Genomic DNA, 72,089 nt, shown 5'->3' on the forward strand with positions numbered 1-72,089 from the left:
CGTAATACGATCTGCTTGCTTTAGGCGTATTAACCCTTAATTCGATGAAATTTTTTGTAGCAAAAAAAAACTATTTTTTTTTAGTAAAGTCATACTTACGTAATTTTCTCTAAACTAGTTCAGTAGATTTTTTTTAATTAGTTGTTCGTCACACTGGACACCATCGAATTAAGGGTTCAGTCAGAAGAAGGATTCTGATCCTTGTTTGTTTCGACACTGTATGACATATTTGTATTGTTAGGAAGAAAATCCGACACTGTGCCGGTGTACTGGCGCAACACTAGCCTTATTAAAATATCAACGTTTATGTCCCCTCACTATTCAATCTGACACTTGATTTGGTAACGAAAGCGCGCCATTCGCTCTAAACGATTCTAACTAATACCGTCTAAAAGGATGTAGATGTTATATATATCTTCATACATAGACGAAAGACTATCTACTTGTAGTAATACAAGTATATAGTAATATACCTTATGTTTTGGGGGTCAAGTACGACACGGCATGAAGTGCCCTCTGTTAAAACAGTTAAATACAACACAGACTAGTTAATTGGCGTAAAGTGTACCAATGCGAGAGTCCACTTGTATCGATTTGATGCGGTGGCTTGTATCTATTTGCATGTAAAGTTTATATAATAAACCTGAAGAGTTTGAACGTCTTCATTTTTCTGAGAATTTCCACTGACGAAATATATAAATAATGTCAGTTCTAAAAAAATTAGGGTTAAAATTACTCAAAAAAATTTTGATTTTTATAACTCTCTAATTTATAATGTAACTATATTAAGTTCTTTACTAGACCCTCAACAGCTACCAAATAAAAGTAAATATAACGTCAAATACGAAGAGCTTAATATTGCGAGTAGATAAGTAGAGAGCGAACATCATGTTGTTAAATAAGCTGTTAATAACTTTGTTTTGTGTGACCTTGTTTGTGTAAGCAACAAGTTGATATAAAAAGAGAACAGGACACCCTCTAGCTAGGTTGACCGACTGCCTAATGAAAACTGCAACAAACAGTTGAATGGACAGGTTAAAGATCGTTTAGGGGGCGGATAATTAGGTACAGTTTAGGTCTAGCGTTAGACTTTTTAAACGCTAAAGGGGCGTGTATAAAATATTAAAAAGATCATAAAAGTCATTATGTAGCTTATTGGTTGGGGGTATCTGTTTCACCCTAATTCAGTGTTGATTTAAAGTCTAAAAGAGGCTAAAATATTTTTTTATAAATGTACATCTTAATAAATGTAAATTTTGATTATTTGGCTTGAATATGCTCGTATAAAGTTAGGTGTAGTAATTAAATTAAAGTTTAGAATAGATTATATTTAAAACTCGACGGTTTTTTGCGAAAAATCTGTTTTTTTTGGGAAACCATTGACCTCGTGATTAAACTTGTTTGTTTAATTTTCTAAATGATGACAAAAACTTTTTAAGATATATGTGAGAGATATTTTATTATTACAAATTCTGGTTTCAAACTTAATATTGAACGTGGGTGGTTTTATCTCAATTTTCAACGAATTTTTCACGGTATGATAGTTTTAATGCAATTATGCGAAACGAATTTTGATAAGAAAAAATACATGTAGGAGGCGAGTTTCGCTAACTATGGTGAGTTATTTTTGGCGAGAACCTAATGAAATTCAGCTGCAGTACTGTTTGGTAACAGTATCAACAGTAGCTTCTAAATAATTCCAATGACTTTAGTCCGACCCGGTCGAATCTCGTAAAGTTCTTTGATTATCTTCTGGGAGGCTCAGTGGTACGCTCGTGACGTGTTTACCAATACATTCAATCGCAAATTCATACACATCACATATTCAATATGCATACAAACAACAAACAAAAACAAAAACTTTGTTACCTCATGTTACCAAAATATTTTATTTCGCATTTACATGTCAATGCATCTTTCTTCACCGATAATTTTGTTTCGTTATTTTTTAATCGAAAAAGAATTAAAAGTTTGCAAATGCATGCAATAAAAAAGTAATAAATAAGAAGAAACAGACAGTTTTTTGAACAACATTAATTACTAATACCTTTTACTTGCTGGATAAATTTACTGGAGTTGAGCCTTGTTGGTATTGTTTTATGTTCTGAATTAGAATAAAATTGTCTGCCAAATTTAACTTAAATATTCACAAAGGGGCATCTAGCGCTTTCGTAAGAGTGGCTTTGAAAAGAGTCATGGAAGCATTAAGGGCAAGCCCTTTGATACTCTTTAAGAATAATTTTAAGGTTGGGGCTAAAGTAAGTGTACTTAATCGCTCATCGATTTTCATGCAATTATTTAAAATTTTGTGTTTCCCTCTAACAAATAATACGAAATCTTCTTCATCATCATCAGCTCACTACACGTCCCCACCGAGGGGCTCGGAGCCTACCCTAAGTTAGGGGTGACTAGGCCATAGTCAACCACGCTGGCCCAGTGCGGGTTGGTTGACTTCACACATATCTTTGAATTTCTTCTCAGATATGTGCAGGTTGCATCACGATGTTTTCCTTCACCGTAAGAACGTCGGATAAATGTACATATGTAAATCGGAAATCGAAAAACACATTGGTACAAGGCGGGATTATATGAAATCTTACCACTGGTTAATTATTCAATTTAGTTTACTACGTATAATATGCTAATTAAATCAATTACATTGTCTGAGTAATCAAAGTATTCAATCAGATATTTTCCCCAACAACTTAGTAGAGAAAAATAACCCTAAATAATGAATCATTATGTATTATTCCATTTGTTTTATTGCCACATATATTTTATTATCATTGAAAATTTTACTGAAAAACAATTTTTTATAGTTAAATAATTGCTAAGAATCTATTTTATAATAATCTCACGCTTTAAATATTTTGGTAATTAACGTTCAAACAAGTTCGAACAATAGATGAGTTCGCTCCGGGAAAACTGTAACGTCGTTAAATGCGTTAATTCGATACAATGATTGTGAACGAGATACGTCATGACATTTACAATTGAAATTATAATTGTATACACAACCACGTAATCGGTTTCTACTATTAAACAAATTCTGAGGATAATGTTAATAATCTATTATTGAGAGTCATCTAAGAGTAAGTGACGTCAAAGGCAGTCAGCGGCAGATTTCGAGAAGGCGAGAGCTACAATTAGGTGCGTACTTCCCCCGCGAGAGCGTGGTGAGATGTCCGCGCGGTGAGTCACGCCCGACTCGCCTGAGCCTGCCCGCTGCGCCTGCGCATACCCTGCGCTTAGCCCGCACCGGCGCTGCCATCGCGCCAACATTCCACGCGAACGTTGCCTCCCCGCATTCGCAATCCCTCTGATGCAATATTCAACTTTACCTCGTCCTTGCAATGCCGTAATTCGTTATAACGAGTATAATCTCTGGCGTATTTATCTTTTTCTCGCTTAATACTATAGCATCTCGTTTTCAAGGCCTTTTGGGTGGCCTTGATTAAATATCTGGAATGATGATAAATTACGACTTGTAACATCCCGGAGACTGAATATTTTGTAATATAATTATGTATCGAGTACAGAATAAGACAAGGTATATTTAGTGGAGCATGTTAATGTTATACAAATAAAGTGGTGAGCGTCTGACATGTGGAGTGGCAAATTGGCGTCGTCTCCGCATTTGTTCCACGCGGCCGCCGCGGCGGGCGCCTGCACTGGTCCTCAGTCGAGCCACATTCAACCTTGTGTCTTGTGTCTTGTGCCTTGTGCCTGACCATTTTACACTGTCTACGGCGATGCGGTGAATTTCTCCATAATAAGCCGTACGAAACGATACTTTTTTAGTTCAACAAGCATGGTTCACCTTTATAAATAGTCACAATCCAGTTCTATTTAAACATCGCTGTAAGAAAAATGAACAACGTGTCTCTTTGCTTACATATCTCGGAATAACGAATAAATAACTGAAGAAAATCTTTTAATTATATTTGCTATACGACACTTTAAAAAATTAGGTATCTTTAAAGCTATAGTTTGAGACGTTTGAGATGTTCATTCCTAAGCGCACAGTCACGATCGGTTCCCGATTTCGTCATCTACAAAAAAAAAAACTTTATGTACGTAGCATAGCAAGTGGCCGTAGACGGCTCGATAACCGATAACCCCAACATGACCGTAAGAACCGCGCTCGATAGCTTCGTTTAGAACTGCCGTTACTTGCAAAATTGCGAATATAATCCTCATCACTTTGTTTAGAGGCGCCAGCTTCGCGCTGCAGATGTTTTTATGTAACATTGCTAGATACAACTCGTTGTAGTCGTTTAAATTTTTTGCAACTAATCCTCGATAGTCAATAGTCATTTGAATATCAAGATGACCGTACAAAGATTGTTTTTAAGTTATTTTCTGAGACAGGATGCAGGGTCAGAGGCGTGTCGGAGGGGACGCGGGAGGCTGCTGCGAGCGCCGCGGCTGTCGGGCTCGACTGGCCCGTCGCTCCGGGTCAGCGATCCAGCCGGCTATTTATAGAGATGCCCCTTAAACAGAGTAATTATTCATTGATTAGCACTGCGAGGAATAGGGGATTACGTTTCTGATAGCCATCGCGCAAACGAGAACCTTCGCTGGCGCCGTTTCCTCGCCCCCCGCGCCACTTGCTATTCCTACCTCTGGCATACCATACAAATGTTGCTTACACATTATGAATTTTCCTTAAAAATGTTAGTACGTAAGTCAGGTAAAGCCTAAAAGCATTTTATTGGACATCTGCCTATACATATCTTTGTTTGTTTTGTAATGCATTTATAGGATTTTTCCTTATCGTTTACTTGTAACGATATTTTATAAATTACATTGCGTCGAAAAAATTAAATTCATATTAGTAACTGCAACATATAATTATAAGTATTTATGAATCGAATCAAATGTCATATTTCTGTGAATACACAATAAAACCGATCGTATGTAATGTTTTTTTTTCTGGCAATAAAAAAAGTACACTGTCATTTGTCGAATTCAAAAAAACGCCATTATAACGGAATACAAGTTGTGCGAGTATTTCGGGCGAGGCGCTAGACTCAGACTTGTCTGGACGCATTAAGAATAACGCTAATGTAACATAGTGCTCTTTTGAACTTTATGTTGCAGTTACTATGCAATTTTAAGGTCACTAGTGTCTTGTACAAGATTATTTCTCGTCTCATGACGACAGGTTCATCTCCTACCACATGCTATTATTAGATTTAGTTTCTTTTATATATAATAATAATGTGGTAAACCAGCAAGCGGCTATCTGAATTCGCCGAAATAGCAAAGCGACGGCAGCCAATATACATCTGCAATGGCAGATGCGTTGTCCACCTTTAATCAAATGGAGATAACACTAACCACAACGTACCAAAGTCCTCTTAAATAGATCTTAATTTCTTTATTTATTATCTTATTTAAGAGATATTCTTCCTATACCTAAGTAACATAATTCAAACAAAAATAATTCTGTTTTATTGGTAAATACATAACCTAAAATAACTAAAAACACTTATCTATAAATGATGGTTAAGAATCGAGTTGGATACAGAGTACGATGCTTAGACAAACATTCGTGTCCAGTATCACGGAGGCTTCTAAAATAAATATTTCGCTTCTAATACAGAAACTGGTTGGTTACTGTCGCTGTCGGTTTATGGCGAGAGCGGACGTAAGTCTTTGTCAGGCCAACGGCACCAGAGGCATATCCAGTCACATACGACCACTTCCAACTTGTTACGAGGAACTGTCGAACAAAATAATCCATCCTTAATACTGAACCTAATTATTTAAACAGTTAGTATACACTAAATTAATTATTATGTTTGCGGATTTTATTATTTCCGTTTAAATATTTAATGAAATCACTCAATAATGACGCATCATATTTCATTAACTATTCCAATGAAGTAGGTCGTAGTCTATTTAAATGCAGGAATTTAGTGGTTTAAAATTAATGTTAGGTCACTGATATTTTTAAAGCAACGATACATTATTCTTATTTAGTATAGCGCAGTGATATGTCTTGCTTCCATGTATTTCTTCTAACTAAAAAAAACTACACGATGTCTATATATTTTTTGATTTTCCTGTTTGACAGATAATATAACAAAATTGACCAATGGGCGATCGACTAGTCGCCCATTGTTCAAAATTCGATACGATTTTATATAATTCGAGAATGACTTTTTAAAATTCTAGATTAAAATATATCTAAATTACTGTGTCAATTTTTTTTCGCTTCACGTATCTTACTAATCTTGCTTAATTATAAATGCGAATGTTTGGATAGATGGATGGATGGATGTAAATGTTAAAAGGTATCTCCAGATCGGTTGCATATACTTCGCTGAAATTCGGCATAGATTTAGAACATTGTCTGGAAGAACGCATAGGCTACTAATTAAGCTTTCTTTTAATTCCGCGCGGAAAGAGTCGCGGGGGACATCTAGTTGTTGATAATAATGATAGAAGTTTTAACAGAACTTAACATTTACATGCTATTGCGATATATTTAAATCTATACCTAGATATATTTAAATTTGATCTTACCCTGTATTCGCGACAATGTCATCAATAACGGCCTTCTTGTACTAAGATGTCATTGGAGTTCACTGTCCTCGTAATATTCGGTTCTACTTAGTTTATTCCAAACGGCATTAATGTACAATGCCCTCGTTACATATATAAAAATTAACAGTATATACAAAAAATGACTTTAGTATAACTTTTACATACTTTTCTATTATAAGAGGACTTTTAATTAACAAAAATTAAAAAAAAAAATTGTGTGTCTGTTCGCATTTTTGGTACAAATCTTTAGTCTTTATGATAATGTAATTTTTATATTCAGTAAATCAAAGATGGTCGCCGCTGCCAAATGGTGGATGACATATTTTTGAACACTACCGCGATCAAAGTACTGTGTGAATAATCCAAGATGGCCGATGACACATATTGTGCAATCCTCCTCAATGGGTATCAAACAAAAAGATTTGACTCATAGAATAAGGTGGTAAAATCCAATTCAAAACATGAACGAAAAATTAATTTCTAAAATTAAGAATTGGCTGAAAAATATATTTTATGATATCTATTTTAATATTAATTGTTGTATTATAAATATTTATTATGTTAACATGGAAAATGTGTGTCAAATGTGTGGCACGTTAAGTGGAAATGGTAAGCCATTATGAACGTCATTATGCGTGATTATGTCGAACGCCTACAGATTATGCAAAGCATGAGAATTCTTAATTTTGCATCGTAAGTTATATACCAACAATCAGGATGCGAAAAAAAAGCACTTCCGTTGTAAGAATTGATTTAACCGCCCACAATTGATTATTATTTTTGTTCATTTCTACTTGTATTATGTCTTCTTCATAAAAAAGAAATTGCAGACGGAGACATTTATTTAAGACATGTTCATATTAAAAATAATCTTACTGATAAGGGCCCGATACAAAAGGCAGTTATCCTAGAAAGCGCACGCATCGTGAGAAGGTACCTGTCTCTGCAGCTCTGACGACTGGTTGTTTGAGTCATGGGACTCCGCAGCCGGTGGTGCTCTATTTTTAATAAAATAAATTTTGTATATTTTTTTATTTAATTTTATAATAATTTAATTAAAAATAAGGTTAATAAATGAATAAGTAATCTTTCTATAATATTCCATATGCGAATGTTTGGATGAATGTTTGTTTGTAGGTATCCCGAGAACGGGTGTATCGATGCAACTTGGCATACATGTAGAACATAGTCTGAAAGAACACATAGGCTATTAAGTTTGCTTTTATTTCCACGCGGACGGAGTTGCAGGCGACAGCTAGTCTAGTTATAGTTTAAGTAACAGCCATACATTGTACATTTGATGAGATTTTCCCGTAAGATTTTTAGTTTAAGGTTCAATGCGAGAAAGTTAACTACTCTGTGTCCTTATCTAAGGGCAAAAATTAAACAGGATAAGTAGTATCATTTTACGTTCCGGTCAGTAACACTTACCGTGTCTTTTTGTAATATATTCTCTGAATGTATCATAAGAAAGATGAAATACAAAGATATGAAGGCGTTCAAGTTGTGTGAAGTAAAAGAAATCCAAGTATTGAACACTTATCACGTTTTATCGAAGCATCACCAGGCCATTCCCAGGCTTGACCGGTTTTATAATCGGAAAATTCGCGGAAGGCTCCAAAAATTCCTTACTCATACTGAATATCATATTTTTTATGTACGCTTTAAGGAAAGTTGGCTAATTGATTTAATGTGCGTTGCTCGCTACAACTTAGTTTTTGTTATTTTGGTTTTCCGTTTTAATTTGATTTAATTAATTATTAAATTATAAGTATATTTGCGATGATGATGAAACTAGCGCATGATCACAATCCTGCATGATGTTGAAGTGGTATCTTGAATAGATTTAAAAGTTTTAAGTCAATATTTTACATGCAAAACAGACATAGCTGTCATAATAAATAAAAAAAAATACTATAAGTTAGGACAATATTAAAGAACTGAAAGTTTATTTGTAAAGATTATTAACTAGATTTGAAAGAGAAGTATATAAAGAATCAATCTGGAAATTTAGGGCGCTTTTATAAAATGATAATAATAGATAGGAAATAGAGTTCGACGGTTTATATGTATGCGGCGCGGGGCGAAAGCGATCTGGGGTGGACAAAATCAATAGTCGCTACCTACGAATAGCTACCGGGCGGCCTGGCCGCGGCATCTGCACGCGCCGCGCCGCCGGCAATCTTTATTTGGCGTAACATCCGCTCTCGCCCCCGCACATCGTCTTCACACCAGGTGCCGCTTTACATTCATTATTTTGAGATAATTAGACCTATGCTATTTATACGATGATAAGTAAGGCTTAAGTACTGTCCTATTTAAGTTAACATCTTTGGATCACAAAATAAATATGCAGAACAACGAGAAATATAACAAAGAACAAAATATTTGTTGTCTATTCTTGGGACCATAGACAATATTAGTTGTGCCCGATCCTAAGTGACACTAGTAATGGTACTCAAACGGTCACCAATCAATCATAATTCCGCTACAGTTAAGTTTAAAAAAATGTATGTCAAATTGCGGATGCAAAGAAAATACCCTAATAATAAATTAACATAGTAATGTTAGCCGCCGTTATGTCGGGATTGAGACCGTTTTAATTAATGTAAACAAGCGGTTGTATGTTTGATGTCGACTCCTAATGGGTTCTGTAGCTCTAAACAAGATTACTGTAGCACGAAACGCCTTTGAATTATTACATCTTTGTAATATATATTTGCTAAACGACAACAAAATTTGAACACAGAATTGTAACAACATAGAACATTGACACGGTGTTTTACACACGCCTTACACTTAGCAAATATATTTTACAATTCTCTCCTTCGATATACATATCAAATTATAGCACAGAAATGAGTGTGTCCGGGACAATTTGTATTATGTACGGTACTCTAAAAATGGCGTCTCTTGGTGTCACTGGCCGTATATAGCAGTCACTTGTCATAATCCAAATAAAAAGTAATTAATTCCTGTCTATTTAATGTCCGGTAATATTTGCAAAGATTTCATCACTTTTTTATTGGATTTATTAAGGTTATCAATAATATTGTCGTGTTTTATTAAAACCGTATCTGCGGTGGCGTATTTCTTACCTTTTATTATATGGATTTCTTTAATAATTCTGGAACTATAAGTGGAGTATAAATGACAAACTCTGATGCTGTAATTAAACATGGAGAATATCAAAAATAACAAAATTCGGTTTCTTCGCTCATGATATTGCCATAGCCCAGAGACAGTGTATCGAGTTGCATAAATCTACATTTAGGCGCGACTTGCATATATGAATAAATGTAAAAAAAAACCTTATATACACTATGATTTGCCACAGATGTACGCATTTATGTTACGGTATTTTACTACGTATTTATACAAATGTTTTTTTTTTTTAATATGTGACTAGACTTTGCCCGCCACTCCGTCCGCACGGAATAGCAAAAAAAACATAATAAGTTGCCTATGTCTTCTTCCAGACCTATGCCAAATTTCACCCAGATCCGTTGATCCGTTCCGGAGATACCTTCAAACAAACATCCATACATCCATCTAAACATTCGCATTTATAATATTAGTATGATTTTATAATAATTTGTGTTCACATGTGCTAACTAACTAGAGAGTTTAAACGCAAATTAAAAGTAATTTAATTCTTTATATTCTTACATGCCAGCATTGATTGATAGTTAATAAAATGTTAACTTAATTATTTATTTACTTTTAATGATGAAAGTAATTTCCGTGTATTCATTTAATGCCAGACTATTGCGTAAGTATTGACCAAAAAAATCTTCAAGGTTATCACTTAAAAATAAATACTGAAAAGATTAATCTTTAAATGAAAAATAAGTTGTCGAATAATTGATTTCAATTAAACAGAAAGAGCTATCCACGATTCTTCAAGGTCGATAGGTATGGAACTAAACAAAGTCCGTCACGTTAAAATTAAACGCCTATCGCCCAAAAGATTTATGTACAGCTTTCAAAATAAAAGGCCATAGCTTTAAAATCATATAACTTTTAAATGACGATCTTATATATCTCATAAATAACTTTTACTTAGTTTACATACATAGGTAATTTTAATATAAATATTAGAACAAAATACTTAACTTTTTATTTTAAGTCATAAATTCGTAGCAATACTTTTATTAGGTAGGAATTTCTCTTTACGTGGGGAAAATTGGGAAGTATAAAGAATTATGGGACAGATATTTTGATGTAAATAAATATGCATACAAAGTAATTTAAATCACCTGGAAATACCGCGATGACGAATTTTACAAGATGGTGTCGAGCGAAAACGGTAAATTTACGAAAAACGCACATTTGTGGAATAGCAATTATCAAGATGGTTGAGTCAAAGTATCTAAAATGATGAGCATCTCTCTTTGAATTTATATCACGTTAAACAGAATGAAATATACAGACTGGATTAATTTTAATTTATTTTATTATAGGATTGACGAGTAGGTCGAAAGTAAAACATTCTATAGAAGGAAAGGCTGGGGTGAATAGCAGATAACAATATGCATATTTTGTTGTATTAAACTTGGTTTCAGTAGAAAAAAAATCTGTTCGGACATAGATTCAATTTTAGATAAAATTCCCTTTCCCTGTTCAAAGATGACAGTGTTGCCTTATCAAATAAATTTCGCCTACTAGCTTTATATAATCTGACACAATATTCTTATTCCTTAAAAAAATATAACTTACGTATATACCAGTAAAAAAAACTCTATTTTTAAAACAACGCATCAACTATAAATAGACAGGCGTCATAGGATATATAGAATTTATTGTCGTCATACTTTCTTCGAAGGTACAGATTAAAAAAAAAATGTTTTCTATGAGTATTGACATCTAAATGTATGGTTTATGACATAACTAGTCGTCGCCCGTAACTCCGTGTGCACGGAATTAAAAAAAAAAAAACTTAATAAAAAGACTATGTGTTCTTCCACACTATTTTCTACATGTGCGCCTAATTTCATCACAATCCGTTGAGCCGTTCCGGAGATACCTTCAAACAAACATTCATCCATTCATCCAAACTTTCGTATTTATAATATTAGTAAGAAGTAAGGTATTGGTACTTTAAAGGTACTATTTATTAATTTTTTTAAATAAAATATTAGCAGATTTTTTTGTAAATTTACTTATATTTCTCTTACCATTCCAACTCTAGGCGTGTACTAGGATATGGTTTACGACAATAGTTGAATGGCTGAATTCGAACCTCCGACCTCGTGATCGGTAATCCGTACACTTAACCATTAGGCTATTGACACTTATAATAGTATATGACATAAATTATCATCCGAAGTACTTAACTTGTTAATAGTAGTTGCTTGTAAATCTAAGTAAGGAGTATCCAATGCGCAGTATAAAACCGAATCTAACGGATTCAAATTAGTTTACATTTATCTTATGTTTATTGCATGTCTTCTACTGTCCGTCTGCCATTTCTGCTTATAGTATGCTCCCTTTTGATTCAATTACAATATATTATTGTATTATGTGAATGACTACTCAGAGTCTATTTATACATTCTAATTAGCCCTATTCGTGTGTAAGGTTTATCAATTTTTATATTTGTTAGGCGTGTTACATTTTTTTATGATGTAATTATTTTTACAACGGAAGAATCTTATCAATTGTTTTATTTGGCATAAATTTTATATTCCGTGTACCGAACGTATGTACGTTTTTATATTGCTTATATTACGTAGTTATTTGAAATATATGATTACTATGAGTTAACTAAACACAAATATAAATGACATATAGCATATTACGTATTAAAGTTATTTTTGTAAAATAAAGAATGTAGGTCATAAAATTCATTCTACGTAACTATACAAGTGTAAAGTGCATCCCAGTAATAGATAAATTTAACAATATAAACACAGTGCGACATATATCACGTCTGCAATATCATAGCACAACTATTGCATAGATAAGTGCCACCAGTCACTACAGTACACCGGCTCAAGAGTGAGGGCTTTATTTCAAAACTATCGCTTTGTTTCTCCTCTTACGAATGCAATGGTGTTCCTGCGGAGCTATAGCGTAGGCCGCGAGAGTCCCACTGGTCAGACGAGTCTACACCGACACCGACGCTGTTGCTATATCGGGATGTTATTGCGGCCGGTCGCATTATCAGAGGAGCCGGGGATCATTTCCGCAACATAACGTCTTCACCGGGCACTCGACGAGCCTGTCGTGTCTAGAGGGAGCGCTCAGATGAGATATAGAATAGATAATCAACATAATTATGAATGATCAAAGTAATCTGCGCGTTGTCAACGGCAGGTAACGGGCATCTATGGTAATTCCGCAAGTATACATAACGCCGCGGCTGGCGCGAACACGGAAGCGGTCGTGACGCGCCGCCCGAGTGGAGCTTTTGCTAATTGGCTGTAACTGATAGATAAGCAATAAAATCAATGGTGGAGGACACCGGCTGCATCTTCAATTTATGCCGATGTGGATTCGCGATGCGTCGCGGGCCGGCGCCGTCCCCCGCCACCGGGCTTCATATTTATACGGTTAAGCGGGCAGTGCGCAGAGTTCAAACGTGCGACGGGCGCTCGGGACATTAGACGATCGAGGAGAGAACAATCGCGTGGGTAGAGGCGGTACCGGGCGAGTGCAGTGTGCAGTGCGTGCGGGTCGTGTCGCGGAAAGCTCGGCCGAGAAGCCTCCGAGAGCGCGGCATCGCGCGCTCGCCTCGCGCTCGTCGCGTCAGTGCCGGCCCGGCCGCGCCGAACGCACAACGTTTACACAACTCGACAGCCCGACAGCCCGACAGCTCGACTCCTGCCACGGACAGTGTAGCGCGCATCGCAACCAGAATTGCCGTTTGCCGCCACCATCAGCGCGGAGTTGTTTCATTGCTGAAAAGAGGTAAGTTGTTTTTTTTGCAACGTATAATTTGGTTATACAGTAATTTAATTAAAACAGATTTTTAACTGATTCTTTAAGACATCAGTTTATAAATTTATAAAGTTTCAAAAGGATCCCGCTCACAAACAGAGGTTCTTTGAGAATCGTTTGTATTAAACGAACCGTTGAGCTTTTCCGGCGCTACGCGTCTGAAGAGTGGCTGCACTTAAGTTTTAATTTGAACGTTTTTACACCTTTTTTTCAAAGGTTTATTATTTTATTAAACCAGGTGCACAATTTGTTGCCTTTGTAAAAGTTTATGTTTGCATTTATTTTTGATTTAGAGATAAAAGAAATTTATTTCAATTTTTCTCAATGACTTCACTTAGGAATGATAATAATTAGACTTCTTAATATTTATTTGTGAGAGTTATGACACGAAATATAAGCTATGATAATAATACTTAGGTTTTAATGGCGCTGTGATGTTGATTTTAAATATAACAAAACTTTTTTGTAATTTAACACTTTAAATAATAATTAAAAATTTCAGCTTTTTGATTTAAGGCTTTTAAGTGAAATAACATTAAGCTTATATGTATAGGTACAGAAGAAAAGTTATAATATGTTCAAAACTTTATTTAAAAAAAAAACTTTAGCAAATTAAAGTTAGTAAAAAATTAATTCTGAAATCTTTGATTGCACGTTTAAAAAAACACTAACATTTATTAAGATTACTTTAAAATTAAAAACTTCTCTGTAAGATTTTCTATGAGATTTCTTCTTATCACATCTATCTACTTAACTGTAGGAGACTCGATGCTGAAATTTTTTTACATTATTTGAACAAATACATTGTTACCTTTGTATATTTCTTTGCAATTGTTTCGGCAAACTCACATTAAAATATTATAGAATTATTTATTTTTTACTTTCTTTTTTTTCTTGAAAGTTTCATAGAATTTTCACATAGAAAGCTTTTAAAGTATTATTCGTCAAAGTTGTTTCGCGTTTACTGCCTTCATTCCATCCCTCTTAGCATCATTCATTATTCATCTTTGTTTTCTGGCGCATCGCGAGCGCTACCGTACTCTAGCTACAAGTCACACAAAGCGTGTAAAAAGTTAATGGAAAAGTTTTTCATACACATCTTCAAACATCATGCACCCTTCAGAACAGAATTGTGCACCGAACTATGTACTTTAAAATTATACAGGGTGTCCGGAAATTATCTAAAACCAAAAAAAAAAACTATAATTTCCCGGGTTGAAGATTTATAAAAATAGGATTTAAGGAGTTTTTCTCAAAAAGTCGAAAGTACTGAACTGCATTAAGTCAGTAAAAAGTAATATAGGTAAAGTGGATTATACAGGTCGTTACATAAATATGCATAGATAAGTTATAAAGCTGGATATGTTATTTATTTGAGAAGGTTTTTCTTTGTAACTTCACAAAAAAAGGAAAGTATGTGATCTTAGACAGTCTTTAAATACCTAGTGTATTGTCCCTTATAATTCACCTTTACCTTCGGACGCAGTACTAACATTTAGATTGAGTCAAGTGAGCGTATTTTCAATGTCAGGTTCCTTTCCATTTCAGTCTTTTCGTAGTAATTTGATAACTTATGGATTTCCCGTAAATATTTAAAGAATCATAATTTTAAAAGAATGTTTTGAATTTTAACGATGGACTAGTCTTTGTATTGGTAAGTGACACAGCCGCGTGCCACGATACCGACCGTGTCGGATGCAATATTTCACACTTACCACCGCTAATCATTCACGATTGCGCCAACAAAGTTGATTGAATTCAAATCATGCGCCCGCCGCGCCGCGCCGCTTCGCTCGCGATCAGCCACTGATATATCTCTCCTCAACAATTAATTTGCATTCAGTCTTTATTAAACTCATAAAGTTGTAGGAACTTCAACAGCCTCTCCAAAAAATTTAAAGTAAATTAATTACCTTACTTTTTTGAAAAATTTCTAAGTATATTTAAAATTCTTTCTCTCCCTACACAAGTTTTTATTTATGAAAAGATTAATAGTATTAAAGTAGACCGGAATTCGATGTTTTTTTTCGTTGTCTTATCTCTTCCAGTGTTCCTATCTCAATAATACGTTAGTTAATGCTGTGTAAATATATATTAGGAAAGCATTAATTTATGCAAAATAATGACACACTTAGATTGCATCAAGCAAATATCGAGAAATTTCAATAATTAAATACGTAATGCTTACAATCTCGGCAGCAAGAAGTAATCTAATCATTTACCCGCGAATTGCAGTTGCATTTTTATTTAGACAGATTCATTTGCAGTATTATTGCTTAAAGTTTCTAGCACTGCATACAATTATCGGTAAAACACAGAACAGTTTTTAAATTATAGTTTGTTTGTTAATTTTTGTTCTTTTAAATATCAACTTAAGTTTAAACTATAGTTATAAATTTGAAATTTAAAACAATTATACCATACAAAATCACTATATTTATAAGTTATACGAAAACAAAGGAGAGAATTAAAAACATATATCTAATGTGTCATTTGCATGAACAAAGTTAATTGCGAACAACCCTGAAGGTAATCGCATCGAATGTCATCCTGCCCAACTTGTTTCGCTTCTCGGCAACAGTTTTTTGTACATTAGGTGCTAGTAAATATTATGCAATGAAATAAAATGTAATAGAGTTTCTGTACGTACCAATATAGCTGTATTACTAACTGTGGCCTGCGACTCCGTCCGCGTGGAATTAAAAAAAAACTTAATGCTAGCCTATGTATTCTTTCAGACTACAATCTACATCTTTGCCAAATTTCAGCCAGATCCATGAATCCGTTCCGGAGATACCTTCAAACAAACATCCATCCATGCATCAAAACATTCGTATTTATAATATTAGTAAGATTTTTCAAGGATGTGATACAGTATAAAAAATCCAATTGCAATTAAAAATAATATTGTTCTTGAGTGAACCAGCTATGGAAATAGGTTAAAAGCTTTCTTATGCAAAAGCTTTTTATAAAAATTGCCTTTGAATATAAAGTTAGAGCTAAAAAGCTAAAACTGTGGAGTATAGATGGGATGTAACGGAAAATAACGAGCAACGCTAACGAGATTAGGGTTAGCATTAGCAATAAGGAGGAAACTTAGATTAGACGCTCTCTGTTCTACGGAAGATGTCACTGGCAAATCGTGGACGCCGTAAGTTTCTAATTTGCCTAGGCCAAACTCTCAGCATATTACAAATCAAATGAATTCAAAAAGTGACATTTCGACGCTTTGTAAAAGTGTCTTAATTTTCGGTGCAGACAATAAAGCATTGCGGACTGGTGGGTACTGATTACAGTGCAACTATCAATTGCCGAAACATAACACGTCAACCTGTCTGTACAATTTGCCTTGGCAAATTACAAACGGACGAGGTATACGATTTGCTGGTGACAGATACAAAGCGTGGAGTGCGAAACGGCGATTCCGATACGCTCGATTACGCAAAGGCGGGCGCGAGTGCGGGCGAGCGGGCGAGGACGCACGGGCGCGGGCGCGAGTCAGGCGGGTTCAAGTGCAGGGTGAAGGTTCCGCGAACCGCCGCCGGCTTGTCACGCTAAAAAATATCCTTTTCTTATACGTTTTATAACGAACGAAGCCCTTATATTATGTTACCTTTTTGCGTCATTATTATTTTTGTAGCTCCATCTTAATATAGAGCTTCGGTTTCTTTAGACTGTAGTTACGGTTCATAAAGAGATTATTATAGACCTCCTTGGCTACAAGGGCTGTATAATTTCTAGTACATTTTTTACACTTTTTGTTACTATAGTTATTTCATCTTGATATTATATAGTCTATTTTAATTGATATACTTTTCCAGCTCGTTGGCGAAATATATCTTCTCTAAGAATAATTAACGTTTTCAAATCCAAGAAAGTTTAACTATCTGCTTAAAAATAGTTACATAGAGTAAAGGAAAAGTTTCGTATATCTTTATAGGTAGTTAGTAATATTAGATAGTATTTGAATCCGTTGGCAATCAATCCGATATAAATAAGCAATTTATATGTAAGCCACATAGACATAGAGTAGCGATGTGTTCCGAGAAAGGAATTACGAAGAGCACATTAGAGTATGAAACACTGAATATTTGTGATGAGTCAACAAGCCGTGGTATCGGAGGTAAGAGCCGAGATGTTAACGGGCAACCCACTTCTCTGTTGGCAGAGTGACTGCTTTTACTTCGCCGGTTGACAGCCGAGATCGATCGCTGTTTAATTCAATACACTTTGATCATGTATAAAATTGTTTACGGAATTTATTGGTACTTAAACAAGGTTTTTTTTTCAACTATTCGTACTTAGATTAAGTTTTTTTTTATTAAAATTTTTGTATTATCCTCTTTCAGTTTAATGTGGCAATTAGTCGTGAAATTAGTTGTGTTAACGTCTTATAAAGCGTATTTGGTTATGGTTAATAAACACGTCATCGAACTTGTTCCTTACAGATAAAATATATATTTATTTTTCTTACACATTTTTGTTTTAAAATAACTCTTACCAAACAACTTGAACTAATTATTAAATAACATTAGTTACGATAAGATTAGTTGCAATTTATCTACTCACACGAGTTCAAGCGGCGCTTCTTTTATGGAGCCTATTAAGTGCTCGTTCCCTTATACGGCGCGGGAAAAAAGCCTTCTTCGTTATTCTAATTCGAAACTAAACTAAATGGTAGCGCCTTATTGCCTAATACGCTCTCTACATCCCATTTAAACGTCCGTCTAAAGTTCCTGCAGGATCTCTTCCAGTTCTTGCTGTATAAGGAAAAGGAAGAGGAAAGACAATTATTTATATAAGTAGTATATTTATAGACCGTATTACTAGGATGTAGAATTAAACTGTTTTGTTAATATTACTTTGTCGCTTGTCACGAAGATGATCGTCAACAAGGTTGTCGAGCTTCCGAGTTCTTTGTTTTGTTGTAACGCTTTGCACTTAGCCTGCGGAATCACGCTTAGTGGCGCGACGGTTAAATAGCTGGATGAGGTTTTTTCCAAGCCCCTTTGACGTTGTCCACGATTTTTAACCGCAAAAACTCAAGGCCACGACGACTCAGTTCACGGACTCCGACGTACTATATAACTTAGTCACATTACAGATTCCACCGCAGAATGATTTGACAAATAGCGTTAGTTAGTAATCGGAATACAGTACGGTAATTAATGTTGTCCGTGCTGAGACATAGACAAGGAAAATGTGTGAGGTGAGATTGACTGCGAGGCGAGGTGTGCTTACTGACCGCGCATTAATAACGCGGCGTCAATATGCGCGCGCAGAGCTCTGCCGTGATAGAATGCGCTCGCGCTGCCGGCTGGCGGCCGAGGTGACGCCCCGCCGCCGCGGACCATGCGCCGACGCTTCCTGAGAAAATGGCAACTTATGGGGAACTGAATCTGGGCCTCGCAGGTGCCATTGACCTGTGCAACTTGCCACACTCGACGCACATGTGCCGCCATTCACATTTCATATTTACCTATATGCATACTTTCGACGAATCCGAGTCGCAAAGTATGCTGCATTGCGATCAACTCAATTTCTTTTGCTAAATTATAGTAAATAATCAAAGTTCATTTACTGCACTGTTCAATTGTTTTTACCTATATTTTTTTAAACACAACACAACATGCAAACAATATTTGTTCAAACAAGTAATGCATCATTCAAATAAGATAATAGCATCGGAATATCCGGTCGCAAGGAGTCCGAGCAGGCAGGGGGCGGGCTGCCAGCTCTCGTTTCGGCGCTCGACATCGCTGGCACACATCGCTGGCCCCAGAACCGTTACGAGACCACCAAAATGCTACAAAAAAAGCTCGCAACTGTTTTCGTTTCACTTGTTATAATTTCTTGTTTTATTTACATCGCCATCAACAAAGTTTATCAGCAAGATATCTGTTATGCAATTGCTTAACTTGTATAGGGATTTCAGAGTTATGAATTCACCTTATGCAATATTATAGCAGCATAAATAGTTGAATGTGACATCATTCATTCATCAGCCGGGGTCCGAGTATCGAGCGGCGGGCGCGTTACTAGAAACCGGCATGTGCATGCATATGACAGAGTACTTTGTCTTACAGCGGAATAGTTATTAGTACCGGCGAAGCTCTGGGCGCGAGTGTATAAGAAACCTCGCCTCGGCTCGCCACCTGAATGTCAATATTAGAATATAAGCGAGTGCCGATGCCGGTCACAATGACCGATAAAGAGAACCACTCGAATATGACCCTACTCGGAGTCAATTTAAAATTCACATTCAAAAGAAACGAACTCTCTCGGTACCCGTCGCCACCCGATGGTATTTAGGTTAAGATGTTATTTAGCTGGTGTTTTTTGCCGACACAAGTTTTTATTACAATAGTTATCTTCTTTCGTGTCAATCAGTATAGTTATAAGGCGTGAAAGTACTGACGTCACTGTACCAAATTTTGTCTAGTTAATGTATTAACAGCCCGAGCTATTGAAAAAGACTTACAATATCTAACACATATAATACGTACGTGGGAAAGACATAGCCCACTTTACGTTTATTGCGGCGTCTTAAAAAAGCCTTTCTATTGTGTGTGTATTTTAATTTTGACCATTCATTACACTGTTATTCCGACTCGATACGAATCGACTCGCCACTTCTTATTATTCGAATATATTTACATTCATGTGAGTGGTGACCCAGTTTGTGGACGAATATTGAAATTAGTATTTGAGGCCTTCGATTGCGACCAAAATTATCCATTAAGTTTATTGACGTGAAGGTCTGCAGGAATTTATTATATAATGTGACAACATCGTTAAAAGACAAAAAATACTTAACAAATCAGAGCACTCATTTTCAGTTGAGTATTTTTCATAATTTTTTTTAATAGGATATATTTTCATTATTCTCAGATTATTTATATAGGATATTCAGCAAATTGGGGAGGAACATAGAAAAAAAAATATTTACAACAATTTTGCTCTTAGTGAGATTTTTATTATAAAAGGTAATTTAACCACTAGCGTGTCTATATTTTCTCAAAAGATGCAGCAAAGTTGTAAAAGGCTCTGAACCTACAGGGGTGTAGAATAAAATTGCAGTTATCAGTTACAAAAGAGCGGGATTGCCTGTAGCTTTTCTTTTTCAACTAAAAAGGTCTTGAATGCCGAGCGCTCAGACGCATAGCACCCACACTCTAAACAACAAGACAAATAGACATGTCCACTTTACCATTTACCGAGTAAAAAACCTCGTGTTGTGTTTGAATAGGTCTTTTACCAATTAATATTTGAACCGATAGAGGGCGCGAGCGCGGCGGAGGCGCGGCACAAACTTTGTCTAGTGGCCGACGCGCTAGGTCCTCGGACTCGGGCCGTGAGAAAATGAGGAGGCTATTTAACGAGCAACAATACATTGTTTGCTTTAAAATTCGAAGAGTTTTAAGTTATGATTCTAAGCTTTTAAAAGGTTCGACGATTCGAAAGCGGCGCAGGACAAAAATTTGATTTGTTTCCACATCGACCTGGCGTTAAATAAAGAAATCGAAGGACTAAAGAAGGTCAGTTTTCGAATGACTAAATCGCTTCACACGGCATTCAAATCCACCACCTTATTCCGTGACTGAAAAATAAATTAGCCGGATAAAAATGACTTAATGTTTGCTTCGAGTCTTTTGCATTGGACAAATGTCGATCACGGTCAGTGATTCACTGCAAAGCGGTCGAGAGTCGGTTATGCAATAGTAAAAATTTTAATTAGGCAATTACCGGTGATGTCTAAGTTTTTGCGGTGAGAAGGCCCGGGCGAGTGTTCATAATGTCCAGGTTGTTTTATCGTGCGGAACGTGCGATGTCATTGTCCTGCGGCGAAGCGAGGCGCTTGCAGCTCCGCGCGTCTCGCGCCTCCCAACGCTTCGCTCACAACTTTTCACCGATCTTTTTATTGCTGTACTCGAATCTATTCAACAATATACTTTAGTCGCAGAATATCGTTTGAACATTTTGTAAGCAGATCAGGCGGCGTCAAAGAGATCTCACGATAATTCGTTCCATCGGAGCGACATGAAATAATAAACGTTGTTTTAACATTTAAAATAGTTGTATTTTTTACAACCACACCTGTCAATTGAAGAAACTAATGCTTTAGATCGTCACGATACATGAATAAGATGCAAAAACGTTAAAAGAAATATTCAGCTTTTTTCCTGAGTGCTTTAATATGTCCGAGCTTATTCAGTTTTTTCTATATTTTTTAATCTTAAAAGGGTCTCAGTGGAAATAATATGTCTAAGGCGCATGAATTATTCAAACCAGAGAATACTCAAAGGAAATTGAAAAGGAAAATCAATAGCAATGCTTTACCGAGTAAACAGACTTGAAAATAGGTTGATGTAACATTATTATATTTATACTTACACCAGTCTTTTCCATGATATTATTATCTCCGGACATTTAAATAGACAAGTCCTAAAGAAACAGAATAAATATTATTTGCGCATTAAATATCGCGAATTAATAAATGGTTAAGATACTTTTTAAACTTTTAAGTGTGTTAGTGTTATAAGAGAACGGATTTTGGCTATTATTTTTTTTTTAATAATTGGCAAATTAAATCTTCTATCAGTACTCGTTTGAACTATGTTCCCCTAAAAAATTGTTCATGTAAACATATAAAGTATATAAAAATATATATGTTTGTGTAATTAAATTTGGAAACTTTTAAGAGCTTATTTCCTGGTAAAGAGCTTAAAGTATTCGTGATCTAATCTTCGCCTTGAAAAATAAACTGTAGGCTTTTTGTAGTATTTTTTACTAATAATAATAGTTATTTTTATTAAAATGTTCATATAATTAATGATAAAGGTAATCATGAGTGATGTTTGCAGAAAACTTGTGCATGACAGAGATTGAACTCTGATAAAACGACATATTTGACGCAAACAGACATTTTCTTACGTTATAATTTGTTAACTTTATTCCTTTTTTAATAGGTTTTTTTAATGTAAACAAAAAATAACACAGCTCTAAGTTTACTAAAAAACACTTCATTCAGATCTTAATCTATTAAATTATTTATATTTATAGCAATCAACCATAGAATTAATCTAAAATATAGTTCAAGACTTTTAGTGGTATGGCGAATTCGAATCCACGACCCATTTGGTTAGTCCTTACCGTTAACATTTAAGCTATTGGTGCATTTCTATAATGTATCACATCTTTTGATATTGCTGGAAATACAGTAATAACAATAGCTTTATGGTATTCTAATTACCTATTCTAATTATATGACCTATGACTAGTGATGAATCAATCTTGTTACGTGGGAAAAAACTGGGTACATTTCATTTGAAAATTTAACACTATAACATGACACATGCATAAGTAATCTCTATTTTATGTTATGCCACTAAAGACAAAGTAAATTAAAAAGATACTAACGAACTGAATTGTCAAATTTTACCGTGACTTAAAAACAAAGTAAGATAAACTAAAAAGATACTAAAGAGCCGAATTGTTAAATTTTACCATTTGACCAAACAGTGTTTTTAACAGTGGTAGAGCCCGCTTTAACATCTTCGCACGAATTGGCCCGGCTCGCCCGGTGAAATACCACGACCACACAGAAGACAGGCGAGAAGTGGAAGCAATTCCGTGTTTCTTCTGATAAGTGTGCGTCCCGGAGGCCTAATTTAGTCCTCTTTCCCTTCCCACCCTTTTTCTTATAAGGAAAGGATGGGAAGTGGAAGTGGACTTTCCGGATGAGATGGAAAGGGAAGATATTTTCTTTCTGTGCATCCTCTCCTCCGTCGATTAAAGGTAGGCAACGCATATGCAATTGCCTATGTCTATGGGCAACGGTCACTTCGCTATTTCAGCGATTTCAGGTGGGAGCTCACTCGTTTGCCACCTTCTGATATATAAAAAAAAACAAAATCTCTGTACAAAATATATCGTTATCCCTATCATTATTATTGATAAAACAGAGATTTTGGTTTCAGAAACCCACGGTTAGTATTTAGCATTCTGTCTTGATAAGTTTACTCGTACATCTTGGTAGTTCGAGAAAATTGCGCTGCAACTAGTAAACCGAAAAGATACAATTTTCTGAGACCAATTTGTAAAGACTTTTTTAACTAATTTTGTTTTTTGTAAAATCATAGATTATTTTACACTTATTGCAAGTTTTATTTATTACAATATGTAATGTGTTTTATTTGGTTACAGAACGAATATAATTTTCCACAATGTCCAATACTAACAGCGTATAACCGGCTTATCTCGTTCATGGATCTAAATCGATTTATTTATTCGTTGCTCGTACACAAGTTAAATCTTGTGTAATTGTATGAATTTTTAGTTTTAGTTATTTTAGTTCATTCATAGGTAAAATGTTCAATGGAATGTGGTCTGGCCACCTACGCACTTCACAATTCCTGTGGTCCTTGTTTCTACAGCGATCAACTTAGCAATACTGTGTTTAGTATGTTCCCTAGATCGTTTCACGACGAACACCGAACAAAGCAATCATATTAATGTCATCACTCTCGTATCTTACTAATATTATAAATGCGAATGTTTATCTACAAGGATATTAGTTTGAAGATACTTCGGAACGGCTCAAATTCGGCATAGATGTAGAGCATAGTCTAGAAGAAGACATAGGCTACTTATTAACTAAAAAAAAACTGCTATTTATGTCATATTTTGGAAATAACAACTCACAGTAATTAAAGGTACTTAGAGATCATGTTATTGTGGACGTGTTGTAGGTGTTCGCCTCGTTGCGTCATCAAGACAAGTGGTATTTTCCTTACGGTACACACGGCCATTAATACGCTAATCTGTGTAGAATATACAAGTCATTTTGTTACTAATTTCCTGTCCCGACCACTATTTTATGATTACTTCGGGGATTAAGCTCAACTCTCTAATTGGACATTTGAAAAGAAATTGTATTTCATGTTTAAAGCGTTAGATTTGTTTTTACTGTAGATTTGCTTAACAAATTATTAAATTGTAATTTGTATTCTCTTTGAAAGATGTAATATTTTTCTTTTATCGTAAGTTTCCAATTCAAAAAAACTTGTGAAAAAACACATTTCTTTTTTATCGTAGTTCTTTAAGGAGATGGAAAGGGATTGCAATATTTTTGATTCATTCATTATTGACATTGGACACCTATTGTTACACGAAAATATTGATCAGCAATCGATAACGAAGTGATTAGAAGAAAGTCGATATTGTGTGGCGTGGAAGCATGCGCGGGCCGCGGGCGAGGCCGCAGCGACACCGACTTACTAAATCAATATTTGCACAGATGCCGGCGCAAGAGCATGTTATGCTCGTGGCGACCTAAAATTCATACAGCTTATATGGCAATGTTAGCGGTAAATTCTCTCAGCGGCTACTTGTAATCCTTCAAATGTGGGTCGTTGCTGCACGCATTGCTTGACCCCTCGCCTCTCGACATACCCCATTAATATCAAGAGGCAACGCCGATATGCAATTCAAAGCTCGTCTCATCTACAATTACTCGGAGTAATCTATTCCGCATTTTCAAACCAGTCTTAGATACATTCTTAATTGTTCAACACATTCTAAACCTTTATCTTCAAATGTTTAAGACTTTCATTATACATATGTATACAAGTATATAATCTAAGGTTTTAGAGAAATATTCTCATTTATAATTTATTTCCGTCAAAGTTTTTCATTCTTCGTAATAATACGCTGTAATTCATACCTTTACGAGCAAGAATTCTTGAAGTTGTAAGTGAGCTTATGAGCAATTACACGCGGGAGAGTTATTACTTAAGTTACGACGTAGAATATCATTACTAATGGCACTGTCATTAAAACTCTTAATAGGTTCCATTCGAAAGCTCTCAGGTTACCTAGGCTATAAGATAATCATTAATGCGAAGCTTTTACAACTGCGTGCGTGAGCCCCGGCCGCGGAGGTCCGCGCATTAAATGATTGCTGCGTCTTTTTATAGCGAACAGAATTCAATTCCACATATTTCATAGATGTACGTACATATATAAGCACCTTTTTTCCTCGTGGCGACCGCAAGTGAAAAGGAATAGCATCGTTTCCTAAGCGATGACCACGACTCCCGTGTAATATGATAATGCGGCGAATAAATGTTTCACGTCTAGACTCCTCGCTATCGTTTTTGTGCGGAACCTGTTCCTTATAATGCAGTTCCAATGAGAAAACCGAGCCCCTCGCCTACTATTGTTGTTCGTGTTTTTTTTTCTAAAGTCAGTAAACCATAGGGAATTTTATGCGAGTATTCCCATTGAGTTCATGCGAAAGGAATTTTTCCCTCAGCTTTACATTGTAATAAATTTAAAGTCAAACAGTACACGGTCCAAGTTTGTAGCGCGACCGAGCCGGCGTCGCGGCATAGCTCGACCCGAGGAGTGGACCCGAACTCGTCGCTATGGTAACCGATAAAACGACCAGAGGTATTCGACGTTAGGTCATATCGTTCGTGCGAAACGAGCTGCAGGTAATAAAACGGTTAACGGAAAACACTGTTCGAGCTTAAATCTACTACGTGCTTATGCGCGCTCGTTTGGAGCCCTGTGCCCGGCTCCGAGGTGCGTTTGTAAGCACTCACCATTCATTGGCGCGCAGAGATATGGCCGGTAATGAGTGACCGGTCGGCCGGCTATCGGCCCGCCGCTCGTAAACACTGTTCGACACGAAGCATTCGTACATGGCTGCGAATACGACTCAATAGACATCGCGCCGGGTTCACTCACTTCCTGGTAAGGCTAACTGTTCTCACGACCGAATGCTTCCACGATGCCGCCTTCGCCACCGCCGCTGCCCCGTCGCCGCTCGCACCAAATTATAAACGATATTAATTAGAATGCACATAAAAGGTACTTTCGAATTTAAAGGCAGCTAAGAGCAGCGCTCGTGAGTTGCTCAGGCTGCTCGTGTAACAAGTCGTTGCAGGCCACTACATGATTCGTAAGGCTACAAAAACCATTTCCGTTACAATTTTAGTAATTAATTATATTAATGACATACTGAAGTTATGGTTTTTGATAATAAGTAAATCAAAGTTATTCATCTATACCTGATTTTGTGAAATACATATATGATAAGGGTGTATTGTTTGTGTGGACGTAAGACTTGCTATAAGGTCACAGTACAAGCAGCCCGGGGCTGGTGAGGCTCGCGCGCCGCTTCCAGGCATGGAGCGTGAGGCGCAAGGGGCAACGCTCATCGTGTGAGCGTCGCGCCCGCCGCCGCCGCCCGCCGCCCGCCGCCCGCCTACAACAATCGCGAATCCAACGTGTGCCTAGCAACAACACTCACACTAACGGTGGCTGGCTTCCCTGCGTCCACACAGACAAAAGAATAGTGCATTTATGAGCTTCGAGCTCCGTCGGTCTCCGAGAAGTCATCGTACCAAGTCGCTCGTTGCCCGGTGCACGCCCACGCCGCGAACGACGAATATATCATGATTTACATTGAAAATATTTTTCAACGAATTGTTTCGCACGATAACGTTGAAATTTAAATTCGACTTAAGCACTAAATAGCTATTTGTAGTTTCGATGCAGATTGTCAATCACAGCGCGATTCTTTCGTGATGCGAATCGCTTTGCGGGCATTAGCATGTTCGCGTGTAATAAAAGAATCTGGGCGATATAGATAAATCGAAAACAGAACGACATGGAAATGAGATAATTCGTTGGTGTATTCTGGTAGAATATCAAGCCTGTGTAACGGTGATGGGACGTCTAGCGCGGATTTAGCTAAATTATTCGAACTACGTTGCGTCGACGTGCGTTCCCCGGTCCGCTGCGAGACCAGTGACCAGAGGCCATATTAAGGTCAGCTTTAAGAAGGCCGTGAGACATTATGCTTAACACGCAGATAAATGGTAATGCGAACGACCAAAAAATATATTAAAAGCATCGATCGATTGCACGCATTATTCTGTGCACACATGTTCTAATTTACGTATTCATGTTATATTTACTTTAAAACAATAGCAAAGTGTAGTTGCTACATATTGTATGATAGGTGAAGGACAAAGATTTATTCAGTAAATAGAATTTTATTACATTTATTACAATTTCATCTTTAATTCCAAATATTGATATTACTTTTGATCAGAACTGTTCCTATGTAAATTTAACATGCATATAATTAAATTCATGAATATTAAATAATTTTTTTAAAGTTACCAACATAATAAAATAATATTTTAGTGTCACAGAAAGTATATTCAAACCGCTACTTAAACCAGTAGATGTTTTTATTACGATAAAGTATGCAGAGTGCTTTAAAAAAAACCCAGGCACTGTTATGTGGTGTAGTGGTCTAGATAGTTTTTATTAACATCATCTGACACAAAATTTCGCGAGTCAACGAACTTGCGAGAGGTTGTATAAAGAAGCTAATATTTGTGCTCTTCCTACTTATTTCCATAACGGACGCGGTTGCCTTCTTCAAAAATTCCTTACGTAGAATTATTTAGCGTGAAGTAAACTGTTATTGAGAATGAAGTAATTTAATTAAAAATTACACGACTTTTAAATGCGTCAAGTTATCGCGATTTAACGATAACAATGATCGCTCGACATGCGTCTGAACTATGTTAAATAGTGGAGTTTAGTATGCGGCCAGGCATCGGTTGCCGTTAATCGACCGCTACACTTGCACGACAATTATCGCCTAATAACGAGTGAGGGTGTTCGTATCCGAATGTAATGGCGAGCAGCGCCGTGTCCACGACTCGTATGCTAATCACTTGTAATTTACGAGGCTCGATAATCGCGAGACGCGTACGTGCGCGCATTGTGCGATCGCGGTGCGGCGCGGGCGCGGTGCGGGCGCGGGATGTCTGCGCGTCGCGTCACGTCGCCGCACGTCCACACGTCCACACGTCCGCCGCTTTACAATGCAACAACTCCCTAATCAATCATAACACTGAATTATACACGACTCTCATGTCTCTTACGATTTTTTTTTGTTTCATTGTTATCCTTTTTATTTAACGTTTAATTTAAATGTCTTTAAAAGTAACTATGGCTTCGTTCTTTTCGCTTTACTCACAGAGATACTGCCAGGACAATTTCTTTTGTTTTTTTTAATATATATTATAATTGGCAAATGATAATTAATAAAAACTTTTATGGAAGAGTTTATCCTTAGGGAAGTCGTTTTTACTAAATACAACACCCTTTATTTAACATTTCAAGCCCGTGTTCATTCAAGCCAGTGGTTGGAAGTAGGGTTGACAGTTCAAAATGTAGTCTATCTTTTGCGATCAAAAATACAGAACGTCTGAATGGCTGTAATCGCGTGCAGCATCGGCGGCGGCAGTAGCGTGAGGCAGACGGCGAAATCGCTGCGCCGAACCGCGCCGTGGCCGTCCTGACCCTCTGCCATTTCGTCTTGCATCTTACCAAAACTGGTTTAAATTACAATTGTAATACACAGTATTCTTTTTAAGCCTTAATAGTATTGTATAGCCTTAATAGTAATTAATGACACATGGTTAAAGATAATTATTAAAACCGTAAATTATTCCACATTTTTATTTTTAAAAGGAGGAAACTTAGGAAACGGAAAGGCCTTACAATTCTTTTTTTAAGTTGATGTAACTTATAACTTCAATTAATATATCATTATTTATTATAATTTATTTATCTATTTATTGACCTTATATAGCCAGTTTCATACATTGCGATATTAATTAAAATAGTTTAGGTAATTAGGAAGTACATTTTTAATCATTAGCTTATGTAAATGTAAAAAACATTCTATCCTGTAGTCAATTCGACATAGATTAAAATAGAGTTATATAATTCAGTGTCGTATTTATGTAGTAGTTTGTCAACTAATGTATGATAGAATCGATATCATAAAGGGAAGCAGTGTGTGCATTAAAGCATGTTCAAGAAATCGGTGTCAATGCTCGCTGCGGTTGCAGTGGTCCGAAATGATGTGTTGGGCAAGAGGCAAGAGCGGCGGCGAGCGAATACCTTCCTAATTCCCATCGCTCTTATTTTATTTAAACTCTTCGCTTTACGAGTGCTGTTATTAAAAGATGCTGCGATAACAATCTTTATATTCCGAATGCTTCGAAATAATTGCGAAAGAACATCTACACCGAACCTTTCTCGATTAAATACTTTCCGTTACATCTTCAAAAAATCGTACACAACAATCTTGAATCGACATCGTCCGAGTACAGTTACACGTGTAGCGAGTGAGAACGTCGGTCATCGATGCCGTGCTCCTCTTTCTTTCAAATTTCGGTTTATTTTAATCAGATTAACAGTTACGTTCGACGCATACCACTGGAACGAATGGTACGCCAAATTACACCTGAGAAATAGGCTCCCATTGTGTAGGTACACTCAGAAAAACGGAGTCCCCCACTCGGATCGGATATTATGATTCGTTCACGCACCCAACCATAATATTATTCCGAGTTTCCGCGGAGCGAGAGAATAAAGTAGACTTAACGTCATTTTGTTTAAGGGAAATATTTAAATATATACAAACTGAGGTAACAAAGAGCTCAGCGTCATTTAAATGATATCTTAGTACACAATACGTAAGAAAAATAATACATTCTTTAAATGTCACAGGATTTAATCGAAGATGTGAGAGATGAGAAAGATATCTCTCAGAGCACAAACAAATCTTCACGTGTCGAACGCATATTTAGGATAAAGCAAATAAATAGACGTTAGAGAATTGTGTGCGCCCTCACCCTCCCGCCTACCGAGGTGACTTGCGAGAGCGTCTAGACGGAGGGAACCTTCTACATATATACCGACAGGCACAACAATACCTTTGATTTGAGCAATTTACTCGACATCGATTGCTCGCTAATATTGGCAAATTCAACTAACTGACGTAGTCGCAGTTGATACAGATAATCATAATATTACAACTTCACAACAACTACAAAAATATAACAAAGTAACATTTTTACGCCTAATAAAAATACAGCTATATTTAACAAAGAATAGTAAATAGTCATGTAATATATTCGTAGTAATTAACATTCCAAACATTTATTTTCATCAGGCAGTAATTAACGATAAATTATAATGCATAACAATATAAATTTTATAAAATCTGCTATTCGCAATTTAACGCATTTATTTTAAAGATATATTTACAATTATATTTAAATCATAGTGACGTCACAGACATCCTCATTAGAGCAGTATTAAATGAAAAACTATCTCGCAACGTGTTTCTATACTTTAGGTATTCCACTTATAAGTATCATAAAAGCCTTTAATAAGTGGCAATATGTAACAACGTATAACATCCAATAAGTAGCGAAAGACAAGAGTTGGAGTGTGATATTAAGCATCAGGATATATATCCGGAGTTGTTAAAACATCGCTTGCGGAGTGTAGAGCGCGCGAGATGTGCTAGGGTGCTCCCCCGCTCTCGCGCCCGCCCCAGTTCCCTCTCCGCTCCGAGGAGTGCGCGTCCCCGATGCTACTGCCGCGACACATATTCCCGCTATCCCTCGCTTCCCTCCCGACTCCCGACTCCCGCGATACATTTCTACCTCTATTGCACCGCCAGAGAGCTTCTTTAGTTATTTTGTTACGAGTACCTTCACTTCATTTCATTCCACCCCTCCAATTAAGATTGCAAAAACTTTTCGCTTTTGAACTTCGAATGAAAACAAAATGTTTTCTGTTGCGAAGTTCAATTTAGCCTTAATAAGCTTACTTCGCGGCCGGATGTATTAAAGTGCTTCATTCAGACCAAGTTTTTTAATATTCGCTTTCTCGAGATTGAGAAGGAAGTTTTTGTTCTAAAATAGTATTGGGTGTATATTACGTCTTGATTACTTAGTTTGATTTAATTAGCTTTGAATAGAGTACTTTATTATTAAATTAAATGAAATATTGAAATGTAAGCCATATTGTTTTCGTATTTTCAGATGTATAATTTGTTATGGAAGTGGACTAAAAAGTTTTTATATTGTTTAGTGTTTGTCGACAGAGAAGCTTTAATTGTTGTTTATGTTACAGAGGTCGAGGTAGAGGCAGGCGATGGAGGGGAGGCGCGCGGCGGCGCTGCTCGCGCTGGCCGCATGCGTCGCGTGCTCACACGCAGGTCAGTACCATATCCATTTCCACTATCACCAAATACCACACAATACAATGACAACACCAATGATCACTTCACACCACACTTGGATTTCTTAATTGGTTACTTAAGAAGATCCTTAGAATACATTTGTAAAACTAAATTTCCAATAAGTATCTCTCTGTCCATGTAACTCTCTGTAGATTAGTCGCAATACCAAAACTAAGGATTTATAATATTTAAAATAAAACAACTTTCAATATCATAATTTTAAACAATACTGTATACAGAATCAATTACAATTCGTCCGACAACTTAAAAGTAGATACATAATGTACTTATGCAATTAAAGATATTTTTACATATACATAATAACAAATCGTACGATGATGAATTGATTTTTTTTGCGTTAAAAACGGTTATATTTAGTAGCTGTCAGATCTCATGTTAAATCATCAAAAAACTTTCAGTCTAAAAAATTATGAATGTCAAGGCTATATTCAAAAATGATTATAAATGTATTCGAAACATTGTATTAAACATTTTGTAGAGACAATGACGTCAATACTCTTTTCTTTATTAACAATTGTTATAATTAATTCACAATTTGTAGTAATTATAAATGCATTTCGTTAACTCTAGTCCGGGAGTGTGAAGCAAGCATAACAAGTTATCAGTAATGTATTTAAATCGCGTGCGACGATCTTAAAATAATTGCAAATTAGAAGGCGAACAGTGTACTGTTTGGAAACGTGATTGACTAATCCAACGAAGAGAATGTAATTTGAATTTATTAAGGAATTTAAAGATAATAATTATAAACAGAATTGCTCTCTTACGATATTCTTGTAACTCGTTAAATCACAGTGTAGCTGCATCGAATGTATTTCATGATTTATTTCACATTCGAGTGCAGCCTTTGGTCGATTATCGAACAGGTTTTTAGAGGGCGTTGATCTTTTAGCGATTAATTATGCACAAACGCAAGTTGCATCTAATTATTTTTTTCCGGGTAATTGAACAAAGGATGCGTTTGTATCCTGCATCGTCGTGACATATGTTACTTGTGAAATGAGTTAGTAGCATTTCTTTTAAATTAATTATGACTTTTTATGTGCGTTTAATGCATAAATATTTGCTCAGCCGAAATCGAGCATAACCGTTTTCGCGCTAGGTAGTGCGGCCAGTCAGGCCAGTTTCGCGCGATCTCCCTCCAACTAACAGTAAAGGTCGGCGCGCATTCTCTCGCGGTGCATGTTATTAGATAATGCTATTTCGGTTCGCGAAGATTTAGTATACGTGGCACGGTTAGTTCGCAGAAATCGCATAGAACTAATGGCATACATAGGAAGTATATTCAAATGCGGCCGATGTTTAGGTGTACCGTGTGAACTTCATCGCGCATGGTGGCCACGGCCACATTCATTCATTGAAACCACGATCCATATTAATGCAATACAAATTTTAAATTCACGCTGCCTCCTCATTTCGATCGCCTCGACCCATGTCTCTAGGCGCACGAATTCGCATTAAATAGTTTTTGTTCGTGCAGTTATTTTTAGAATAGATAGAATCTGTTAAAATCCTTTACAAAAATTCGGCGTTGAAAACTACAATAGATTTAATAAATATTACACGACTGCTGAATGAGCAACAACTAAGTTACAAACTAAGTTATTTGATTAAACGGAATCGATTTTAGTTTACTGTTGCGTTGAATTTTATAATTCTATGATTGAGGTCATTGTCAAAAAATTGAATAATATTATAATTAAAAGTCACGTCGGATAAAAACTGGATGCTGACGGCTGACGGCATTCCTGGCGACCGTTAGGTGGACGAGCTGGCACAGGCGACGCGGCGGCGACGATAACGGCACGACGCGATCTGCAACCTCGCCCCGCACGCTAACCTTTCATCCTAACCGACTGCTGCCGTTGAGTTACCAAAATTCAGACTCAAAATATTTACATTCAAAAGAATTATTATAACGCTTTAAAATCTCGCACTGCAACGAGTGCGCACAAGAAAGTTACCCGAAACGACTACAATATACAATGAAGTTATCACAAAAATTGCGCCCCAAAAAACCCACAGTATTACAGCTATTTATGCTAATTTACTTGCGTAAATCATCTTTTATACATTCTTGTAAATCACTATCTCATCCATAACAATAGATATAAAAACTAACGGTACTATCGAATCTGCTTTATTCCTCGATCGGTAACTTGAAGAAATTAACCGCGGTGTTATGACTCGAAGCAAAGTATCGACTCGACGATAAAGCTTTGCTTCGTCGTTAACGACGCTGTCCGTTAGTTTAATTACAGCTTTGTCGCCCGCCGCTCGGCTAATTATACGCGCTGAAACGGATATGTAAAACGACTTTAGCGTATTGACCGATCACAAGTCTCGCTGATTCGTGTCAGACATCCTGGCCGGCTGTAACGAGCTTTAAGCTGACATAAAAAACAACAATAAAGACTTCTTGGAACAATATACATGTTAGAATATTATAGGTCTATTTAACGCTTAATTAAAATAATTTCACTACTTAAATATTTAATATTTATTTCTTTGTAATAAAAGCTGACAAAAAAATTTTTGCTGAAAAATTGCGAACTTACAAAAACACTGCACAAACAAAACAGAAAGTTTTTCAATGACTGCATCAATACACGTGTAACTTGATTCAACACAGTCATAGCAGCAGTCGCTATAATTAACAGAAAATTTCAATTATATACATTAATTTAAATATTAATTGATAATTCATAAAATCAAACTGTGAAACTTCTATTGTTTTCAATTGATTTATTTTCTTTTTTTTAATTTCCAGCACCGACGGCTAGCAATCAGACAGCACTAGATTTATATGAAGGTATGAAAATTTATATATTTCTAAATAAACTTTATATAGTAGATTAGAAGAAACTGGCTTTGTGTACCAATATTTCTTTTTATCATCATTAATGTTGATATTGTTTACTATTTCAGCTGCGCCAGAAGGCTGTTACTATAATTTTCAGCACTATGGTGAGGGTGACCGAATAATGACGAACGAACCTTGTCTCAACTGCACTTGCCACAATCGAATGCTGATGTGTTACCTCAGGGTATGTCCATTCACGAAGCCTATCGGACAAGACTGTACTGTTGAGAAACGTGCCGACCAGTGCTGTCCTATCGTCACTTGCCCTGATGGTGAGTAACATAAAACATATGAATTATGAATTCATAGTGTTTTAAATTTCTTTCTAATTTTTCTTTTAACTAATAACGCTACTACATTGAATTCATAACATTATTGAAAAGTATTAATTTCTAATACCCTTCTTCTTGGGACATAAGTAAATGCGAATTTATAGGGAGCCCATAGTACCTCTTTATTCAAAAAATTCTTGAAAATAAAGTTTAAATTATTTTTTTTCAGTTCCGGTTGACTTGCTGACGTCTACCTCTACATCTTCGCCAGCTGAGTACGGAGCTACTGGAGTAGGTCATCAAGACAAATATGGTTGCAGCATTAATGGCAGATATTTCCCCGAAGGCTCGAAAGTACCACCGACACCTAATAAACCTTGCGAACATTGTTATTGCATTCGAAATATGACTACTTGTGTCATGCAAGAGTGTACCTTACATGTTGATGGATGTATTCCTATTTATCATAAAGAAGTTTGCTGCCCTGTCAGATACTCATGTGGTAAGTAGGATGAAATACATTTGAATTTTAGGTAAAGAAAGTGTAAGAAAATATCTATAGTCTAACCCAAAATCTTTCGATTACAGATCACCCAGAAGATGACATTAAACTTTTGGATGATATGACCACAACTGTACGACCAACTCCAGGATTTTTACTGACTACGACGACGTTGTCACCAGTTACCCAAGTATCACAGGACTGTGTGCATGATGATCAAATATTCGCTGACGGAGCCTTAATTAAAACTGAAAAAGCTTGCGAACATTGTTATTGTATGAAAGGTGATATAGTGTGCGTTGTACAAGAATGTGGAACTCCGATGGAAAATGAAGGCAAAAATTGTACTTCACTTCCACCACGTCAAGGACAATGTTGTCCAGATACCTACATTTGTGAAGGCGATGAGTTGCCTACTGAACAAACACCAGAGCTTACAACTGAAGAAATACAAAAAACAACATCTATAACACCTCCAAGAAAAGGCATTGAAGGCAGCGGTTACAGAAACGAGCCCGATGAACCTTATACCGACTTACCAATATTTGATACTGAAATTGAAGGCAGTGGAGAAGATCAATCTACACTGTCTATTGGTCAATCTGAAACTGTAACTCCTGAAAAGCCAACACCAGACTTTGAAGATGAAATGTTCTTAACAACTGTCAAGCAATTTGAGCCCGAACCTACGAGTGCAACTGAAATCGGTATTGATACTATGGTAACAAAATCTGACACGTCGAATGCTGAAATAACTCATTCACATGAAACTGAGTATGACATTGTCACAGAATCTACAAAATTAGATACTGAAGAAGACAGTAAAACCGTCTCCCAAGACGAGGTTACAGAAACAACACATGTCGATTCTGATGATAACAAAGTTACCGAGAAACCTTTGCTAACCACTTTGAGTGATTTTATTTCTTCTACTCTCGGTGAAAGTCTCATTCCAGTAGAAGAAAAAACCGACAGGACCACTGAGTCTTCATTTAGAAAAGAAGACGATATTTCGGCTGTACCTGAAGTTACTACTCAACAGACTTATGATGGATTGATAACTGAAGGTGAATATTATGAACAGAAAGAACATAAAGAAGATGCGGTACCCACCACAGGTTCACCTGTTATTCCTGTCGAAGAAGAGGATAAGGAACTTCAAACTTCAGGAATCACAACAGAAATTGTTATGACGGCTGACACAGATAAGGAAATGAAAGAGAAAGTAGAAACATATAGTTCTACTACTACGATGAGAACGGATACCCTCGAGACAACTAACCCAACAGAAAATGAAATTGCTGAAGAAATATTGCCTATACATTCTCCCGGAAGAATTCCTGGGGAAGGAGACTGTCTTCTTAACGGCATTACATATAAAAATACTACAGATGTACCTAGTACAAATAAATGTCACACCGGTTGTAGATGTGTTAGTAGTATTATCAAATGTGATCCCATCATTTGCAGTCCACCGCCCGAATATGCAAACATGAATAACTGTGAACCAATATACGACTCAGCTGAATCTTGTTGTCCTACTTATATTTGTGATCACTCAAATGAAGGTACATTACCAGAATCCCACAGTCAAATGTCTGGCACAGAAAGTCCAAAACCAGTTAAGAACAATGAATGTATTGGAGACGAATGTTTAACAGATGAAGATAAACACACTCTAAGTCCTATTCAATCTGAAAAACAACCTGTGCTACCTGAATGTGGAAAGGAAGGTTGTATCAATACAGTCCCTATAGTACACGAATATCCAAGCCAAGTAACTGCTGTCACACCCTGTGAAGGTGAAAATTGCAAAGATTTTATAACTCCGGAACCAGACACTCATATCTCATCACCTGATGATCAAGATGATAACATTGAAAAAGAATGCCATAACGACTCTTGCAGGCGTAAAGAAATTCCTCAGGATACTGTAAAACTGCCCTCTGCATGCGTTGGTACACAATGTGAAACGGACACTCAAACTGATTTAATAACATCAGACTTGACAACCGAAATACCAGTAATTTCTGAAGAAGTTACCAAAACAAGCCATGCACCAACCACGATTTCTTCCGAATCTCAAACAACTAGAACAGAGGAGCAATTAACTACTTTAGTAGAAGAATCGACTTCTAATTATGATAGTACAAGTAAAAAGATTGACGTTGAAACAGAAGAACTGACAACCGAGTCCGTTCAACACATTGAAGAAGTATCTGAATCGGGTATGACCAGAGAACGGGAGACTTATACAACTGAAAACACTAAAGTTACAGGATCACCCGATGATTCATTTGATGGTGACTTAGACAGCACAACCATAGCTGAAACAGAAAAAGAACATTTGACCACTTCTTCTCATGACCTTAAAGTGCCGGAACCTACAATATCAGAAGAAGAACCTGAATTACAACAAACTGTTTCAGACCTAAGCAAAGATTTCACCAAGATGCCTCAAACCTCTAGTGTAGAAGAATCTCATGGAATTACTCTATCCGAAAAAGAGGAAACACTTACAACAATATCTCTGGAGTCTACTAGCCCTAGTGATCAAACGGAAAAGGCGTATGACCAAGATAAGTCAACAGGACATATTGATGTGCACTATGAAACAACACCTGCACTTGGTGGAGACTTGGCCACAAAAGAGATTTATACCACCGAATCTATAATCAATAAGGAAGAAAAAGATCAACAATATCCTGAAAAAATTCCAACAGCAGAAGATAAGGATTACACAACCGAAACTTCTAAGCTCAGCAAGGGTGACGATGGTACAACTCCAGAAATAATAAGGGAGTATTCCACTAGTTTGCCGCAATCTCAAAATGAGGATGGTACAACTCCAGAGATAATAAAGGAATATTCCACAAGTTCGCCGCAATCTCAAAACGAGGATGTTACAATTCCAGAGGTAATAAGGGAATATTCCACTAGTTCGCCACAATCTCAAAGCGACGATGGTACAACTCCAGAGATAATAAAGGAATATTCCACCAGTTCGCCGCAATCTCAAAACGAGGATGTTACAACTCCAGAGATAATGAAAGAATATCCCACAAGTTCACCGCAATCACAAAGTGCTGAAGAAAAAACTACAGAAATTGCTATTGATTCAACAGAAAAAGCAATAACTAACTTGCTTGACGAATCCCCAGCTATCATCACTAAAGATGAAAGGACTACAACAGTTTCCGATATCTCAGTAACTGAAGCTGGTCACGAATTTGTTACTGAAAGTGTTAAAGACGCCGAAAAAGATGTACAATCTACTGAACAAAGTCCTGGACACTCTATAGAAGATGAAAGTACACAGGTTTATGATAAAACGCCAGCTGATCAATATGACATTAGCAGTGTTTCTCCTGATTCAGATAAATATGAAGAAAAAACACCTGAAATAATGTACACAACCGAAAATCCTATTTTGAGTATCAAAGAAACCGTGAGAGAAGAAACATCAACGGAATTACCAGTTACTGAAAATGTGGTTATCAATGAAATAACTCAACCATCTAAACCTGATCTAATGGAATCTCTGAATGGAAGGGCAACAGAAGGTCCTGATGTTTATGAACATGATGGTTTACAAACTATGTCACAGGACGCAGATTTATTCACAACTGTGATAACAGAAGCAGCTGTAACCAGTAGTGATGAAAAACAGTTGGAAACAAGAACCACTGAAAAAACAACTGATAAATCATTTGAACAAGATATGGAAACTAAGACACCAGCGCAGCATGAAACTGAAACTGTTAAAGTAGTAACTGAGTCCGTTACAACAGAACCAGAAAGAGGAGATGGAATATCAGAAGATGAAAATCTTGTTGATGACAAGGAAAAGATGTTAACTACAAATATATTACACGAAATCACAACAGTAAGAATAGACGCTACAGAACAAACTTTCAAGGAAGAAGCTGAACATCACAAAGAAGAAACAGTAGACGAAGTATCTCCTACAGTAGAACATATTTCTAGCACCGAGACCATTAAAGACACTACCGAGGCTAATACTGAGACTTATTCGGTCACTTTAACAGAAACACATGATGCACAATCAGATTCTACAGATACATTGTCCCTTGTCACTGAAAAGACGATTCCAGAACAGCATGAAATTGAGTTGACAACTACTAGTCATTACCCAAGTGAAAAAGAAACAAGTGAAGATGCTGAAGGTTCAGGTGACATAAGTAAGGAACAAGACGACCGTTATGAACAACACATATCTACACCAACAAAAATAGCACACGAAATTGCGACTGAAAAACAAGACGTACCATCATCGATTACAACAGCATTACCTGATACATCTGAAAATATTCTACATACAACCTTACTAGAAGAGCACATTGCTACAGAGTCACCGTCGTCACAAGTAACAGAAAATATTGTACAAGAATCTTTACCTACAAGACGTGTTGCAGATCATGATACTGAAGTAACGGTTTCTTTAGAAGAAGAAGCTACAACTAAATCATCTGGTTTAAGTGAAACAATCACAGATTTAACTACAAAAGATAATGAATTGCCAGAGATAGAAGAAGAAAAGGTCACAGTTCCTTCGCATGTTACTGATATCTATGAAGAAAATAAAACTACAAAAATAGACCAGATTTCAGAAGGAGAGTTTAAAGAACAGACAACCATTACACCAGAAGCAGTTACATCTGAACAACTTGATACCGATGCTATAACACATAAAGACTCCGAAATAACGATTATCGAAGAGACAAAACCGACGGAAATTCCAGAAAAGTTAACATCGAAGTCAATTGTAACTGAACTAGAAGCAGTCACTGAAAAACTTTCAACGTCCGATCTGATAAAGAGCACCGAAGAGCCGGAAAAAACCATGGCCGAGGAATACACTGAAACAATAAATGAAAATGTAACTGCTAAAGATAAAGATGAATCTACTGCAATGCCTGATGTAGTGACATCGGGTAAATTAGAGACAGAAATCCCAGAATTAACTCAAACTATCGACGATATTTCAAGAACAACAGCATCACCAGATCTACACGTAACAGAATACATTCCCACGGATATCGAAAAGACAACATTTAAAGCACCTGAAACAAATATTGATTTAGATGAAAATACCGTAAATATTGAAGACTCTGATATAACTGAAGTAACTGAATCCCCCGTCAAAGTAACTGAAACATATGACATTCATGAACAAACACCTGAAAAACTTGCAACTACACCACAAGAACCTTTACTACGCGAAACTTCCTCACCAGACATGCAATATACAGAAAAAACTACAGATAGTGCGGACAAAATATATTACCCAGAACATATTTCAACGGAGTCATCAACATATCCCTCTGAACCAACGGACGTCTCAGCCGTTCATGATGATGAAATGTCAAGTGATAAGGCTCAAGAACAGACGATTTTACCTGAAGTGATTACGGAATCAGTAATTATTACTACTGAATCAACTAGTGTGGAACAAAATGTAAAAATTACTGAAACTACAGATGAGAAAACAACTGCAGAACCTTTGGGTTATACAGAGAATGCTGAAAAAGAAATAGTTTTTGCATCCGATAAGCCTTTAATGCAGGATCATGATACGGAGAAACTACCCGAATCTAATGTCTTTGAAGAGAAAGCAACTGAAAAGCCCTTCATAAATGTTGATGATGTCGAAAAGGATGTAGATATTGTAACCGATACGCCGATGATACTGGAACATGTTACAGAAAAAGAAACGGGATCTCATATCTTTGAAGAGAAAATACCTGAAGAGCCTATAAAGGTAGATGATGCTGAGAAAGAATTAGATTATACAACCGATAAGCCTTTGATACTTGAACATGTTACGGAGCTGCTCCCAGAATCTCATGTCTTGGATAATTCAGGAAAAACTACTCTCGCTGAACAAACAACAATAAAACAAGCTGCCACAGAAATGCCTGAGTTTGTTACAGACAGTACAAAAGAAAGTGATAATGTTGTTGACAGTCAACAAGATATAACAACTGTAAAACCTGAAAAATCTACTTCAGAAACTGCAACAGTTATTCCTGAACATAAAGAAACGGCAACTTCTGTACCATCGGAAGTAGAAACTTCTTCATATTCAGATAAAAGCATAGAAACTGAATTAGGTACCACAGTAAGCCATGAGAAATCCCCTGAAACTGAATCTAAGCCGCTTGAAAGTACTATTGTAACAGAATTGCCGGAACTACTAACGACCTCAAAATCCGCCGAAGATTTTGATAAAGTCGATGTTACAGAAGGCACAGAATCTTCAACTTCTCAGGACGGTAAAACATCAGGTACTACGCCTAGTGTAGACACTGTACCTACCCACATTTCACAAGAAACAGACAGTGAAAAACCAACTACCGATGAACCTCACATTTTCTCAACAATTTCTAGCGAAGAAGAAAAATTAGAAGGCACAACTCTAAAGACAATTCATGAGAAGACTACAGAGACAATAGAATCAAGCACTGTCGATGAAACTAGCATAAAAACTGAATCACAAGAAACCACATCAGAAAGAGAAGTAGATACTGTTAAGATAAACATAGATGGAGAAGATAAGACCATCGCCTATACCCCCGAACAATACACAGAAATACCCGAACAAATATTTACAGAAGTACACAAATCTCCGAGTCAACCATCTGAAAATGATATAACCGTTACAGAACTATCAGATATCATAACCCATTCTCCAGAAAAACAAACAACGAACATTGAAGATGAACAAATGTTTACTCATGAAAAACATGAGCATCTCACAACAGTCGCGGAAAGCTTGATAACTCAACATGTTGAAACACAAACCGTTTTACCCACTACTTTGAGTACAGAACGAACAATGCAAGATACTGAAATCAACGAACACCTCACTGAAACTCAATCCGGTGCTACTACAGCACCCGAAATATACAAATATACTACGGAATCGGAAGATATTGCTACTCCAACATTAATCGCACAAACTGTTAACAAGGAGACCGTGCAAACAGAGCTACCTGTAACGGTTATGACATCGCGTGATGAATATACACAAGACATTCACCATGAAGTTATTAGTGAGACAAAACCAGATTATTATACTACGGAGAAACTTGAAATAGGCACAAAGTCTGAAATTGAAGCAGCTTCGCCAGTTGCTACAGAATCTAGTATATTGGAATCTAAACCAACCAGTGAAAGCTCAACTCAATCACAACATACAGAAGAAACATCTGAGCAAATGGATGAACATTCAGAATCTACACCATACCTAGTGGAATTAGAGGAACATACGCATAAAGGCATAGAAGAAACAGCACCTGAAGTTTATCACGAAGATACAACTTCAACAATAAAACCTGAAATCCTGTATCCTGGTAAACTTCATGACGAATTGACAACGGAAAAACAAGAAACGGAAGAAATGCCGGAAATAACCACAGAAGAACAAATTATCGATGAATCAATAAAAATAACCACCGAAAAACAAGAATATGAAGAATCAACGAAAAAGGAAACTGTAGAAACTTCAACATCTGCTGTTTCTCAGATTGATTTAGGAACATCTGAAATAATACATGAAATATCTACGGAACTCCCAACTCATGATGACAAACTTACAACCTTATCTTCGACGCCTACTGAAAACGAGGCCGACGTTTCAAAACTCATTACCGTATCCCATGATAAGGATATAACAACATCTATTCCAGTGGTGATTACAACAGGTTATGAAGAAACAGAAACGCCTAAACAAGAGGACCATGAAACAACCATAGAAAAGGAAAAGGAGAGTGTTCCCGTTAAACCAACTGATGCGATACCGTCCTTACAGGAGACAACGGCACCTGAGGAAGAATTTATCCCTGCAGTAACACAAGGTACAACTAGTAAAACTATAGAAGATATAACGACTCTTTCACCCACTCAAAGTCATAAATTTAATCAACCGGAAGAAAAGCCAATTGAATCCTTACCGTCAACGTCTGCTCCAGAATTGCAGAAGCCTGGACTTACTGATATGTTACCAACAGATGAAATATCTCCAACAGATGAAGATAGTCATTTCCCACCAACCGGAAGCAGTGGATATGGACAAGAGCCAGATTACGGAGAAGAAGATCAAGCATTTGGACCTGGCACATGCCGATATGGAGGCAAAGTATACGTTTCTGCCCAACAAATACCCAGAGACGATCCTTGTGATTTCTGTTTCTGCTTTAGAAGCGATATTATTTGCTTGCAACAAAGCTGTCCACCTCCTATCCACGGTTGCCACGAGGAACCCATTCAAGGGTTCTGTTGCCCGCGCTACGAGTGTCCAGTTTCAATGGCAACTACTCTTAATATCACCACGACAACGACGACAACAACAACAACATTGCCGCCTCACTTCCTGCCCCACGCTTACAAAGGTGCTGCGCAAAGACGGGGATGTCAAATAAAGGGACATACATATAAAGTGGGAGAAGTGGTACGCGCATCTTCAGGACCATGTTTACATTGCACGTAAGTTTTACGATTTTCTCATTGATTTAATAGACACATATCATCATCATCCCTTCATAATAATGCTCTTATGGACATTTATCCGACGTTCATACAGTGAAGGAAACATCGTAATGCAACCTGCACATATCTGCGAAGAAATTCAAAGATATGTATGTATATGTGAAGTCAACTAACCCGCATTGGGTCAGCGTGGTTTACTGTGGCCTAGTTACCCCTGACTTAGCGTAGGTTCCGAGCCGCTCAGTAGGGACCAATAGCTGATGATGATGATGACAGTTGCATTTTCAATCTTAATATAACCCACAAGATTGTATTGTTGATTTTCGAAAACTAAATAATCAATAAATATTTACAGATGCGGCGGAGACGGTCAGATGAAATGCGATCCGAAGGCGTGCACCCCGGAGCCGATGCTGCGACAGATGATCGCGGCTGCCGTGTCGGCTAAGCGCCGGAGGTGAAATGTCCCCGCCCCCTATTCGATGATCGTCACATCACCGGCTCAACAGCCTATGTGATCATTTACGTCTATTCTCCTATGCACAAGAATAATGCTCAAATTTCGCGACGGAGTAGATTAAGATTTCGTGTCATATGTAGTAATTGATTTAATTATTATTATTTAATTTACTTTTCATAAAGCGTGGCACGTTCGACTCGATATCGATGAATTGCGAATCAACCGTGACTGTGATTACTATTCATTAAAATGTTTTGGTAATTCTTACCATTTATTTTTACATTTTTCTGATTAAAAAAACAATTGTAATAATTAGTTGAGAGTATTGAAAAAGTCAGTGCCAAACGGTAGTGCTAGATTGTAAACACCTTTATGATAAATAGATTCTAAATTTAATGAATTTAACATTTATATAAATATAGTGACCGATAGATTAAAACGACGCTGTAGTAGCAATAGATATCAAACTGTATCGGTCACTGCAGATCGCCGAAATCTTGACCATTTACAAACTTAAATTTTACCCATATAAGTTTAGTCAATTCTTTGTGTCGACACGATGTTACAACTGCAAGAGGTCTAGTATCGTGTAAATGCAAAGTTCTATAAGAATCCCTGATATTGTAAATGCCTTACTTAATTTGTAATAATTTATATATTTTAGGTGTATAGTACTTAAGCCATGTTTTGAGACCAGTGACTATTTTAATTTAGAAATAAAACGGAGGCCCTCTAATGTACCCAGAAAAGTGCCAGTCGACGCGCGCCCCTGTCGGCCTTGGCCGGTGCTTTTCCTACTTCGCATCTTACAGAAAGCGACACATATTTGTCTTGTTTTCTGTAACTCGTTGAAGTGTAAAATTTGTACTAGCACTCATTTAGTAAAAGTGGCCATCATTTTTATTCGTTTTGTAAAAAAATACACGTCTAAAACGATAAAAAAGTAAATTGTAGTATATTTTATAACTTTTGATAATAAAGTGCTGGTAGATTTTATAAAATATGAAAGCCAAACAGATCGAGATGGGTACGGAAGTCACAGGCTGTTGTAATCGTTATAATAGTAGATGTAAGCGAGCGGTTACATTAATTCGTACCTATCTCTTTGTGTGTTCTCAGGTTTTAGTTATATTTTGTCTTATTTATTTAAATTTATAGCAATAGCGTTAATTATTATTGGTACTTTCATACTGGTAATGATTTCTACTATTCAGAAAAGTTGACCGCATTGTATAGAGTTCAACATTTACCTAATTCTTATTTTATAATTTTGTCATCTCTTGCATGCACCGGCTGCACTAGCTGCTCCGGCTGCACTAGCTGCTCCGGCTGCACTAGCTGCTCCGGCTGCACTAGCTGCTCCGGTTGCACTAGCTGCTCCGGTTGCACTAGCTGCTCCGGCTGCACCGGACACGCGTAGCTAAGTTCTAGCAAACTGTACAACTACGAGAGTAAATTTAAATAAAATCCTAACAATACAAACTACTTCTTTTTATTTCACCATCAAGCTTTATAACCGTAAATACTCATATGTTTATGAAAGTCAAAATATTTGATAAAAATGGAATATATAACCCTTTAACTGCCGATACATCTGTAATAATAAGTCTTATCTCTGTATTATATTAAAAGGATGATAAGGGTGACTACTTGTTTTTGGTCCATATGTTTTGGCAATTGAAACCTACAGTATTATACTAAATACCTAAGGCTTAAAAACTATTTGACTTCTTTACAAGGGTTTTTTTTAGGAATTTCACCTTATATATTGAGGCCTATAAACAGTAATAAACGTTTCGACCATTTCGACTGTTGCTTAAAATCGAAAAGACACATATAAGAAATTCTCTATCTCTGTATGCGTTATCCTCATTTCGAGGGTCACGACCTGTCTTTTTTATCATTTCTGGTAAGGAATACATAGGTAATACATTTATTCAGTTTATGTCATCTTTATTAAACGGATAGCGGCATCGATTAGTCGTAATACTTGTAAATTAAGTCATACTACGATTATCTGCCCCCTACATGAAGTTCATTCGCTCCGAATCGATTCCACAAGGAACTTCAAAAAAGTATAGACACGTTTAGACTGACAATTAGTTTCGATAAGTCACCAAGACAAGTCAGTTCCGTACATTCTTGAAAGTCTTTGTAGAATCGCCTGGAAGCGAATGCACTTTATCTAGTCGCCCTGACGCCCCAAACTCGAATTTCTAAACTCGCAATAAAAACAGCAGTGGTCAAAGGCAAGCATCTGGACAAAAAATTTGGAAGATTTGACTCAGTAACAGCTGTAGTACCACTGTTTCGGTACCCTGTCGCAGTTAGTTCGCTTCTGTAGGGCAAGTAGCAAAAAAGCAATCTTAAGATTAAGATTCTTGGATTATACTAACAAAATTTTTAACTTTTATAAATTTTCTTGAAATCTATTAAAAAGTTTGATACATCAGAAAAATTATCCCATTTATTCTAAAAGGCTAGTTTCCGATAAAGTTCTTACTTTACAAACATAACTCGGGTATATACTCGTAGATAAATTATTTTTAAATTAGATAAGCATGATCTTAGTATACATATTTAATATAATAATTACACAGATAAAAAAAAATCTATTTTATAATAATTTCCAAAACCTTAACCTACTACCTAAATTAAATTTAATTGATAAGTTGTATGTGTGTTATATATATGTTGTGGTTGTGCTTAAATAAATAAATATATAAGCATTATTAAAAGTTAAATCATAACAATATTGAGATTTTCCTGGTTATATAAGTGTAGACAAACATTTATCACATATCATAATTGCTATAGACCGGTCACTAATGTTTCTCAAAAATTGTCTTACTGAAAATTGTCCCATACAAACCCCTAACTTTTATAATAATGATAGAAAGTAACTACCTTCTAAACTATAAAAGTTAATTAAGTTAAAACAAAAAATATATTTTTATTGAATTTCTAGCGAAGACTAAAACTTAACACATGTAGCGCCATCAAGCGGAGCCTTTAGGAACTTTTAAGAATTTCGTATCACGACATAGCTTTGAATAAATTGTATCCATAGTGTTACGGGAGGGATACGTTAGATGGCGTGGTATGTTTCGTTTTAAATTTTTATTGAAACAAATCAATTAATTAATTAAGTAAATGACATTAATACATTGTGCGTTGGTGTCTTTTTACTTAAAAAACGTGTTAAATTTATTTAACATTTTAATTTTTATAAATGAAGTGATAAAAACCTATTTAACATAAATTAATATTTAAATATGCTTTAAAATCAGTTGAAATCGACTGTATATTATTAAAAATAATTGTGTTAACGACCAGGTTTTACTTTTATATTTATAAACTTGTTATATATAAAAATAAACTGTGAATGAATCATGTAAAATTCAAGCAATCATTGCGAAGTTTCTTTAAATAATATAAACAAAATTAACAGAAAATCGTCTTAAACTACCTGTACAACCTACATATTCAAACAGTGTAAATACCTGTTCTTGAAGTTGCTCCTGCAACTCTCTTCCACTTTTCTACTTTTTGTTTAATAATCATAACATGGAAATACCATAATTTGTGTTCCTGTCATGTCTAAAATTAGTATCGCTATGTTTACTATATTAAGAATTAATCACATAAATAAATTATTTTACAGAAATTAAATATACACATATACAATCTACAATTCTAATAATTATTTATAACTAAATACATCAAGGCGATACTTACTAGTACTTCTTATTTTTTTTTTATTTTAAAGAAGGAAATATCGCGGTTAATTACACCAAAAGTTTTAATTACAAAAATCCTTGTATCTACACTTGAATCTTGTTTATAATATTCATTCTGTAATCGACGTAATTTTAATTTAGTATAATAGAATAACTATGTCACTTGAAATAATTTAAGCTGTAATAAAATCAATATTCGTTAAAATGTAGAACATTCATATTGGAATATCCACATTATCTCAACGAGCTATTTGTTACCTATGTAGAAATATGTACCCTCAATTTGAATAACTCTGTCTCTTTCACGCTTGTACGCAGTAAAGGCAACCGTTTCATTCTATCCCATTACTTTTATATTGTTCGCTAACTTTCTTGTTTGTATAAGCAAATACACGTATTTGAAAGTTTGTATATTTGTAAGTTCTATTGTAGATACCATAATAAGTACACTTTTATATTTAGCATTTTAAACGGATTGTTATTTGAGTTTTATAATATGTTTTGTTGTATTTTTGTTAATATCTTTATATATATAATTCTTCTGTGAGTGTGTATGTCACTGAACTTCTCTCAAACGACTGGACCGATTTTCATGAAATTTTTTGTGTGTGTTCAAGGGGATCTGGGAATGGTTTAGATTCACAATTTTCATCAAATATTAACTTCATATTAATTAATTCAAATTAAAGATGTGTAGACAGGACAACGTCTGTCGGGTCCGCTAGTACTTATTAGAAAACTAGCTATCGCTCGCGATACTGTCCGCATGGAATTAAAAAAAAACATAATTAGCAGAATATGCGTTCTTACAGATTATATTCTATATGTAACCCAAATTTTATCGAAATCCGTTCAGTTGTACCGGAGATACCTTCAAACAAACATTCATGCATCCATCTAAACGTTTGCATTTATAATATTAGTAAGAGGTAAGAAAACAAGAGATTTAAATGGCCGATAGTTTTGATCTAGTACGTTGTTACTTAATTCTCGTGTCATTGACGATTCAATTCATTTACAGGGATCAAGGGTTCCTAATTCAATATACAGTGGCAAAATGTGTTGCACATCTCTCTTTCTTTCTGTCTCTCCATCTATCATCCATCATCATCCATCAATGCTTCAATCCTGATAAATTCAATTATATATTATTTTGTATGATTATTTTGTAAAAATCCTATAAAGATTTTTTTTTATTTTTGGTTTAATGGCTTACGTTATTTAAGGGCATAAATCTACTTAGTACGTACATTCATTATTATATCTTACACTAATTTAGTCATCCTTGGCTACATTATGAATGAACGAAATAATGATTAATAATGATACTTTATTATTATTAAACCTATAAATGCGAATGTTTAGATGGATGAATGGATATTTTTAGAAGGTATATTCAAAACAGCTCAATGGATCTTGATGAAATTTGACACAGATGTAGGACATAGTCTAGAAGAACACAAGACTACTATTTTTTTAATAAAGCGCGGTCGTTGGCCGCATCTAGTAATCTATAAGAGCAACATAATTAGCAACTTATTAAAATCTTTAATTGTTTTTATAATTAATTAAAGAATAATAAAACTAACGAACACTTGAACATTCCGTGTTCAAGTAATTTCAAATAATTTGAATGTATCTAGCAAGCGACGGTTTAGGACTTTTGTTCCCATGACACACATAAAATTATAAATTTTCCATTCATATGGAAAATAATGCAGATACTAGCTCACACTTCTGACTTATGTTAAAATGTATCTACTATTATTTAAGTTTTTTTTTTTATATAACAGAAGGGGGCAAACGAGCAGCGGGAACGCCGAGGTGTTCAACGACGCCCTTGGACATCAGCAATACCAGAGGAACCGCAGATGCGTTGCCGGCCTTTTAGGCCTCCTAGGACCTTTTAGGGTTCCTTACTATTTAAGTTTATTAAATCAAATGGACAAAATTACGCCATAAAATGTTAAAAAAACCTATGATAATTATATTTATGTTTAGTTGCTTTTTGCATTTCTGGTAATCGTTTTTAAATAAAAGACTGTATATTATAATACATTATTGGTTAATAAAAAAAAATCTTTTAGAAAACAATACAGTAGCATAGCACATTTATGAATAAGTGAGGTCACAGGACTGATAAATCTTTTGCCATTTTCCGGGCCAATACATCGTATTGTTTTATGGAGAACAATTTTATAAACAAGAGCTATGTTTTACGAATATTTCTGATGAAATTACATAATAAACTAATAATATAAAAAAGTACAATGTATGTGTAAGTGTATAAACGTACAATAATAATGAAGTGTAGTAAATTTCTTGCTTTTGATAATAATTAATTTTTATGAGTAAACATAGTATGTAACACGAAACGAGTCGATAGTTTTAAATTGTGTCAAATGTATTCTTATAAAACGACGTAACGTAGACTTTAAGGCGTTACTTACGTTTAAAACCAGGACTCCCTAAAATACCTGGTCAAAACGATGCCACTTAGCAAACGGTTGAATTTTTTTCTGTTTTTAATGAACATTGAAGATTAATTTTCATTTATGTAGTAGAGATTAAAATCAAATTTGAAATATTTAATTAAAAAATTTAATAAATTTTTCATAGTTCTTCAATTCGGATTTAATGGTGTTACACGTACAACAAAAAAAAAACATTAAATAACGCAGGCGCAACTGTAAACTAATAGCAACTACAAACTATTTAGACGATGTTTAAATATCGGCCGTCTGGGAAACTTCATAAGAGGTCAATGCCCTCTGGACGTGGGTGTACCTTTGATGTATTTGATTGAATATAAACATTACAACAGAAAACATCGCAGTTTACATCTGGAAATAAAAGCTTGACATTATTTTTATTTCATAAAAATTAGTTTTACAATTGTTTTTTAGTTACAACGTTACTATACTTATATTGTATTATACTAGTGGGCATCATCGTGTTCGTCAGCGCAGAAATAAAAAAGTATAAAGTCTAAGCCCGGGTGCATCAGTTACCTTTGCGTCAAAGTCTTGTCAAAGTCCCGTCAAAATCGGTTTCGTCGTTCCGGAAATTACTTACAATAAACGCAGCCTTGAGGACAGACATACAGACAGGCAGAAAAGAATTTAAAAGATTGGTCACTCGTTATCAGCAACGGGCATACATCACTTGTAAGAAATATTTTTTTTCGGTATTACATACAGACAATACAATTTTATTACTATGTATATAGAATTTAATTTAAATGATTTATCTATGGTTCATTTATTGTGTTTTATTACTAAAAAGTTTTTTTTTTACTTTTGACATTAAAACGTCATTTTTTTCCATTCAATTACTAAAAAACTTATTTTATCGAATACGTAGTTATGAAAAAAATAATCAATTAACTTTTGTATAAGTTTAAAACAAGAGTAATAATAGTAAACTATCATCGTGTTGGGTCGTGACTGAATTATAATTCCAGCAAGCATTCTTATTTGTGGAGCCTTGAGCAAAGGTTCAATTGAGTTCGCGTTTTATCGCCAATACATTTAATATGCATTGCCAGCGGAGCGTGGAAACCATTACATGTTTTCTTATAGATCTTTTGTATATACAACTAATTTCTCTTGTTCCTGACATACACAATTTTCAAAGAACATTATTTACAATTATCTATAGTACAAATATTAATTTTAATCTTACTAATATTATAAATGCGAATGTTTAGATGGATGGATAGATGTTTGTTTGAAGAATATATGGATGGATCTGATTAAAGTTTGGCATAGTAGAACATGGTCTAGAAGAACACATAGGCTAGTAAGTAAGTTTTATTTAATTCCGCGCGGACGATATCGCGGACGACAACTAGTCATGTGTAAACTACGACAAATATAATATTTGATTTTTTAATTGTACACAAAATATTATTTTATTATGAAGTAGAAATAAATTCGGATATCTAGAACGTTAAGTGGTAAATAAAAAATCTAATACAAAACAAAACTACACTTAAGAGCAACAATTTTCACCTTAAATTTTCTTTTACCCTGCGACGCTCGCGAGCTGCGGGCCTCGAGCCGCGAGCAGCTGAGAATTGTGTGAATTCAGAGATAACGTTTCTTTAAAATTTTCACACGATCTTCTTATTTGAATTTTCCTTGTTACAGTTAAAAATAACAAGTATGTATTACAATTGCAGACGCGCTATGAATATTTTCAAAGCATAAAAAAGAAACTCTATTTTAAAGCATAGTGAACGCAGTAAAAAGCTATTTTATTCGTCAAAACATTTCTAACATGAATAATTAAAAACAAAATCAAAGATTTATTTCCATCTAACTGAAATTCTTAAATGACCACGAAATAAACGACGCACACGTCAAATATTTCCGGACGTATCTATTTACAGATAGTGAATGTTATAATTTTATTTTTTATTATGTCGAAAACGGTGTAAATTTCGCGACAGGACATCTGTCAGCTCATACGGGGAAATAGCCTCGAACTATGCTATCTGTATTTTTTGAGTGTTCGGGCCCGCGGGTTCCGCGGCGGGCCGCGCGCCCGCCAGCCGCGGCGCCGCCCCGCTCCGTTCGCGGTCTCCATGGCGACCAGCTCAAATGACGTATCGATCCCGCGGGGGGACGCGGGGTGCGCTCGTGGGGGCGCGGGGTGGCGCCGCTCCACCCGCCGCGCCACCCTCGCGTCCCCGCCCCGCCTCCCCGCCGCCTCATAGCCCCGCGCCACTCGACCGTTGGCCCATGCAAAATGACGGATGTAAAGTTTGGATATACCTCCTTGGAAGGAAATGATATTTTCATTAAAATGAAAATGAGGTAATGTTTTATGATTTATTTCGTTCTTGCAATATATTCGTTTCGCATTTCCTGTGGTTTTCAGATTGTATTTAATGAATTTGAATTTCAAAATGCATTCCAATAGGATGTTCAATTAAAATTTTGTTTCCATAATTTAATTTGGAACATTGATCTACTTTGATCCCATACAACGCTTTGATAAATTGAAATCTATTGTTAATACACATGTGTACTTTATTTAATTATTTAAGATTATAATATTAATGTACTTTTTACCTTTTATATTAGAAAGCAAAGAGGCAGACATTCGTGACGCTGACATGGAGCTAGCTCGGGCTATAAATACAGATATTAAATATGTCTGCGGTACATTTTTATTGCTCTAACATTATTTTGCAATTGTAATGATCAATACTGGTTATAGATTACATGATACTTTCATATCCAATGTATGATTATAACGAGGTTAGTATACACAAATATAATTCTAATTTACCATAATACTAAAGTATAGTAAAATTTTATTATCTTAAAATCTTTAACATTTCCTACATTCATATAACAATCCTTACTAACATTATAAATGTGATTGTATACATGTATGGATATTAAAAAGTATCTCCAGAATAGCTCAATGGATCACAATAAAATTTGGCATGGAAGTAGAACATAGTCTGGAATAACATATCATCATCAGCTCACTATACGTCCCCACCGAGGGCCTCGGAGCCTACCCTAAGTTAAGGGTAATTAGGCCATAGTCAACCACGCTGGCCAAGTGCGGGTTGGTTGACTTCACACATATCTTTGAATTTCTTCTCAGATATGTGCAGGTTGCATCACGATGTTTTCCTTCACCGTAAGAACGTCGGATAAATGTACATATGTAAATCGGAAATCGAAAAACACATTGGTACATGGCGGGATTCGAACCCAGGACCTGCAGATTGCAAGTCGAGTGCTTGACCCCTGAGCCACCGACGCTATATAGTCTACTAATATTTTTTTTAATCCGCGCGGATGGAATCTCGAGCGACAGCTTTTATAAATAAACGAAGGATACGTGTTATCTTTTTAACTATAAAATTAATTAATTAATTATCGATTTTTTATATTAGTTTTATTTTTAGTTTGGTTTAGTTTCAGTATATAGTTTATAGTATTATTTTGGTAGTTTAATTAATTAGTAATTTAATTACTGTAAGAATGTAACTATAAAATACAAAAAAATATATTATACATTGTGATTAAAATAATGTACATTTCAATGAAGTTTTAACATTATGATTAAAGCTGTAATTATACATACGTATGAGGCTACAGAGATACCGACCGAAACTTTGATTAGTTCAAGATATTAATTCCCAGAAGCAACTGGGGAATGCAATTAAACCCAAAAGGTGGGAACAAAACGACGGAGCACTCGTTATTGTATTGCGACTTTACCGATGTACGGACAAAATGGCACCATAAGAAATAATTATTATGTCGTTTGCGGAGTAATTATAATAATTTGGTTTTATTTAATAAGACATGACTGTGGGTGGTTTAGTTCTTTATAGAATGTCACCAATCTTACCAAGCTCACCAACTTTCTTAAGGCAATATAGAGCGAAAGAATCAAATAATTTTATATGTAATTGGATTTTAGTTTATAATTATAGAAATGTCTAATTAAAAAAAAACACAGAAAAACTGTTTGGGTTTGATATACTTATATGTCACTTAATTCTATTAAATATACATATGTAATCAAATCATATACATAGAATAGCAGTCGCCCGCGACTCCGTCCACGCGGGATCAAAAAATAGATAATAGCCGATTCTCAGTTTTATTAAATAGTCATATAAAATAAAATACCTCCAAGCCGTATTGGAGGAGTATCGTAACATTGTGACACGAGAATTTCTTATACAAGATATACGAGTATGTATATTTAAAATATAATCATCTATATTTCTTAAATCAAACCATTGCCGTGTTTAAACGTCTCTTCTAAAATTTTGTTTCAAACATTAACATAATTAAGTGGTTCTCAAAGTTTTCCCATTATAAACTTAGCGAGAAATTTTATTTTTCCCTCAAGTCACGCGTCTATGTGTGCGGGCGTATGCACGAAACAGCGAATTGGATTTTCCCTAGTGTGAGTAAACCTACTTTTGTCGACGGAACAGGAAAACCTCGGAGATTCATGAAATATTAATGAAAAATTGCTCTAAATATATTTTATGTTTTAGTATAACACTACTTTTGAATTGAGTGACGTAATATCTTTTCTTAAAAAATTGTAACACGAGGAAATAATATCACGTAACAACTTAAGTCGGCTCTTCAAAGTTTTAAGTAACTTAGGACAGGGAAAAAAGTAGCTAACATTAAGGAAAACTTTAGCTTAGATGCATTGACTTAGCATTAAATAGATATTACTTAGAACCAAAAGTTTATCGTTGAGTCATCGCAATTTTATAACACGTAATCGTAAAATGTATAAATACATAATAAGTGTGAAATTTTAGACCCTTTTTACATCCATACATTCTCAATACCATAGTAATCGCAGTGTAAATATCTTATGTCGGAGGGTAAGATGTTCTTAATACAGCATCAGGAACATAATTTTAAATTTCCTAAAAAAAAATATACCGAGCTATTCTAAAGATTCGAGTTTTAGTCATAACGTCTTCCCTCGATGTGAACTAAGAAATATAGATCGTAGCGAGCAAAACCTGTACTAAATCACTAGTCTGTATTATTACATTCATAATAATTCTACGACATAGGCAGATAAATACCGGTATCGCTCTTTTGTAACAGTGGGATCGAAAAAACGATCTCGTCGGGCCAACGGAAGATTATTCCATTTTCTTAACTCTGTTATAAATCTATCCTTACAGGACGTAAACATCTGAGCGCAGAAAACGTTTACAAATTGTTTTTCTTTTGTAAATACCGAAGAGTTTAATTGGAATAATATACTCACTGTATACTCCAAAAATACAACTAAACACTGTTTAGTTAAAGATTTGTTTTAATCCTTTGACCGGCGATTGATATTGTGGACTTCAACGACCTTAAAAAAGTGTTTGTTTTGAATATGTATTACCAAACCTGCTTCCTGTATATAAGTATTTTGTTATTTATAAAAGATCGCATATCGGAAGCGTTATCATATTTCAAAAATTATTAAATTTGTTAGTGTCGAACAACGCGCGATAGAAAGTTTGTAATATGTTTAATTGCAAATATAATTAAAATACTGCATTTTATGTTTAGGCCCTAATAACACAACAAATACACTTAACTATGGAGTTCAAATGCGATGACCTACCTCTGACAGTCTAGACTGCAGACTTAGTTTTGTCAAAGAGAATGTAAAAGTGAGTATAGACTAGAGTATTTACTTCTAACAAAACAATAGGCCGCTCTATGATATGTTCTGGCATATCAACCTTTCATACGTTCTTCCTCTTCTTCGTATTCTTCCTTACTGAAGGTCGTGCTTGTCTTGATACGCTTTAACTGTAGGTAAGAACGTTACATTACATATTATACGACTTAGGGACCTTCAAGAAGCGAGCATACCATTTCCTTAAAGGCCGGCAACGCATCTACAGTTCCTCTGGTGTTGCAGATGTCCATGGGTGTCGTTGATCACCTCGGTGTTCCCGCCGCTCGTTTGCCCCCTTCTCTTATAAAAAAAAATATAGAAATGCTCGCGAAAATGATCTAATGTATATTCACCTTATTGTCAATATGAAATAACGCAAGTGTGACTAAATTCAAGGGTAAAAATAAAAGTTTAATTTATTATGTAACTACTAGGATTCCGTTGCAACAAATAATATAAGTTTTTGTTAAGTAAACTACTAAGAAGAAAGGCATTATTTGTGCTGAAATTTAAAGTACGATCTCCAGATTAGACGGTGGAAAACCCAATTACTAGACTATCGTGACTTTTATACGGCGTTGGTTATAAACACAAACCGGTACATAATAACCTAGTACAGCTTCAATGAAATTTAATAGCTAATATACTTGTAGATATTATGTAATGATAGTCAATTTTATGTTCTGCAAATTTATTATTTCTCGAAAACATTCTGAATATTTTTACATGAAATACAACTGATATTAGGAGTTATTTACATGAAAAATCCTATTTTTTTGTAACATATTTATTCCTAAAATTTACACGTTAATTTAAACCATGCACCGATACATTACTTACACAATTGCTTGCTTATCAATTTAGCATTATGCAAAACACAATGATTTTTATGTTCTAAATACAGCGTTTCCCCTTATAACAAATATATTCGAACGAATTTATTGCGCCTTTTAATAATTAACTGACATAACGGTGTAGCTTGAGCCAAAAGTCTGTAGAGTACCAAAAACTGCTCTACTGGAGTATACCATGCAAGAAGATTATCCAACCGACAGCCCTGTATACCCATTGATATCGGTCTTATCAACTTCGGCTGCAAATCTGAACATAATAACGAACATATTTCCCTTATTTGTAAACAATACTAGTTAGTTCTTGCAAAGTTAGTTGGAATTTATGTTATCGTCAATACATCAGGAATTGTATGGATACTGTATTATTCAATTTTACTTACATTACAAAGTTAAGAGATTGTTTTAGACTTTACTATCTCCTTGTACCTTATCAGATGACTCTGCATTTCATCTTAATTAAAGTATCCTTTAAAGATTTCCACCGATGGTAAAATAGCTCATGCTATTTATATAATTTCTGAATTAATTTTCTAATAGCGTTGAAAATGCTTTGAATATTTTCGATGGTTATGATATAAGTTAGATCGCAATAAATCAATATAAACACTGTTCAATAAACCTTGAGGTTTGCTTTTAGATTTATTATTTGATTAAGTTAATACATAATAACATCGGCATGCGCACACTGTACTCTGTAATATTTGTGTTGTAGTTACGAAGTCATTAAGTACTGTTAACAATTTCTCTTAAACCGGTTCTCCAGTTTGAACAAACTATGTAAGCTTTATGACTCGAGACTAGTTATTTCATAAGCTAATAAACATTAGGGTTGATAGTAAAATAGGAAAAATTTTAAATTATCTTACTACTTGCACATAATATAAATGCGAGATTTTAGATGTATGGATGTATGGATATTTGCAGGTATCTCCAGAACAGTTCAACGGATCTCGACGAAATTTAACACCGATGTAGAACATAGTCTGGCAGAACACATAGACTACTTATTAACTTCATTCTTTATTTCCGCGCGGACGGAGTCGAGATCTAGTAATAAGATAAATAAATATTTATAAAGTATTTTGTTTAATTAAACTTAATTATAGTACCTTATAGCCAAAAAACCTAAAAGGCACTAAAGATTTTGAAAAGTTTAATCTTCAGTGTTCCTAAATTGCTTTATCGTTGGTTAAGAAAACCAAATTTCCTGTATAAACCATATTGGTTCGTGTAAATGGCGACAAGATAAAAATGTGGTAAATTTCTGATGGTGGGATATGTATTGTGCGGTGTTTACACTGTACAGTAACCTATGTTTTGTAAAAAAATTAGAGTGATTGCCGTATGTTTTACGATATGTTTCGAAAACCAACGATTCTTTACAATGATGAGTTAAGAGATCAATGGTAACTTCTTCTTTATTTGTTAGATGGCGCTGTTATCATTCGAATACTAAATGTTATTATTATATTCTATAAATACAAGATCTAAAATAAAAAAGGGATTGAATAACGACGCCCGCTCTGCAATAGTAATGTTCAAATGGTTATTTACGTAATACCTTTACGTATTTAAATATTCCTTAACAGTTCATCTACTTCATGACAAAGTTACCAAATTACAATTTAAATATAGTAATGAAATTCTGTATGACAGTTAATAACATCTTCGCAGCGATGCGAATACGCCGAATGCATTCTAATGAATTGCACGAGGAATAATATCAATGTTACAACGCAGGTGTTTTCTTAAAATTTACTTTTTATTGTATTATAAATATAATCGTTTAAATGAAAATATCTAGCAATTTACTGGAGTACTGTGTGAATAATATTAAAGGTTGTACAAGCTATTCAATGATCGGCCAAATGAAAACTATAAAACTTTGAAAATATATATTTTTTTTCTTGTAACGTAGATAGGAGCTAAAAGTTTTCTACACTAACGTGTATGTATCTACGTGTACGTGAACGTAATAGCTCTCCTAATAATTTTCTAATGCTTACACTTAAACGTTACAAGTATCACATCGTTATAAAACGAGATTTATAAAAGCTCAAAAAAAGCTTTTAAGCTTTTGACATTATCCATAAATCGATATTTTTTTAATCCTACAGCTTTTGTTTTACCATTCAGAACCGTTACACGACATAAATGTAACGACATACGAAAATTATAAGATTAATAGATGTTATTGCTCTTGTCCGTGGAGTCGGTAGAGCATGCGTACAGTTACATACTCTACTTTTCTACAACGACCATTATTAAAAGTTATAAAATTACTCAATTTTAATACGTGCACGTCCGGATATAGTGTTATTCTTTCACAATAGGACGAGACATGTCGATCTGCCCGCCGTCCCCCGCGGCCCGCTCCACCCCCAGCCTCGCCCACCCCCAGCCCGCGCTGGAATGCCCATTGTCCCGCCGACATGATGTTGGCAAGCCACTTATGTCAATAGATACATTTATCGTTCATTATCATACATATTGCTGTGTCTGCAGTAATTGGACTAAGTATTTCTATTCAAACATAGGTAGACTATTTTAATTCGATTCGATATGCGGTATGCTTAATTACTAATGAAAAAAATAAAAGAATTAAAGTAAGAGTAAAAAGACGAGAGGATGACTAATCATGAGCACAAATGACTAAAGCAAATTATGTTTTGACGACAGAGCTTACGGCGTGGAACGTGCGCCCCATTGGTGTTAATATAATGGTATGTTGAGGCATAGTTGCATCGAGGGCATTATAATGTTGTAGTGAAGTTATTAGTGTGGTGGTTTGTTGGAGTGCGCGGCGCGGTGCGGCGTGGCGCTGGCGGCGTGGCGGGCCGCGGGCAGCGAGCGGAGAGCGGGCCCAGCTGTCAAGGCCAACTGAGGTCACTCCACCGACAGCGAGCACCGAGCACCGACGATCTCGGAGCCACGATGCCTCATGCTCGGGACCGGTTCTACAATTTTTAGTCTCTTTTTATTTTCATTTTTGTATACACGACGTCGCCGAGACTAAACAATGTTTATAATACCGGCCTCCCGTCAGATTAAATTTTGTATTATGAAAGAAAAAGGATGTTTAATGATTGGTTTTAAAGGAAACTTTTACAAAGATTATTATTTATCGTGTAGATACATTGTTACGAAAATATAGCTTTAGGTTTATACGAAATATTATATTAACATTTGTACAAAGTACAGACGAGCTTTTGTATATTAACGAGAAAATTTCGATTCATTTAAGTTTTGTTTACTTAATCTTTAGATAAGTTATCATAGTAACATATGCTTTATAAAACAGCAAAAAAGCAACCGCTATTTTATGTAATACAAACTATATTACAACATAAGTCCATTTCTACCCCTCACAACGACACTGCATTCCAATATATTGACCAGACTTGTCTAATCCCATTTGCCCAAAACTAACTTGATTTGATTTGACTCAACGTGACACGTTTATAAAGGCGACAATGTTATCTAGCCTGCTAAAAGACGCGCTGTTGTCGCGATTAGTTGTGAAATATTGTGTAGAAAATGATATAAAACACAACATATAAGACTGATATATCATAATTTAGCTTGGTTTTTAATATTAAACATATATGTTTTATTAGAAGGTTTTATTTAGTTTCACCTTTCCCGAACGCCCTGTCAAATCTTGCAAATTAAAGTTGGTCCTCATCCACTTACAGATTGAAGTGAAATTTTGTAAATCAGGTAACAATGCAATATTGGTGGTGGTATAATGACATGGTAGTGATCTGATGATGGATCTAAAAGGTCATCATAGGAACTTCGTAATAAAACAACAGAACCTCATCGAGTTTGGGCTCGTTTGAATCGTCTTAGCTAATATTATTGAATATTTTTGTAATCGTTTAACAAATATTTATTTGAAGAATAAGCCAACATATTTTACGGTTGATAAATATCATCCCAGTATAATTTATTTTATCTGTTGGCCTCAAATTCTTAACCCAGATCAAAGCTTTTGAAACAATAAAATATAATTGTAAAATAAAAAAAAATGTATCATACGAAATCTTATTCAAATCACACACGGAGCCAACTATTTTTGACACGCACTGTTTGTTTTTACAACAAGTTTATTTTTTCTAAATACGATGATGGCCACCAGATGGCGTATATAATGTTAACGCGGTACCGTACTGTAAACATGGCAACACAGAACCCGCTATGGAAATTTTAACCATTCAAATTAAACAATATCCTTGCCAAACTTTTATTTTTCTCTCTCCCTTAGGTGTTTTAATCAACTTCATACCTCTAATTTAAACGAAGTAATACTTCGTTCTTAATTTTTAATACCAGCTGTTGGCCACGGCTCTGTCCGCGCCGAATGAAAATAACTCTTAATTAGTAGCGTATGTGTTCATCTAGACTATGTTCTAGATTTATAGCAAATTTCAGCGAGATACATGGAGCTGTTTTGAAGATACCTTCAAACAAAAATCCATCCATACATCCAAACATTTGCTTTTATAATACTAGTTAGATTAACAATAAAAAAACAACAAAAACTTAATTACATTATAAAAATTATATTTGCAAAAGCACACAGTCTACAGACCACACATGGAAACAAGTAAATCTAGTTATTTTTTTACAATAAAGGCAATTGCTTGCACAAAAGCAATTTAAAACTCACAAACAATTTACGAGATTATGAGTCAAAGATTTAATTACAATGTGTATGATTCGTTAGCGGAACGTATATTCACGGTCCGACGGCTATGTGTATCACTAAACAGCGTTCAAATACAGCAAATGGAGAAAATATCAGCCTGAAGAACAATGGTGTATTATGTGGTAATAATGGAAAATATATTCGTTTGCTTATAGCTGGAAAAAAAAACGTATCTAAACAAATCGCGGTATTGTTATAGCCCCTAAAGGACTAAAACAACCGCACACTTACAATAACTTTATGGTCACGCATAAATACATTCTAATGGTAATCATTTATAGTTTTGTTTATATTTCAAAAGTTAAACTCGACGACAAGCTGGAATGTATTCAATCTTCGTTCAGTTTCCATTGTCACAATTGTATAGCAACAATATATCCATCCTTGTCATTTTCTTTGAAAAAATCAGTGATAACGTGTTGAATCACGAGGTTAATACATGTTTCTCATTCTTGTATATTAGAACTATCTACAATGCTAGCTAATAAAGCTCTAGTTTCACAATAAGGAAAAAGCTTTGCCTTCGATGACTCATCTTACGATGATGTGGACTAGATAAAAATATTGGTATTACTTGGGCATTATTTTATAATAATTGGCCATCTAAGTAAGTACATATAAGAATATGATTGAAATTTAGAAAAGAGTTTGAATATCAAATAAAATTATATTTTACACCTACTTTTTTAGTTATCTTCACAACGTTTTATACCGTCGAAGTTTTAAAATATTTCATTTTAAAAATATAATTGCCACTCACCTTTGTTCTAATTATACATCGTGCAATATATTGTCACATAATATTTTCAATCTCATCCTGATTTGAAACAGAAAGGACCGAGTCAACGATTGCGACCAGACAAACATGACCCTCCCTGCCGCCTGCCTGTATCACGAAAGCTTCCCGAATGGGGATTGTTATAAAGCTTACAGAGATCTAGAGGAGTGGTCGACGTGATGCTTCGGGCAAGGCACTTGTCGGGGTCATAACCTGTTTGCGACCCCTCCCTGCGGGACGCGGCTCGCCCGGCTCTCGCGCGACCCAATCTTTGACCGGTTGTTGTTCAATAAACAAAAACAAATTGTTATCTCTTTAATAATAAACGTATTTCAATTAGTATTCTGAATGTTTTCTTAATCATTTTAATTAGCGATAATAATATCTCTGCCTTGTATCAAACATATATAAATATTGTAAATAAATTTTTATGTTATAATTAAGCTTCATAGATTTTCTTTTTATACTATCTACGTACTTAATTAATATGTTGCCATGTTTTAATTGTTACAAAGGAGATTTATAAAAATATCGATCAATGCAAATATAACGGCAGATTTTTAAATAACGAAAAAATATTTGTTTAGTGTATGATTGATTTAGTTTATATCCGCAACAAAAGGTTTGTTTGCGTGTAAATATCGAGGGTTAAAAGGAAAGTGAATCGTCGCAAACCTCGGGGAATATAAAAAAAATTAAATTGGCTACATTTGTCGATAGCGTTTGTTTGCATAGGGCCATGGGGCATGGGACACGGGCCATGGAGCATTTGATTTGTCGGGATGACGTTGAAACGCGTTGTATTTATCGTTGCGGCGTTCCGTGGATATTGTTAAGACACACAATACGAAAGGAGCGGGCCGTTGCGCCTTGGGAAATGTTGTTCGACTACTTTTTTCGTCTGGATTCTATACACACGATAGTTGTTTTTTTTTGAAGCCGCGAGCTCAAGATGTACAGGTTTATCTGTTTAAAATTTATTAACATCAAGAAACAATTTAAAACCTTTTCTTTAGATGGACCATCGGAGATTCATGATGAATGAAAATAAACCTTGTAATAAATTATTGTTTGTATTTCTATAATATTATATTAAAATTAAAATACTTGGGAAAATAATATCCGTAGGCATTGCAATGAATTGAAATTCGATTACAATGGAATTAAAATTTATTGAATAGTATATAACTCATGACAAATAATTTCATTTCTTGATTTGCAATATTTGAAATAAAGTATAGTTTTTATATACTGTTCTTACTAGTTACGGAACAGTCTGGAAATTTTTATTATATTATAAAGTCTCAATATGAAATTATCATCAATTCCTATGCATTGTATAGGAACAGGAGAGATGCTTTGTGCATGTAAATTTATATAAATTTCATTTCAAATATGTCTACAACCAAAGACAATATAAAAGGCCCATAAAATAAAGCCGTTAGTTTCCTCATAGACGGTTTATAACACAACATCGTAAAAGTATCCAGTAAATACAAACTCAAGTGGTTTTAAGCAATCTGATTTACAAGATAAAAATCAAATACCTGTTTTTTAAAAACAATAATCTGGCACTTGTATACTGAGGCATAACACAAAATTGTTACATAGAGACATTCATGAAAAGTCAATTAAAAAAAACAAATAAAGGTACAGAAAACATGTATATCTCAATGTGTACTTTATGTTTACATTACATCTTTAGATGTACTTTATAAAGTCCACTTTTAAATACACTATAAATATACAGCTAGGAGTACATAATCTTAAAAATATATCTTGTGTTGTGTGTGATATGTATTTTTATGATAATTTGCGTATTCAGTTTATAAATTTGATTGTAATTTTACTACGCATTTATAGGTTAATGAACCTAATGAGATAATTACACGCAACCGGTATTATTAGAACAACGATCTCTTCCGGTTACAACCGAGGCCGTTTCAATAAACGAAACTATTAAATTACAATATTTTGTTAAATATTCACAATATTGAAAGCTATATAACATCAATAGTTTTTGTAAAATGTTTTATTGACTTTATTGGTGCGCAATTTCGCTGTTTTAACGAGTGATTTGGTATTCGAGTCAATTTTTTCTTTTTGAATACTTCATGATGCTCTCCAAAAGGCTAGTTCTATAAATAATATAGAGTTTTATCGTCTGCTGTTTTGACGAAAGACATAGAAAATCAAAATGTGTTGTCATTGTTGTTGCAATTGTGCTGCAAAAGTGTACAAATTAATTTGCATTACTTGTCCCAGATTCGATAGTATTCTTGAAGAGGATAAAGCAGCAGTTAAACATTGTTATAATTCATATCGACCATAGACAATACTGTGAAGAAAGTTTGGCATAGACTAGGAAGTGTACCATCACACTTTTAAAACTATTAGGTAATTATCGCAGTAAACCAATTAGGTTCTATCTGTAATTATCGATTTTACATACACATAAAAGCTTAATTTAAGAATTAATTACATTTTTATGCAGACATTAAAACTCAGCCAGGATTCGCGTCAAGGCGCTTTCATAATGTAATTACGACTTTTGATAAAACGAAGTTCTCGTACGCTACGTTTAACCTAGAACCTTCCAACTTGGTTATCTTCTCCTTTATTTAATTAAATTTGTTTTATAGCTATAATTAATTAGGTATTTATAATTATACTTAATTCTTATGGATTTAAACATTATCGGATTACAAAACATAGTAATGTTAATAGCAAATATGACGAGAGTTTTCACTCTCGTCTTATTTCTAAGACGCATGATTTTTTTGTTCAAAGTAGATTAACGAAAAAAAAATCATTTTTCTGATTTGTACTTTTAGATTTGACCAAAAAATCTTTTTATTGTAAATATACAATATATATTTACATTTAAATCCCACCGATAATCTTAAAAATATTATAAATGCGAATGTTTGAATATTTGATAGAAGGTATCTCCAGAACAGCTGCGTAGATCGGGATGAAATTTAATATAGATGTAGAACACTGTCTGGAAGAACACATAGGTTAATTAACAAGGTTTTTATATGTTATTCTGAGGAGACGAAATCGCGGGAAAAAGCTAGTAGAATCAAAATGGTTTTAGAATGAATGATGTTGAAATTACGAACCTGGATTTATGATCTTCGTAATTTCTTCATAAATTGACGCAAATGGATGGAGGAAAAGGAATGCGAAGTAAATATTCTTGTTTGCACTTAAGTTAATATAAGCAAAGATGAAATCCAATATCGTGTCACAGAAAATTTTATGTAAATATTACTGTATGACAAATACTGATAATTTTATTAATACTAGCTATCGCCCGTGACTCCATCCGCTTGGAATTAAAAAAATAACTTAATTAGTAGTCTATGTTCTTCCAGACTATGTTCTACATCTATTTATATATTTTTATTTTATATTATTTCTAATAATAAATGTAGGGAATATCTAACGATAGTTTTCTACTATTCTATAGAAATCATGATTCAAAGCCATGCTGAGCTTTTAAAACACTTTTTCCTCCGATCATCGTTTCATATTTTTTATTAATTTCAATAATTTAATTGTACGATGACCAAACATTTAGACGCTCCTGCAATCTAGTGTCCGACTACCGTTCGTCTAACGGAAACATAAAAATTACTATATTTATAACCGTGTATTATCAACACGCAAGTTATATCTCCAAAGATATTAAAAATAATAATAATATTTTGATTATAGGTAATTTAATAACAATACAACGATTTGTAATAATACCTCGTTATTTAATCTTAGCTTACTCTCAGTTATAATTTTGCAATCACCTAATAACTTTAATAACGCGATTCACTGTTAGTTTAAATTTAGAAATCCATACTAAGGGGCAAATTAAGTACTATTAAATATTCTAAGTGAAATTCTATCACATGCTAGGATTAGTCAAGTCACTTTGTCCTACAAAAAGTTTATTGTCATTAAAAAAAACTGGTTGTCTTTTTATAAATATTATCTTTAATTACTACTAATGCTTTAAAAATCAATATCTAAAGAAGTGAATGACTAAAGAAAAATAATTATACAACAACAAGGTCTTAAATTATATTGAATGTGGGAGAGTTAGTTGGGGTTCCACCCTTCTTTACTCTACGGATCCAAATAACGTAATTGTATCTTTACATATTTGAATAAATGTTCAAGATAACTCTAATATTATCTATCTTCTATATTTATAAAAGAAAGTTGTGTTAGTTACACTATTTATAACTCAGAACGGCTTTACCGATATGGTTGAAAATTGGTGAGGAGGTAGCTTAGAGCCAGGAGACGGACATAGGATACTATTTATTCTTTTTTTTTCGAATTTATAACTTACTAATATTATAAATGCGAATGTTTAGATGCATGTGATGTGGATGGATGGATGGTTGTTTGAAGATATCTCTAGAACGGCTGAACGGATCTCGATTAAATTTGGCATACGTATAGAACATAGTCTGAAAGAACACATCATTATCAGCTCACTATACGTCCCCACCGAGGGCCTAGGAGCCTACCCTAAGTTAAGGGTGATTAGGCCATAGTCAACCACGCTGGCCAACTTCTCAGATATGTGCAGGTTGCATCACGATGTTTTCCTTTATCGTGAGAACGTCGGATAAATGTGCGTGTGTAAATCGGAAATCTAAAAACACATTGGTACATGGCGGGATTCGAACCCAGGACCTGCAGATTGCAAGTCAAGTGCTTGACCACTGAGCCACCGACGCTACGAACACATAGGCTAAACTAATTAAGTTTTTTTTATATATCACCGTGGACGTATTTGCGGGCGACAGCTAGTTTGAAATAAAAGAAATTTATGAAATCAAAATATGTTTTGAATATTAAGGTTAATAAAAGAGTAGGCGGAAAGACGTGATGAAGATAACGGTACATTCAAAACGGCTAAAAAAATTCCAGCACAACGCACATTCATTATTGACGATTATCAAGTTCATGTCAAATTAATTTAAAACTTGTTATCAACATTTTTTTTATTTCTCCGAGAAAGGTAATAAAGATATCAAAATAAATATCACGATATGTTTTTTTAGAATTACGTTTCTGAGACTAAAATCTCCGTTTAAAACATATTATATATTGTTATCTCTATTTTGTCAATGATAATAATATGATTGACGATATGTTTTGGTCTCAGAAACCTATGTAGCGGTGTAGCTACATTACTTAAATTAAGATTCGAGGACCATCCTTATATTTCTTTTTTGATTTCATTATAATAAGTTGGCAAGCTTTCATAAATAAAACCACTTTGTAAAAAGTTATTGAGATTATAAGGAAGAAAATCCAATTCGTTTTGATAATCAAATAGATACGTAAGTCCAGGTCAAATTGACGTCCTTAACTTTTTTTAAGAGATCAAATATAAAATAAAAATTCTAATTTGTTTTTCAAAATACTTATAAATTAAAATAAAGTGCTGTTATTTGTCATATCACTACAAGGCTAAGAAACGACCCTGATGAGTAGCAGTTAAAGTTCCATCTACGACAAAAAAACGTTAACCCTTTTGTTTTAATTATGATTGGCACTTGGTGTATAATTGTAAGCTCAAGCCCTATTTAATTTATTCTTTATTTACCAGAGGGAAAAGTGGCTACCATACTTTTTCTCTTCTCTTTAGAATATCAAAACCCTAATAAAACCTTATATGTGTATTTACTTGTTGTATTTTGTATGGATGATTTAATTTAGGAAATGTTTATTTGAATTTTTTTCAGTTGTAAATTGAAGTAAAATGAAGGAGCGTCCCGGCGCGGGACGGAGCAGAGAATAACACATGGGGTGCAGCGAAGGGTGCGGCGGGCGCGGCGGCGCGGCGGGGGCGCGGGCGGCCCACTGAAAAGTGCGCGGGTGGGGCTGAACAAACTCGCGGGGACTTTCAATTGCGGCCTCGAACTTTTAAATATTTTTATTCATAAAATATTAATATTATTTTAACTCCATTAGATAATATTCTTCATATCACTGATATTTATATGGTAACTTGACACTTAAAGTGACCATATGATACTAATCTGTACGTGTAGTATAAAAATATCAATTAAATTATTTTATTACAAAAGTAAAACTAAAAAGCTTTTAAATTTGACGACGCTTATACTTAAAAATAAATTACCGTTAACAATTGTAACAATAAAGCACAATATTATCACGCGTAAGGAACGTAAAGCTGATAACAAAAACATCATTAATAGAAAGACAAAGCGTAGATAAGAATAGGTACGAATGCAATAGAAAGTGTGTCACATTTGCCTTTGAATGTAGACGTATCCGGTCATAAATCTTACGTAAACTGCGGACGATAAGTTAAAAGTAAGAAGCGAATGAAAATTAAAAACATTTATTTAGTGAGCGCCGCGGTTGCGCGTCCCTCCAGCATGTACTCTCAAATAGGGGAACAAGCATTTTAGCATTACCCCCGTGCACAACTCTTCCCGCGGGGCGGAGGGCGGGGGCGGGGGCGGCCCACGGCGACGTAAAAATCAATATGCTGGAGTTGTTAAATCACGCTTATAAACGAGCACTCGTCTTCGTTTCATTCCTGAAATTGCTTAAGTATAGAAGTTTCATTAAGATATACGTAGTTCGCAGGCGGAAGCCGCACAACTGATCACTATAGGTATGGAGGTCATCGCACGGCCTAACTCATGCCTCGTTTTCACTTCCGTAAATTTGATATTTCTAAAATCAATATAATATATACATTAACTATAAAACAATCTAAACATCAGCTCTCTCCTTATGTTAGTGTCGTAGATTAATGTTTACGATTTTTATAATTTTATGATCAGTATTCGTATTGTAGGCATTAATCTTATAAGATGTCACATTATGTTGTATATTTTAAATAATATAGGCTTTTGGATAAAGCATAATGTTACAAGTAAATAATGTTATATCAAAGCAGTATAAGCTACTTTTTTGCTAGAGTTCTTTATAGAACCACTTGGTTTATTAAAAAATCTATAAAATTTAAACCTTGAGTTTCTAAGACAAAAATCCCCTTTAAACATATTTTGTTTTTACAAAGATAATGACAGGGATGACGCTATATTTTTAACAGCAATTTTGGTCTCAAATATGGTCAGCTAGCTAAATTAACGATAATAATTTCTTAACAATGGGTTTCTAAGATCAAAACCTCTGTTTGTTTGGAACTATATGTCGGAGAATACCAACATATATATTATGTCTGTTATGACAAAGATAATGACAGGGATGACGATATGTTTTATATAGATTTTTAGATAACAGCAAGTAAAATGTAACTTTTTGTCAATAAATTTAAGAATCTATACTTTGGGCATCTGTTTTGACAAAAAATTATCTCTATAATAAAACTCTACTCTCTACTTTGCATGTCAGTGACCGCAATTGGTTTAAAACACGCGAAGGTTGGCACTGCTACAGAATATTTGCAAAATGTTAATTTATTATCAATGTTTTTGTTAATTTGTTGATTTAACACAGTTTATTATATCAAATACATCATCTTTGTATATTGCATTCAAAAAAGATAAAAAATCCACTTGTTATTAACAAATATCAATTTGTTCGTTAATATATCACGTTAAGGCTTAAGATATTTAAAAAGGCTTTTATTTTATACTTTTACTGTCACATAAAACCCTTTGATCTCATTAAATGAACCGAATGGAAGCTATTAAAAACGTTAAGCGCTGTAGAACGCTGTAGCAACAATACGATCCGATACCAAGCCTTCATCTGCTGGCATTCAGAATTACACACATAAATAACGACCCACAGATTAAGTAATGGTAAAACGATCACAAAAACAAACGTAAAACACCACCATTGCCCTCTTTATATTACATTTCAGATGCGTTTAAAAGATTATTACTTTTAAATATGTTTTCTACAATGAACTTTGAACTTTACTGCATACAGAATTGTGGTAAATCAATACATTTGTGGTTTCATTTCATTTTTATCATTAGAAATTAATTGTTGTCGAATAATATAAAAAGTACAACATAACTTAAAAAACAAGATGAGGTTGAAATTAATATTCTGTTGTCATGGCTATACTTAACGGCAATGAAACAATACTGAAATGAAAATTTAATTCTATCTTCCTCTAACTACATCGAAAAGATTAAATCATTAGTGATTTTACCTCTGATACCTACGAGTACATCTCAACTAAAAAGCTCGATAAATAAATAATTTTTCATCACATTACTAGTTGTCGAATCATAATATTAAGAAAGAAATATATATACACGTAGTACGACATAATAATACACAAATCCTTCCTTGCGGAATTAAAAAAAATAACTTAATCAGTAGCCTATGTGTTCTTCCAGTTTTATTTTAATAACTTTCTTATTTACTAATTTATGTATTTCTATACCAAATTTTACCGAGATCCATGCAGCCGTTTTGGATATACATTGTAACAAACATCCATCCATCCATCCAAACATTCGCATTTAACAGTAACATTTTGATAAAATTATACTTTCAGACCTCGTTTTCCTATGATAATTACTATAAGTTCGTTTAAAATTAAATATTTATTTTATAAATGTTTCTACTTTAGCCATAGTCTTCAGTAATATGTTTTATATATAAATAAGGGAGAATACTTTTCAAAATTAATAAATAGAAACTTATAAAGTCCATGAAATATGGAAGAAAGAAATTCCTCGTTAACTTTAACGGGAGAAAGTTTAATACGAAATATACTTAACATAAACATGAAGGAAAAACATAATTAATTCAAACAAATAATACACCCCTCTGTGGAGAGCACGAGAATGGGGGTTGAATTCCTACATATGTATGTACAATACTCGTACGAAACAAGTTACGTCAATAACGGCACACCGCCTTCGTTTAGATCACATCTATCATAACCAACCGAATACTTGCCATATTATTTAAAAAAATTAAATTACTTATTTATAAACTAAATACAACAACGTATTTCTATTTTGCATTTACATCTCTATTGATATAAGAAAAGCAATCGTAACACTGAGAAGACATTAACAAAGTTGCTCAAAGTGGATAAATGTAAAATTTTAGAAGAGAAAGTTTATGAGGACGTAATATATGTTATTATCACTATAAAATGTGAAATAGTTACCTAAAAGTAAAAAGTAATATTACTTGTCCCGTTAAAGTGGGTCACCCCCCCCCCGCCCCCGCGCACCCCCTGCCCCGGCGCCGACTCCGCGCCTCGCGACTGTCCCCACAACCCACCGCCCGCGCCCCCCCAACATTCATTGTGCCGCAATATATTTCTTTTTATGTGCAAACAGAAAAGTCATTTATTTAAATTTTCTCACGAATTCGCATCGCAATTTTATTTTATTATATTATCTATATCGCATTTAGATTGCTCAGAATTTCATTATATCCATTTGTAAAGAAAAGCTACGGAATGTATTCGAATATGTGTTCACTTGTACGACGTGTCGTTCGTGGCTCGACATGCTCGGAAAGCCTAATGCGCTACTAATTTTCTCGTCACTAAGATA

At 34.9% G+C, this 72,089-nt stretch overlaps 1 protein-coding gene across 1 annotated transcript; it reads left to right on the top strand.

The window, feature by feature from the left end:
- Nucleotides 1–13,127: 13,127 nt before the first annotated feature.
- On the top strand, nt 13,128–45,687 carry LOC106128339 (mucin-17). The gene is made up of 7 exons (XM_013326665.1): nt 13,128–13,467; nt 31,525–31,609; nt 34,425–34,466; nt 34,583–34,789; nt 35,019–35,291; nt 35,378–43,799; nt 44,158–45,687. The coding sequence occupies exons 2-7, from the start codon at nt 31,546–31,548 to the stop codon at nt 44,261–44,263; spliced, it is 9,114 nt and encodes a 3,037-aa protein (XP_013182119.1). The 5' UTR covers nt 13,128–13,467; nt 31,525–31,545; the 3' UTR covers nt 44,264–45,687.
- Nucleotides 45,688–72,089: the final 26,402 nt, after the last annotated feature.

The sequence above is a fragment of the Papilio xuthus genome, unplaced genomic scaffold (genome assembly GCF_000836235.2).
Source record: "Papilio xuthus unplaced genomic scaffold, Pxut_1.1 DF828780.1, whole genome shotgun sequence".
Taxonomy (NCBI): domain Eukaryota; kingdom Metazoa; phylum Arthropoda; class Insecta; order Lepidoptera; family Papilionidae; genus Papilio; species Papilio xuthus.

What these genes read in the sequence shown, in the direction of transcription:
- LOC106128339 (XM_013326665.1), top strand. Translation starts at nt 31,546, where the DNA reads ATGGAGGGGAGGCGCGCGGCGGCGCTGCTCGCGCTGGCCGCATGCGTC. An exon ending in TATCGTCACTTGCCCTGATG is followed by an intron (nt 34,790 to 35,018) that starts GTGAGTAACATA and finishes ATTTTTTTTCAG; the next exon opens with TTCCGGTTGACTTGCTGACG. An exon ending in GGACCATGTTTACATTGCAC is followed by an intron (nt 43,800 to 44,157) that starts GTAAGTTTTACG and finishes AAATATTTACAG; the next exon opens with ATGCGGCGGAGACGGTCAGA.